At 36.3% G+C, this 67922-nt stretch overlaps 5 protein-coding genes and 1 pseudogene across 5 annotated transcripts; 2 read left to right on the forward strand and 4 right to left on the reverse strand.

The window, feature by feature from the left end:
- LOC132066082 (UDP-glycosyltransferase 74B1-like) overlaps positions 1-553 on the reverse strand; it is a 5833-nt pseudogene extending 5280 nt beyond the window's left edge.
- Positions 554-5963: 5410 nt separating this feature from the next.
- LOC132067397 (2-oxoisovalerate dehydrogenase subunit beta 1, mitochondrial-like) lies at positions 5964-15831 on the forward strand. Its single transcript, XM_059460613.1, has 13 exons — positions 5964-6306; positions 7934-8045; positions 8236-8271; positions 8361-8420; positions 8494-8551; positions 8655-8752; positions 13600-13689; positions 13776-13844; positions 13916-14002; positions 14243-14338; positions 14425-14502; positions 15400-15486; positions 15581-15831. The coding sequence occupies exons 1-13, from the start codon at positions 6122-6124 to the stop codon at positions 15614-15616; spliced, it is 1092 nt and encodes a 363-aa protein (XP_059316596.1). The 5' UTR covers positions 5964-6121; the 3' UTR covers positions 15617-15831.
- A 2588-nt stretch (positions 15832-18419) lies between these two features.
- LOC132067398 (TATA-box-binding protein) lies at positions 18420-26566 on the reverse strand. The gene is made up of 10 exons (XM_059460614.1): positions 26334-26566; positions 25087-25201; positions 24477-24564; positions 23627-23698; positions 23417-23467; positions 21975-22019; positions 21081-21173; positions 19505-19606; positions 19335-19408; positions 18420-18721 (listed from the first exon to the last, which is right to left on the reverse strand). Coding segments are annotated over exons 2-10 (603 nt in total). The 5' UTR covers positions 25164-25201; positions 26334-26566; the 3' UTR covers positions 18420-18720.
- Positions 26567-31658: 5092 nt separating this feature from the next.
- LOC132066083 (uncharacterized) lies at positions 31659-34174 on the forward strand. Its single transcript, XM_059459471.1, has 6 exons — positions 31659-32041; positions 32326-32377; positions 32442-32841; positions 33017-33162; positions 33323-33625; positions 33833-34174. The coding sequence occupies exons 1-6, from the start codon at positions 31659-31661 to the stop codon at positions 34172-34174; spliced, it is 1626 nt and encodes a 541-aa protein (XP_059315454.1).
- Positions 34175-36737: 2563 nt separating this feature from the next.
- LOC132066667 (uncharacterized) lies at positions 36738-39049 on the reverse strand. Its single transcript, XM_059459918.1, has 6 exons — positions 38652-39049; positions 38453-38557; positions 38240-38365; positions 37750-37881; positions 37145-37671; positions 36738-37050 (listed from the first exon to the last, which is right to left on the reverse strand). The coding sequence occupies exons 1-6, from the start codon at positions 38703-38705 to the stop codon at positions 36741-36743; spliced, it is 1254 nt and encodes a 417-aa protein (XP_059315901.1). The 5' UTR covers positions 38706-39049; the 3' UTR covers positions 36738-36740.
- A 401-nt stretch (positions 39050-39450) lies between these two features.
- LOC132066084 (uncharacterized) lies at positions 39451-41280 on the reverse strand. The gene is made up of 2 exons (XM_059459472.1): positions 40634-41280; positions 39451-40245 (listed from the first exon to the last, which is right to left on the reverse strand). Exons 1-2 carry the CDS (start codon positions 40967-40969, stop codon positions 39451-39453), a joined length of 1131 nt encoding a protein of 376 aa, XP_059315455.1. The 5' UTR covers positions 40970-41280.
- Between the last annotated feature and the right edge of the window lie 26642 nt (positions 41281-67922).

The following is a 67922-nucleotide window of genomic DNA, read 5'->3' on the forward strand; positions in this document are numbered from 1 at the left end:
GAATAAATAAGCAACCCAAAATGTGGAAAATCAATATATAATAATTGTCATCAAATCAACTTTCAGTCTTTTTGCCACACCCTAGAATTAAGAAGTTTAGCTACTCATAATTCGATCATGAACAAAGAATTCATGAATAACCTAGGGTTGAAAAAGATGAAAAATAAAAGAAACCTAGAGAGAGAAAAGAGAACGGTGGCTTACAAGTCTTTGAAATAATCCTAGCACACCGTTCTCAGCAAATAAAACGTCTATATATAGTCTAGGGTAAAAACAAAAAATAAGAAAACCAAATCTGATCGACCGGGGAAAGGCCGCGAGCCCGCGCGCGGATGTTCTATCGGCTTCCCGCTTTCCTTCCGCGATGCGGAAGGATCGGTGATAGTGTTGGGGCTGGTTTTTTGTCACATGATTTCTTCACGCGATGCGGATGAAAAACGAGCCTTCAGTTCAGTTTTTTTCTCTTTTTGTTCATCGCTTGTGGTCTTCGACTCGTCACCTCGTCTAATCTTCATATGCTCCAAAATCACTCGCTTTCAGCACAGTTTTCCATCGTTTATCATCTTCGTACCTATACACATGAAATATGACGACATAAGTTCAAATACGATTGCATCACGAATTAAGCGATAAAAGTCATAAGAGTAAGATGTAAAATGACACAAAACATGATATTTGTGCCAAATATCAGAGTGTACGGGTACGTATAAACGTACAAAAACCCTTCTTTATAATCGGTGATGGATTCGTCGTCATCGGGGGCAAACACTTGCACTGGATGTTTGTCCCATCCACACTCAGCCCGAACCCGAGGGAGGCGATCTTCTTTAATTGATGAGGGATAACGCTCACGTCGAAACCCCTATCCGATGCTTGCACCGCCTTTTCGATCGCAAATTCGTGGTTATAATTGGGCTTCGCCGGTATTATGTCCGTGGCCGTCTGTTGAGGAAGTGTCTTACCTCTGGGTTTGGGAGCAGGTGTGGTACCCGGAGATGAAGCTGAGGGTACATTATAGGAAGTAGAGTCGGTGTTCGTTGACATTTTTTGGTCAAGTATGAATTTATGAAGAGGTTGGTATGAAGATTTGAAGGTTTGAAGAAGATTTGAAGATTTAGATGAAGGCTTGAAGGTTGAGATGAATATATGAACTTGAAGGTTTGAAGATTTGAAGATTCGGGTTGAAGATATGAAGGTTTGGCTTAGAAGGACAAGAAGATTCGTGATAACGGGGAAATTCAAGCAAAGAAACGAAGATAAGAAATGTTGAAAGTGAAAAGTGAAAGGTAAAAAGGAAGCTGTAACTCTTATATAGACATTTTACCGTGGCGGTTACCGAGGCCAACCAATCGGGAGATGACACGTGTCCGAGAATTAATGAGACGTGATTTGAAGCGACGTGGCTTGAGGCGGTTTCCGAAGTTGGCCACTCGGAATGGGAGATGTTGAAAGACATGACGTGAGGCGATTGCGGTTCCCGCCTATTTTGAAGATAAGAACGAACTTACGAATGAGACCACCGGTTTGAGACTTTTCCACTTCCCGTCACTCCGGTGAAATTACGATCTGGAAAGTGTGGGGACTATTTGTATACGGTAAAAATTGGGTCAATTTGTTACCGGTAAGACCCGAGCAAAAGACAGGTTCAAATGTGTCACGACCCAATCCGAAATTGGCGACACGTGCCGAGTTTGGACACTCGTACGCCCTTATCCCACGGCTTTGATAGCAAAATAAACATATATAATATCTAATGGGTATCGTCGGATCGCGTCTTAAGCATAAGTCACAAAATATATATACAATCCCCCAATGTACACAAACTCACATAACATATCTTGAACCCACTACACATGTCTAGACCTCTCTGGGGCCCGAAAACATAAATATATGGTTACGGGACGGGGCCGTCGTGCCCACGAAATTCATATATACACATAACGTAAAAATTTCAAGCTCCGAACAAAGAGATTGAAATCGCCAAGATAGTTCTTCGGTAGATAGCCTAAGCGGGCGGATCACAAGCGTGTGTACGTACCGCGGTGAAACGCGACCCCGAAGAAAGTGGGTCGGTACGGAAAATGTGCGAATATGACAAACGGGACGTAATAAATAAAATTAAGATAAACGGAACATGCGGAGAACGAACGAGATACATAGATAATCAAAAGGTATATCGAAATCATGAATAATGCATGTAAAACATATACCAAAGCCGGCCCGTTAAAGACTATCACAAAATCGAACGTGGTCGCCCCCGACAATCGCATCACAAACCATAACGAGATCATATCATATCGAATACGATCAACAAATATCAGCATAAGCGTACATGGCACATCATACACCACAACCCGTACTATTATACACGCCTTCCACGCACCGGGGCCGGCGAACAATGCAGAGATGTGGGCCGGGCTCAGTGAAGGAAACATTGAGGCATCCACGAGCGGAGTAGTGAGAAACTAATGCAATATAAAGTATAGAACATTTACAAAGACTCGACAACATAATCCAGATGGTAGATCATATAGCGGACATTTAACAAAATCATAACATAATCTTTCCGGAGGTCACAGTAGTATGCGTCAAAATAATTTTTCTGAGATCGTTCTAAGTATCAAAATCGGTCATAAGAGTCAATAAGACAGTTATAGTCGTTGTTATTTAGTAGTTAGAAAGGTAGCTAAAAGTTTCCTTAAGTATTCATTCAAAGGTAGATCAGACGGAATATCAAGACAAAGTTCGGAAATAGTGGGTCCGCCCCGGGTTAAATAAGGTGGCGTACCCAAACAACGCATGTTGAATCTTATGATGTCACTTATGAGAGGTATAGGATAATCGGATTCTATATGTACAAGTTCTAGATACTTAAATGACTTGTCGAAACAATCGTAACATGATTAGTTCAATTCTACTGAATGAAAAAGAGGGAAATTTGGACGCGGATTCTGAGGAGTAGAGTCGCCCCCGAGGTCCGAGTCCAAGCCTACTACATCTAGGACATGCCAAGAGAAGAATAGGAAAGCTTTACATACCTTTTGCGCCTTTTACGCTCTCTCAAAACTCAAATCTTTTTCGCCCAAAACCTACAAATGGTCACATTTACTATATGTTAACTATAAGGCTTTAGGCATTCATTTTGAACCAATACTTGTCTAACAAAATTTCAATGCATCTCCCTATAAATATGACACCCCGAGAATTTAACTCGGCTCAAATGTCAACAACAACCATACCAACAACATCAATTATCAACTAAAATCGCCTACTAACATAATTAGTCTACTTTCCACATAAAGCGACAACTTCCAAACTAACTTCACATTTCCAAACCAATATCGATATTTTCATACTCATTAATCATCAAGATTATTCCAACATCATTTGGAGGCATTCGTATGATTTCACATATTATTCGCAAAATATACAACTTTCCACCGAAACCATAACTCATCCAAAACTTCCATTCTTCGACAAACATATCCATAGCACATTATCATCTCTCAAATTCATTAACAACTATCACAACTAGCACTTAAACAATTCATTTTCCATAATTACATATCGACTATGTTAGCACACACATACTTTCCTATAACACATATATGCATTTCTAATGCCAAACTTAAATCGTTAAACTTCCATTTACATTGTAAAGATCGCAACGACGCAACTAATATGTTAAACAAAATAAACTCATCACGATTCTCCTACCACATACTACACGGCCAAGGCCAAATTCCCTTTCATCAAATTTTTATCCATCTTTCCTTCCAATGCAAATTCTACAATGACCACAATTTTAATGCAACATAAAATTCAACATAATCACACTACACTCTAAGACATACACACGGCCACTTGCACCCATGCACTTCCGCCATGCAAACTTCCATATTTCTATATTTTCTACTCATTTCCATATACCACAACACAAACAAACCTTCATAACATAAATAGAAGGGATGAATTCTTACCTTTCTCTTCAAGCTTCTTCACTCCACCAAACTATCCAAACGACGAAACCAACGGTCTATCTTCCGAAATAACTATACCACGTTGTAGAGGGACCTTGAATTAGTATAAATACCACAAGAGAATAATTTTGGAAGCAAGATTTTGATGGGTGAATTTCCCCTAGGTTCAGCCGAGAGTTCTCTCTCTTTTCCTTTTTTTTTTTTTTTGCTCTTGTTTCTCTTGTTCAAATGTTTCTTGAATTTTCTTGAAACTTAACTCTTTTTTATAATTAGTTGGTCACGTAAGTCAGACCAACATCTTGGGCCAAGCCATGGCATTGTTTAGCTTTAGGCCTCAATTTTTTTCATTTTTTTTTGATAGTTGATGGATCGCTCTTGGAAATTCACGGGACTAATTTACAAGGTTCCAATTTCAACCTTCCTTAACATTTCCGCATCAATATTTCCTTAGGCATCACATGCAACAGGATCCATTAAAGCCTTATTTCTTACCATTCCGAATTATTTCCATTTTTCCGACTACGCACAAAATGCGAGGTATAAATGGGCACAAATGTTCGATCTTGCTCCACACCGGGGTAAGCCAAAATAAGCTGGCGGGTATAATCCCCCGAGCCGAATGTGCGTGTCCGGGTCGGATGATCGATTGTGAGCAAAACCGTCCACTACTTGTGCCGACAAATACGCGTGTCGACCGTACGGATTAGCCTTATCCTTTTTAGGGTTTGTTTAGAAAGGCTTTTGGTAGTGTACTAAACACCCATTAGGAATACCTATAAATAGAGGGCAACCCCCCCCCCCCCCCCTTTTTTTTTTTAGGTTAGCTTTTTTTCTCATATCATAACATTATAACCATTTGAAATATTAAAGTTCTCTTCAAGCAGATTGGTCTGAATTCGTAGTGTTCATCCAAAAACGAACCAATCTTATATATTGTTTAGCATTTTCAATCTATCTCATTATCATTATTTAGCACATTTAACACATATCATCCACTTATTATATACTTTATATATACACATATACATAAATATAATCGTACAAACATCCTTTTAGAATTCATATTTACCAAAAGATTAAGTTCATCCGCATATTCTATTCACCAATTGTTATTCGTATTTTGGGGTAAACATTATTTTTCTTCCCCCACGCAATAATTTTGATTAAAAGATAAGCACCATAAGGATTGAATATGAGTTCAACCAATTTGTAAGACTTTAGTTGCTACTTTCTATCTAATACAAAGGCATAAAATCACGTTGGATTTCCATAATCAAGTATTTTCTATGATCCTGTTTTATTTGATATACTTTTCTTTTTTAGTCTCTACATTGGTAAATATATTTTTTATTACTAATTAATATAATATTCTCATTATCTTAGACCCACTCAAACCAAATCATTCTGATTTGACGGCTATGCTTTATGGTATAAAAAAATAAACAGGCGGGTAAAGGATAATCTCTATCACGTGGACCATGCGTAAACTATTTACGTAGGCTTTAGTCCATACGTAATTTAAGAAAGATTTCTTTTTTGAAAAAAACTACTACTTCTAAAATAAATTAAAAATATTTAATGTAATTATAAATTATTAAATTAAATTATTTTAAACTAAAAAATATGACATTCAAGAAGCAAGAATGATATTTCCTCCATCTCACTGTATGCGACACTTTTCGTTTTGGAAGAATCAATTTAACTAATTATTTAAGCTAAAAAACTGAGATCAACATAATATTTAAAATTCAAATTTAAATATTCAATAACTATACAAAATATTATAAACTGCAATTTTTTTAAGTCAATACAATAACAATAATCATGGGTCTGAAGAGATATGTATGGGTAGTTTTATCCGTGACAATTTTTCTCAAGTCAATAAAAAAGTATTAAATAAAATTTAAAAAATTTGAATCGGGGAAAAAGGGAAGCGTAACATTAATTGGGACAGTGCCAAAGTCAGTAGATAAATAACATTTCTATTGCCATACCAAACTCTAATAAATGCTTCAACTTCAATGTCCTCTTCCTCTACTTATATTCAACTCAAAATCTCAGCTTAATCTTGTCCATTTTTTTTCCCACTTTGTCCACATAATATACATAGAATTCTTTGTGTTTAGTCAAATTAGAGAAAAATGGCAAGCAGTTTGAGAAGAATAGGGAATTTGGGTTCAATTTCATGGAAAAGGAGTAGTAGGGGGTTTTCCTCAATAGTTGAAACGCCTAATAAAAATAGTGATCAACTCAGTAACGCCAAATCAGTCAACCTTTTCTCTGCTATTAATCAAGCTCTTCATATCGCCTTAGACTCTGATCCTCGGTAAAAAAATTATTCTACTGTATTTGTTTTTCCTTTCAAGTTTTCTTTTTACTGAAAAAAAAGCTGTCAGATAGTTTCGTTGTGGGTTTTGTAGTAGATCAATCCACAGGTGGGACCAAGACTTTTTAGTTTATGGGTTCGGTACCGCCATTTTTTTGTTTACTAGGTTCTGAATAGATTATTTGTATATATTATATAGGCGTTTGGCCGTAGAAACCAAATGTTTTTCACTTTACTTGGAATTATTGAAGCTGGAGTTGTTTTTTTTAAAATAATTTTTGCAAATAATATTTGATTGTTTGAATGTACTGTAAGTGAAAAAATATAAAAACAGAGTTTTAGTTGTTTTTCAAATTTCATTTGGAATTTTCATCAAATAAAGTGAAAAGTTTCTGGAAAAAAGTGAATAGTTCTCATGGCCAAACAGGTCCTCGTTTAGTAAGTAAAATATATTATCCCAAGAGCATTTTTATGTAATTTAATAAAACACTATGGGGTGGGATGGGGTGGGATGGAGAGTGGGGGTGAAGAGGAGAGGATGAACTTTGAATGTCACATATAAAACTTGTTTTCCTTGCTTCCATTAGGAAAGTCTTTTTTCTCATTTTTTCAGGTGTTTGTTGTCCTAGAGAAAATGTTTTCTAAAAGATTTGACTAACCAAACATAGGAAAATTGGTTATAAGGGAATATGACTGATGTATAAATTGAATTGTCAATAAAGATTTTATAATTAGAGAAGTAGAGAATCTCAAGCTGAGCATCTTTTTCCTTAAACTGGGATGATCTTCTTTATGCAGCTCTTTTTTTTTCTTTTTCTTTTTTTTTTTTAAATGTACAACCCTGCAATTCTCATTTAGAGGGTCTTAAGTATTTGATATTTAGTTTTATATCTAAATTTTCATTTTTAGTAAAAAATTGGTCAAATGACCTCCGGAAAACGAACTAGCTCAGTCTTTTATCATTGGTTATCTATATTCATAATGTTTCTGTATTAGTCATGTAACTGCTTTAGACCAATCTGATTTGTGCATCATTTGTCATTTGCTATGTATTTCGCATCACAACTAATTTTAAGCAATAAAACATGAATGTATAGGAATGATTAAATGAAGGGGGTCGGGTGGAGTGGGCTGGAAGGAGATGGCTTGAAAAGAAGAAGAAAGTTGTTGCTCCCGCAACTTTCTCATTCTTTGCATTTCTACTGGAATAACTGTAACATTTATAGCCTAAAAATGGCTGTTTATTATCCAAGAGGTCAGAACATTATTTACAAGTAATGCAACGATGTATTGACGTTAACTTTCTCAAGAAGTACAAGGATGATAGCATGAGCCTTCAGCTTTATCCGTTTCTTCCTACTTGACCTTTTGAAATTAGTTGATGCAAACAAGCAAATCCTAGTACATTATTTAGGTTGCATTTAAATAACATCTGAATTTTTTCAAATAATGCCTGAACATTTCAGCATCTACTTAATCTCAATAGTAGATTATGCCTTCGCCGGCCTGTTATGTCTCTCCTTTTTTTTTTTTTTTTTTTTTTTTTTTTTTTTTTGGCAATTGTAAAGGCACGTTTATGGTTGAATGAATTCATAGTTTGATGAAAGACGAATTTTTTTTTTTCCAGTTCTTATGTATTTGGAGAAGATGTTGGTTTTGGTGGTGTCTTTCGTTGCACTACTGGATTAGCTGACCGATTTGGAAAACAGCGGGTCTTTAATACTCCTTTATGTGAGCAGGTATCTGTAGCTTATCTACCATATTCCACATCCGCTCTAGCCCTTCTTTGAGTGAAAGACCTGCGCATTAAATCAATAATACTAGCTATTTCATTGTTTTTACAATATGAAATTCAGCATAAATTTCCTTTGGTACAAGTCACTTTTTTTGTGCGAGTAAGTGTATCCACTAATGGTTTTTGATGTGCAGGGCATAGTTGGATTTGCGATTGGTCTGGCTGCAATGGTCAGTTTCTGAGCTCTAACTACTAAAAGCCAAATAGTTGTCAACTGTTTGCTGATACTGTTATATCTTTTTTTGTTTCCAAATTTCAGGACAATCGAGCTATAGCAGAAATTCAATTTGCAGATTATATTTTTCCTGCTTTTGATCAGGTACGCATCTTCCCACGTCATGTACTAACATTTTGGCAAGAAATGTATTGACTGTCAGAATTTTGTTTTGTAGATCGTTAATGAAGCTGCGAAATTCAGATATCGGAGTGGTAATCAGTTCAACTGCGGAGGTAATTGGAAGAAAACTTATGACTTTATTGCAATTCATCATTTTCTCTAGGTTTCATCATTTTCTCTAAGTTTGAAGATGCTGAGCTGCCTCATGGTTTCCAGGTTTAACTATAAGAGCACCATATGGAGCTGTTGGACATGGTGGGCATTACCACTCTCAATCTCCTGAATCTTTCTTCTGCCATGTTCCCGGTATAAAGGTACCACATGTCTTTCTTTGCATCTTACAGTTGTCAGGTTTCCTTTGCATGAGTTTTCTCAGAATCAGAATAAGTCATGTTTTGATGAATGTTGGAGGAGTCCAAGTAGAGCACCCTTCTTATTTTGTCTCTCGACTTTGGGGTCTTCACAGTTTCTATTTCTTAAGATATTCTATTTGCTAAGTGAGTGGCAGCTTTATATTTTGAGCAGTGACCTACATAGGATTTTTTTTTTACTTTGGCTTCAGAAATCAATCTAGCTACCTCAATTTCTCCTAAAAGTACTCCCCAGTAATATTTCATCTGTATGCATCCTTTGTTCATTGATGTACTTAATGTCTTGAACTAAGAATTGGAAAATGCTGATCAACTTTTTACAGTTAGGAGATCAAGAACAACATTGATATGTCATGTACCATGCATATATCCAAATTGTCCTTGGCACTCTATTTTCTCTTGCTCAATGAGTATCACATGGATATTCTTCCTCCCCTGATTATAAATTTTTCATCAGCCTTCATAGCAAAAATATAGCTTTCTACAGTGCATCAATCCAAATTCATACCCTTGTATTGTTCCTAAGTATATGTTTTGTCACTCTATTCCAAAGTTTCATCTTTTGGTTCATAATCTTAACATCAGGGTACTAGCACAACATTGAATATCTTCTTTGGATATACATATCAGAGTCAATATAATCTTTCTCCATTCATTTGGTATCTTTCCCTCCCGTTAAGTTAACATATAATAGCCTAGTAAGCTGTACTGTTTCGACCTCTCCCGGACACTTCTAAACCTCTTTAGACATACCATTTTGACTATAGGTTTTTCTAACTCTCATATTATTCATGATATCCTATACTTTTGCAGCCCTAATTTTACAGCGTAGCTAAAGTTTCTAACCTATAGAAATTTATGAAATTATCCTGTTGATTTGAGTTGAGCTATTGATCAAAAATAGCACCTTCATCTCTTGATTTCACTATCTCATGTCGACAATTGTTAGGAATCATGTTCAATATGTTCAAGTCTTTAGCCGTCTTCTCCTTCTCAAGTGCTAGTTTATACATTTCCCTTTTTTCCCTTCCGCGCTCCTAGCTTTTGATACAAGTCATCTAGGGTTTTATCTTGTGCTTTACTGTTAGCCTTTTGCTTCTTCTCTCTTAGCCCTATACACTCTTCAAAGGTTTCATTATCATCAGGTTTTGATAATTTCCTAGACGACTCTCTTTATGCTTTAATAACTTTTTTGTCTTTAGCATGGGGGGCCTCTCATTCTGTAAAATCCAGCACTAGTTTTGTCTAGGCTACTTTCTGTTAATACAATTTTAACTTACTGATATAAACTCTTTGCACTCGTCATTTCACCATCGTGATTCTAGCGATCCTGGTCTAGCCAAACACACTTAGAACGTCATTTGTTACATTCTTAGTGCACCATCTCATTTTTTGCACACTGGATTTCAACGTCCGCTTTGAAGTTCCTTGTTCCTTCTTTAAATAGCTTGTTCTGAAATTCTGGTTGGCTTGTGCATTTTAGTGTCCCCTCTTTAAATAGCTTGTCATTAAATTCTGGCTGGCTTGTGCCTTTTAGTGTCCCCTCTTTAAGTAGCTTGTCCTTAGATTCTGGGTGGCTTGTGCCTTTTAGTGTCCCCGCTTTAAATAGCTTGTCCTTAAATTCTGCATGGCTTGTGCCTTTTAATGTCCACAGCCTCTGTTTTGGTTGCATGCAATTGTTCTCCTTTTCTGCTCAACCCTTGCTCTTCAATAACATCACAAGTCTATGCTGGGTGGCTAAGCTTCCTTGGTATAACGTTGCAATCCTTATATCTCTTACTTCTTCTGGTAAGAATCAAGTCTATTTGGTTGTGGTTACATCCACTTTGATAACCGAGAAATTCTCGAAGGTCAATAGCACACGGCTCAAAAAGCAGCGGGTGATGGCCCACCACTCTACTCTTCTCCCCTTAAATACTAGACTTTTGTCTGTGGTATAGTTCAAACTTGTGAGTGTGCCTAACTCACACATCACGCATTGCGCTCTTACCACTAGACTAAAGCCCTGCGGGCCTCTTTGAAATGTTATCATGTACTCCCTCCGTTCCAATTTATATGAGGGTGTTTGACTAGGCACGAAGTTTAAGAAAGGAAGACTTTTGAATCTTTTGGTCTAAAACAAGCCAAAGAAATTTTCGTGGCTAGAAATCATTTTATGAAGGGTAAAATGGGAAGTTAGAGTAAATTGTTGTTAAATATAGAAAGGAGTCTTTTTTTTTTTTGGGACTGACTAAAAAGAAAAGAGTGTCATATAAATTGCGACAGAGGGAGAGTGACATTTAAAAAAAAAAAAAAAAAAAAAAAAAAGAAGACGGAGGGAGTATGATTTATCTTTTCTAATGTAAGTATCAGCTAAAAGACAAACACAAAAATAGCAATACCATAACTATATCCTCATGTACTTGGTCGAAGTCATCACTGTATCTATCATTATGGATTTGTTGGTCCTTTGAGTGTCCTTCGACCAACGTATCCATACCCTCCCAAAATTAGTTTTTTTGCTTCCTCATTTAATGAGCATAGGCACCAAGAATGGCGAATGTCTCGTTTCTTGTACTAGTGTTTTTTTTTTATGACAAGGGAACCCGCAGCCGCTACCCTTTGGGTACGCACAGGGTAAATCCCGCTCCTGTGCAATAGCCCGCAAACCATACAAGAGAGATAAGCCACACTAGGCAAGCCATTCGCGACGAGCTCGAGGCAGGGGGTTTTGAACCTGAGACCTCAATTATGAAAGCCCCATGCTCAACCAACTGAGCCACCCTTGCGGGTGTTTCCTGTACTAGTATTAATGAAATAATAATCTTGTTGTTCTACAACTTTATCATCAAGTTCTGGTTTTCGCCAGTTGTTATTTTCTTCTATCTTACAATACCGTAATTTATAACCTGTGTTGTCAATCTCCCAAGCCGTTATTGATATAAATAGTCTTTTGTAAACACACAATATCAACTCTCCTCTTTTTTCAAGGGGTTCCACTATTTCTGGGAACCCCTTTCTTATTTGACATCACACCATGTTCCGATGTAGTGGAACTAACCTCTTCACCCATACTCGTACATGATTTGGAAATTCTTGCTTATACTTCCTCACATCCAGATGGCAATGTGATAGAACACCTTTCTTATTTTTCATCATACCCAGAGCACTGTTGTAACATGTGATCAGGAAGGAACGTCCCCTCATACTTAATATACTCATCACTAATTCACTAGTTTTAGCTGACAGTTGATTTACACGATCTTCTCTATGCGGGTTGATTCCAGCAATGAAGTTCATATTGGATGCTATGCTAAAGCAGACAGAGTTGCCTAATGTCTATAAGACGGACATTAACATTTGTTTGTCTAGTTCTTTCCCAGAAATGAGAAAATTAGTTATTTTCCAAATACCAGACATAAATCAAGTTTTTCCTGTTCTGTGAGACATCACCTTCTTGGCCATCGGTTTGACTATTGACTATCGTTTTGCATGGTAGTGTGTTTCCCTTTCTTGATTGTAAGTCGAGCACCGAGATTCCTTTAGTGGGTTTTATAGGTTTTTCCCTCCCACTCTCTTTCACCTTCTTTTTTTTTTAATAAGGTAACATTTGTATTCCATCCAAAAGTATCAGCATTTTTTGAATGCTGATGTGAAACTTTACAGGTAAAGCCACCAAAAACAGTGGCCAGGAGGTACTGATGCTAGTTACAATTTACACATTGCCTAGAAAATCTACCAAATCACCTACTTCCCCCACTATATCCTGTTTACACCAAAAATAAAAGAAACTAAGACACTTCATTTTAACTATCTGGATGGAGTTAGCTTTATCTTCAAATTGTCTTGAGTTTCTTTCCTTCCAAATTGACCACCAAATACAAGCTGGAATGGACTGCCACCAATCTTCCTTCGCCTTCCTTCTTCCAATTTCTTTCCAGTTGCATAGGAGTTCTAGAGTTGATCTTGGTAACACCCACTTCACCCCTAGGATACAAAAGAACATGTGCCACAGATGTGCAGTTATCTGACAATGTAGGAATAAATGCTCATTTGTTTCTGCATCTTTCCCACAAAGTAGGCATCTTGAGCATATTTGAAGACCTCTTCTTTGTAGAGCCTCTTGTGTTAGACAAGCCCGCTTCAAAACTAACCAAACAAAAGTAGAAACCTTATATGGAATTTTAACTTTCCAAATAAGTTTCCATGGCCAAACCAAAGGTGGATTTACAACCTTGTTCTTCTCCCAATAAACTGATTTAACAGTGAAGTGAAATTCCCTTTGCTGCATAGTTTCCCAAACTGGTTTATCTGGAACATTAGTGGTTCCTATGAAGGAATTGAGTACCAAAAGCAAATCTGTGACTCTCCCTATTTCCCAATCATTTAGTGCCCTTCTAAACAAAAGATTCCACCCTTGTGCTGTCCACATTTGGGATATTTTGTCATTTTTTTGAAGACTGAGAATGTGTAAGTCCTGGAATAAAGTTTTGAGATTACTGTGCCCAATCCAATAATCTTCCCAGAAGGAAGTTTTTGTCCCATCCCCCACCTTTATGCTCAAATTTTCACTGCATTCATTCCACATTCTCCTAATAGTCTTCCAAACACTGCATCCGTAAGTAGTATTTACTTCATTTGTTGTCCACTGATTCAACAGCAGCTTCTGCTTATAGGTTCTCCTCCTAAAGGATCGTGGAACAAAATTATTTCTACTTTCTTTCCCTGATATGTTTTCTCTAGAAATGAGATGTCTTTCTTTTTCCCTCATATGCATACCTTTGATAATTTCACGTTCAATTATCTATTAGGTGGTCATCCCACGCAGTCCAATGCAAGCAAAAGGGTTGCTGTTGTCATCCATACGTGACCCAAATCCAGTGGTCTTTTTTGAACCTAAGGTGATCTCTTTTTCCCTTGTTCGTACTAGTCTGTTTTCCAGAAGATGGTTGAAACTGTAACTCACTACTTTCTGGATGAATCTCAGATGCTTTATCGGATGGCTGTAGAAGAAGTTCCTGAAGAAGATTATATGTTACCTCTATCCGAGGCAGAGGTATGATACTTCTTGTTTAGTTGTTGATCAATTATTATGAATTGGAAACTGAAGTGCATGCCTAAATGCAGGTCCTCAGGGAAGGTACTGATATCACATTGGTTGGTTGGGGAGCCCAGCTATCTGTTATGGAGCAGGCATGCGCCGAAGCTGCAAAGGTGGATACTCATTGCTAAAAGAGTTGTTATGTTTCCCTGAATAGATTTTTATATTACTCTTGCCATATCATTAGCTATTTCACCTGCTTGTGGTCCATGTCGCTGAGAACTAAAAATTTGGTTGCTGCATTCTCGAACTTCTGTATAGTATCAAAATTTGTATATTGATTAATCTTTCAGCTGTAGTTCTTATGTGAAAACCTGGATTACTTATCAGCTTCTGAATACGTATTTCTGCAGGAGGGGATCTCTTGTGAACTGATAGACCTTAAAACATTAATACCGTGGGACAAGGAGACAGTAGAAGCCTCTGTCAAAAAGACAGGACGCCTTCTGGTGTGTATTTTATGTTATGGGATTGAAGAGGATTATAGAGGGTCATTTCATCCGAATTAACTCACTGTAATTTTTCTTTTTTGTAGGTTAGTCATGAAGCTCCCGTGACAGGTGGATTTGGTGCTGAAATTTCTGCTTCTGTAGTTGAACGTTGCTTCACGAGAGTAAGCATTTACTCTTTTAGTCTTCCTTGTAAACTTCTTCAAGTTTCCTTTTTCATTTTTGGATCACCTTGAAAATGTTAAACTCTGTAACATCTCCTGTGCTTATCGAATAAAACATAGTTAAAAGCATGCATTCATAAGGAATAATGGGTGCTACCTTGCTGGTTTGAGAAAACACAGATAGCTTAGAGCTTCTGAACACATACACCTGGTGGCCTTGGACTTAGCTGTCATATCTTACTTAAGTGACCGGGTGAGGCTACTGAACCCGTCAGTGTTGTCTAGCATCTATAAAAATAGAAGTATTTGCCACATGCTGTATCTCAGGTTCTGTTACTGGTCCTGCTTCAAGCCAATTAGTCCTTGACTTCAACATGTTCTCATGGTATCGATATGCTTTGATATGGCACATAAATGATTTATGTATCGGAGGTGATTACTTTGGATAGGGTGTTTTAGCAAGGCCTTTCATGTTAGCAGAGGATGTTTGTAATTAGCCTGAATTTGAACACGCTGCAAACAGCTAATGGTTCTAGTATGAACATTTTACTTCTCTAATCCCTATTTCTCAATTAGACAATGCCATAAGGAGTCCCATGTTCTCTGAGGCAGATTCAAGATTTGAACTTGATACCTTTAAGGTTCTTAGCATTAAGCTCATTGTACTTTTGGGAGTATGTAGTCATAATTTGATATTTTAATGGTTTTTTCACATAGATATCTGTGTTCCGTGTTGAAAAACTGGTTCAGTTGCACTCATTGAACATAGGCTACATCCGCCTCTTATGTGTTCTCATATTTCTCTACCTCTTCATGATTTTCTCATGTTCCATATTTCATTCCGACCTCACCTGTTGGGAGTGTTTCTAAGTGCTCAATATTTGAGTGGCTTTGCAGTTAGAAGCTCCAGTAGCCAGAGTGTGTGGGTTGGATACTCCTTTTCCTCTGGTCTTTGAACCCTTCTACTTGCCTACAAAGAACAAGGTAACAGGTCTTGAAATTTCTTTCATTTCCAAAAGATTTCACCCAGACTCTGACTAAAGTGCTCTTTTTTTTTTTTTTTTTTTAATGCTTGCAGATACTGGACGCAATCAAATCTACTGTGAATTACTAGTGTTCATTCAGTCGTGCGGAAACACTGCAACAACATACCCAATATAATCTCACTAGTCGTGCAGGGACACTGGAGTGCTATATTAGTAACATTTATATGTATTGCCATGGATTATGATTCGGGTTTCTCTATTAACATACAAATACAAAGCATTTCCTCTTATTTGTACTGATAATGATAATTTATGCCAAAAAAATATATTCTATATTCCGCTACACCTGTCTTCTGGCGCTGGCTCACTGCAATATGTTTGGAGCATAAGCTATTTGCTTTCTTTGAATTTTTGATTGACCATCTTGTATAGCCTAATGATGATCCATCATTATAAAGGTAATTGGTGAATAATAAAAATGAAGTATTTTATACAAGTACAGTTGAGTTGCTCAGAACTGCTCCTCGCTATTCTTCAGTTGTTTAGTCAAATTTGCGGTAGGGAAACACAACGTCACTCAATAATGGGTAATAATCTCTCAAAGTTATAATTTTTTTATTTTGTAACAATAAGGTCATCCAATTTTTCCTATATTATATAAATAGTCAACTAATAAATATTTAACCAACAAAATATGACATGCTATTTAATTTAGTCCAAGTGGACTTTTTTGTTTCCTCACTCCACATGGCAAAACGAGCTGCGCCGACCTGATCCAAATCCAAATTAACCTTTGTTAACCCTATTCTCTTTCAATTAAAATAGAGTTTACTCTCTCTGAAAAAATGGGCCCATCATTTTATTAAAATCGCGTCCTCTTCTTTTTCCTTCTCTCAGGCGAAGTTCATAAGGATTTTTTTAACGACATTAAGTAAATGTAGTTCCTGAAATCTGGTCATTCTTTCTTACTCATAAATCATACTCCTATCATATATTGGCAGCACTAATAATTAGTCATCATGATGGATTTATTTTGCAAGGTATAACGTATTTAACCAGGCTATAAAGCCTTAAGAATGCAAATACTTAATTGATTTCCTAGTTAACTGCTATGTATCAGTTGGAATTAGTAGTACTCATAGCTGGTAGGTTTCCACTGTTTTTGAGATCTAGCTCTAGAGTCACAATGAGCTAGTTGTACCTTACTTGTCCACTTGGTTGAATAAAATTATTCTGTCTGACAAAAAAAAAAAAAAAAAAAAGAATGCAAAGACTTGCTTTATTTTGCCACGTGGACTGGGAAAAAAAGTGCATGTGAACTAAATTAAATGCCAAATATTTACTGAATGGCTTTTGATGTGATATAAGAAAAGTTGGGTGACCAAGTTATTACAAATTAAAAAAAAAAAGACTTTGGGAGATCATTACCCATAGTTGAGTGACCTTATGTGTTACTACCTTGTCAAATTTTGAAGCCTTACTTTAGACCGACTTTCTTCGTTTTAGGGTGATTTGAATTGTACTTAACTGCTCTCGACTCTCAAAATGTGATAGTTAATCAAAATTGAACATGGCAATGAATTAGAAAACTAGACATCGTAGACAAAGCAACCGAAATTCCTACTGCGTTTAGCTATAGTATTTTGAGTTCATATTTCATGTCGAAGGGTATTCACTAAATGGAGAGCATTTAAAACTAATTAGCTCTAGTGTGGGAAGTAAATGACTGCACGATATGATTATTGCTCTTCATCCCTAAACCCAAACCTCCCCTTCGGGGCTTCTTGTTCATTATTCCTGTTGACCCTTTTGGATTTATAAGTTGAAGAACAAAGTTCCATTTTTATTTTTTTTATTTTTTTTGGTATTTCACCTTAAACTTCAAATTTTTGAGCTCATAAATTTCTGTCCAGATTACATAAGAACGGAAAAGAGAACACGTGTATTTATGGTGAATGACAGAATACAAGCTTCAAATTTTCTCTTCAATTTCAATTAATCAGTGAATAATGATGATGTTAACAGCAAAAGAAAATAATTCAGTAGACAAGTAGTAACCGACTAATTATTCATTTCTAATCATGGCTCAGAGTAGAGTTGATTCAATGGTGATAACGGTTGTGGTGGTGGAGGTGCTAGCGGTAGAAGAAATAGTAGGGAAGGGATAAAAATGGGTTTGGTGGTGAAGTGGCATGTCATGTGGTATCCACCTCATCAAAATATTAGTGTCATGTGGGACTGGGTGTCCACCTTGGACATGCCTAACGGAAAAGGAGTATATATAAGCCGTTTAGCTAACGACGGGGTATTTTGTAAGGATGGTATAACCGAAGGTAAAAATGATCCTTTTCGTATGAGCCTTTACCCTACTTGATATGATGATAAGTCATTATAATGAAAAACATCGAAATTTTGCCTGTTGGAGCACACGACTTCCCCTTATAATCCAGTAATTAATTTATCTTTCCGGGGGTAACGGTTTCTGATAGATTTATGTTTCCTAGCAAAGATCTTTAATGCAAATTCTCCAACAGTCTCCATATGCTTAATTGAAGACTTCAGTTTTTGGATGATCATGGAGGATTAATTCTCAAGGCTATCGACAAGCCAAATATTGTAACAAATAGAGGCTAAATGCTGAGGGCTAATGTTATGATAGGATGGAAAACAAAAGCCAGCAAACAAACTAATAAAATGAAGAAACGCCTCACAAAAATTTAGGAATATTACCATGTCAATGTCATCATTCAAACGAATGCAATATATACAAAGCTAACATGTACACTACAGTTTTTGAACACTAAACTAAACAATAAAATTTTGTAGGCTGTTGTGTTTTGGTAAATAAAGATAGCATTTAAGATCAGGTAAAACGTTCAGCATAGAAGGCAAGTTAGGCACACGCATTTGCAGGTCAAACTGAGGAAAACGAAACCAAAAAGCTGCTTTCAAGAATTATAGACTCAACAAGTACAAGAAAATTGAGAACCAACGATCAGTTTCTTGGCTGGCCCTAAATTGAAATTTATGATATGCTACAAGTGAAGTAACATAGTTATCCCGATCTTGCTAAAGTTCCAACCTATCAGTTGTAACTTAAACAAACTTCCCACGAAAGCCGACGCCTGATTTATAGAATATCTACAATTAAGAAAACCCAAGGAAGTCTTCAAATTTGAACCACCCTGCAGTTAGTCATAGCAGATGCTCCACTGCATGAAACAGTATCAACTCTGCAAGCAACCAACAATGTAATATAAAGATGAGGATACGTTATATTGTCATATAAATGCAACAGGCCTCCCTACAATTGCACCTGATGCTCAAATAAAGAATACCCCCACCCCCCTTTTTCCAAACTGCATGAACTTCTCCCTGCAAACTATTTCATCCGTTCTTTTCTGAATATCTTTCAAAGATAAAAGTTGACACAACACTAGCTTCTACACTGCATGACTAAATTCTCTTCTTTAAACATAAATGGAAAGGGAAACATTTTGTACAATGACAAGTATTTCAGTTTTTCCATCACCAATTAATGGGTTCACTATTCCATCCAAAAGCAAGACGTAGAAAATCTTTTTTTCTTGACTATGCATTTACTGCAACAAATAACCACTAGAAAGTTATGTTCCCAGTCTCAAAAAAAGAAAGAAAAAAAAAACACTCGGAAGTTACACCTTACGTCTTATAATGCATGTTAACTAATTGACTAGTGGTTTATGACAACTTAAGATGCTAATCAGTAATCCCTTTATCACATATTTACAACCCCTCCCAATGATGGACTAATATTTTATCACCCAAAACAAAAATTACGCGTATACAAACAGCCTATGGTCATACCATTGCTGATTCTTCCTGAACTCAGTAAGAACTGGGTATATGTTCTCAAACGCAGTATATGTCTCATCTCTAACCTGAAATACATATAAAATGCGTAATGAGGTAAACCACCAGCATAACACGTTGAAATTTAGTGAAGAATCCATTAACAGGCAGATACTATGTATTACCTTGGCTCCTGTGATGACAATTTTCCCAGAAACAAAAATAAGCAGCACTATTTTTGGTTGTTTCATGCGATATATTAATCCAGGAAACAGTTCTGGCTCGTACTGCACCAAGAGAAATGGAAGATGATAAATACAAGGAAGAATATTAACAATCAAGTCAACATACTGGTTTCTTTCTGTCAGAAATCCCACTAAACGGTTCTTTTGACTTTCTATTTAAGACATCATTAATTCTAATGAATATATCAAGGTACTGAAACTCAAGCACCGCCACCTGGACCAACCACTTGGAACTATGTACTAGTTGCTTTTTTGGTCAGACACAAGGTAGAACTCATTTTAAATCACAAATCATAAATGAAGCATGGGAGACAGCTATACCACAAACCAATCCCTATTATCTTACAACCTCTACCCCTAAAAATTATCAATTAAATTTTGGAACACGTCGACGATATTGCAAAATGGAGGGACAAATTAAAATGCCAAGAGAGAGATGCCAACAAGATTCTTACAACAAAAGGCTGATCCCATGGGGTATAAAGCAGATGATCATGAGATGCTAAGAACTGCATAACTAGGCAAAGTGAAGTTTGACCACAAGAAGGGAAGCAAGTGCATTCAAGGTCTAAGTTGAGCCTTTATCCATCTTAATCAAATTCAGTTAAATAAATGGTTTCTCTATAAATGCGTGATAATATGCATACCATATTTTGTAAAGTTAAATAGACTAACATGATTATATTATTATTTACAAAAAAAAATATTTAGTAGTACTTGATAAACAATTGAGATGAAGAAATATCAAATCATGGTTTAAGTTTGAATCGTTAATGAATATAAATAATAGAAGATATGAAGTTCTAAAGTGTGTCAAATACTTCAGACTTGTCAAAACATAGGATGTCATAGACGGATTATCATTCATGACCAAGATTTTTTGTCACTTCAATTCAGTGCCATTTGCAGTTTAACCCGTGGTTAAAAACCAAGACAATGACCTAGTTATTTTTCTGGTTAATGGCCAAACCCTTTGACGAAAAAATTAATATTTCTCATGCTTGCTTATTCTGTTCTACAAAAAGCTTTTGTTAACCACACATAAAATACCAGAGACTTTGAAGTTCCGAGCATTTCAAATAACCTACACTTCCAAGACAATTGACATGAAGGATAGCAGATCAAGAATACCTAATATCTAAAACCAACAATATATTGAATCTTGGAAATTATTATCTGTAACCGATAGAATTGCAGGATACTGCATATGAAGACATGTTGAGGAAAAGGTTATATAATACCTCCAACAGTATAACTTTAAAAGGAACATATATTGAAATTTCAAAACTTGATCTGCTATAGATGCAATTACAGGAGAATACACCGAATAAGAAAGAAAGCAAAAGCAGAATTTGATACACCGAATAAGAAAGAAAGCAAAAGCAGAATTTGGTTTGACAGAAACATAACCAAATAATCAATTGCATGAAAGGCTTACAGGTACAACAGGCATTGCAATTACAATATTCACTAAAATTATGAATACTGAAAAATAGTGTTACATCTCAATACTTACACTTGAGAAAGCACCGTGGGCATACGCAAGGCCTTCAAGTCTAATAGGAAATTTAACATCACAAGAACCAACAATATTCTGGATCTTAAAATCCTACAATGGAGAAAAACAGTTTAATAACTGAAACATGTAACAGAAACAACAAAAAGAACAAAAATTATAGCTAGACTACTGTTTGGTATCAAGTGCTACTTTATTTGTGTATGTTTCCTTAAAACTACAACCAAAGAAAAAGCAATGTCTAAAATAGTTTAAGTCATTTTGAAGCATTTTCAAAACAAGTGCTAATTCTTGAAACAAAAGAAAGAGCCGCTTCAAGGACATTGCAAAATAAGTACTGCGGGCTTTGATCACATATCATAGCTTAGCAGAGACTATAGGGTTTCCTCTGCACAACTTGTTGATTGAGGTTGTGAGTTTACTTTTTGCCTTGATTCTACGGAATATCAAAGCACCACAGTAGTTTGCAGGATAAACCACTCCCTCTGCAGGCTGGCTCGAAGCAGTATTCTGATTTGTATTTTGCCGTGAAATCCTTAATATACTTAAAGTCCTCTTAATTATTTATGCCGGATTCATGTGAAAATTGGTACCATCATTGACGGGTTAGATCCAGGTATAGTGGAATAGATCCAAAAGGTGTAGTTCTGACATAGAACTTTAGAAAAGAGTTTGCACTCTCAAAATGGAAAAAGAAAAATGTTTCAAAACTGTAAAGAATCGATGGAAACATATAAAGTTCCTTAATTTTTTTATTTTATTTTTTTTTGGCTGAAGAGGCAGTTTCTTCTTCCCATTCGTTATTTTCATTTTCACATTCAGGATGAGGAAGGGGATATGTCAGTATCTGTCTATAAAATTCAACCAACTGAATAATTGAGTGATTGTGGTTACCTTAAACTTGGCTGGAAAACCAAGCTTTTGAATGATTCTAGCATACTGAAAAAGATTAGGAAAACATCAAATAAAAAAGATAAGTACTTGAAAATAAAAAAGTATCTTGAGAACTTAACAATTTCTTAAAATAACTACTACTCTCTCCGTCCCAAAAAGATTGTCTTAGTTTGACTTGACACGTAATTTAAGAAATAAAGAAATACTTTTGAAATGTGTGGTCCAGAACAAGCCTTAGATATTTGTGTGGCTGTAAATCATCTCATAAAGTTAAATTGTTACTAAATACAGATAGAAATGTGTCAATCTTTTTGGGACAAATTAATAAGGAAAGCAAGACAATCTTTGTGGGACGGAGGGAGTACTCTAAGTTACAGGGACCCGCCATTTTGGGTGCCGTCCCCGTCCGGGATACGGTCGGGTGTGGGTGCGGGGAGGGCAAACGTCCGGGATACGGTCAATTACATACGGATACTTTGACCAGAGTCCGTCGACAAATTTGGGGGAAAAATTTGAGATTTGATTTCTCAAAATTAAAAATAAAACAGATTTAAGATAAGGAAAATGACATACCTTTAATATTATAGTACTTTTAGATAAACCAAGAATACAAGGTTGTGTTGAGTTCGAATGGCAGAGAGAAGCAGTGATATAGATGGAGGGTTTGCTTTCGGCCTTGAATGACTTTCTCTTTCTATCTTGAGGAAAGAATGAAAGACTGTGAAAGAGATGATGACCTAGAGGCTTGAAAACTTTGCTCTGTAAAAGCTTGAAACGGAAATTTGGGAATATGAAGAAGACGACTACTTACAACTGGAGGAGACATGTAGTCGTGTACAAGCTGAATTAGGACTCTTAAAAGTCTTAATTGTATTAATGTACAAAAATGACCCCTTTATTCTTCATATGTGCTATTTTTATCCCCTTTATTTTCCATTATATGCTACTTGTGACACAAAATTGAAAGGCACCTAATTATGCTATTTATAAATGTTTCTTTCTTATACAATATAGGGATAATTTTAAAATTAATTATTAGCATGTCAATTTTTTGATAATTAATTTATATTTTTAATCGCACAAAAGCACGGACATATTTACTGGTTGAACATAATAAAATTGACCCATTTGTACAATGGATTATTCTTGGAACGTATTTTTTCATATGCCATTTATATTTTTTCATATTTACCGCCGAATCTCCGCACCCGTATCCATAACTGGATACGCACCCCGGAATCTTAAATTTAGATTTTGCCGAATCCGACACTCGAATCCGTACCCGTATCGGATACCCGCACCCGAGTCCATGTAACTTAGCTTAAAAGACATAAAAAGCTTGCTGAACGGTCGGGACCTTTTCAAGATATATACTGGACTGATCTTTAATCCAAATTAGAATTATCTAAAGGATACAATACTAGCTATTAACCAGTACATACTTTCCGGGCTGCCAACTTTGATTGTTGTTCACTTTTGGCTCCAGTACAAACCTGAGACAGATAAACTCACGCTTAAAAAGCAGATAACAATATTTACAAACATTATAACAAGGTGATATTAAAAGTTTCCAGAATTATCTATATCAATCAAAAACTTGATAAGCAACAATGCCAAAATTTGCTAAAACCAAACTGCCGTTTAGAACATACCATCTTCCCAGAAGCAAAAATCAGTGCTGTAGTTTTTGGTTCTCTAATTCTCATGATCACTGCAGCAAAACGCTGAAAGCACAACATATTGTTAGAAGTAATATATACTCTCATTCTCAATTGCTTGACAAAGGAAGCACTACCGGTACAACATGCAAATATTCATAAATAGCCCGTTCAGCAGATCCAACTAAAATACAGTGCTGAAACAAGTTAAGAAGTATAACTTTAGAAACAAATTTAAACAGTAGCTAAGTAGAAATCCAGTAACATACTGACCAATTCCTAGTTGACATGCACAGTTGATTAGTTGAGCATAATTTATGGTCGGCATATTTGCACATGCATATATGGCCATGCAATGTTGACTTACTGAACTTGGTGTGCATGTACAAATATATAAAACCGACGATAAATTATGCTCAACTCATCACTTCTTGACATTAAAACAAGTCATTTGGAGGAAAATCCTTGAACAAAAAAAATCATTTGGAGGGAAACCGCCAAGGAGAGAAAATTGTCAATTGCCTCATAAGTTACTGTTCATAACAATCGTCACATGCTCAAATAAAGTCCATTTAGTTATGCAGGAAGCATCTATTATCTCCCAACATTCACAACCACGAAAGCAGCAAAACTTTGTTTTATTTCTTTCCAAATCGTGAAGCACAAAATAAATCATTTGAAAGCAACAAGTTAGAAAAAATAGCAAATCTCTGACAGTCTCATAAGAAGATCTAATAGTACAGAGCTCCATCACATATTAGATAAAACACATCCTGAATGTGCATTAAGACGATCTATTATCTTATCACCAACTACAATAACAAACTATAGCGCAGATATATACCTTTGGATTATACTCAGCATTTCGAGCTTGGAGTGCAATAGCTTTCAGGTCCAACTTGCAGTCCAAGTTCACCGTTGAGACAATGTTCCTAGCAGTGAAAAAGAACGACAGATGCATAGGTCACTTAGTGGAAATCTACTTTTAAAATACACACTAACTGCCACTTGCACCAATCAGCCTAATCATTATCAACTTCTTTATAATCAAAAAATTTATGACCCAAACTTCCATTTCTAGGAATTTTCAGTTCTCCATCTCCAATTTCTCAATTGTCTTTGTTTTTCTTGACAACCGAGAAATCCCCGAGGGAGCACGGTTCAACACTTGTGGATGTCAATACTACTCCCTACATCTTAATGCAATTGATAACGGTTCAAAACTGGTGGATATCAATACTAGATTACTACTCCCTCCATTTTAATGCAATTGATAATATCTGTTTTCCCAAACAACAATTTAACAAATTATTACATTATATTTTAAGGACTCAAATAAAACACTAAGTTTTCAGGACAAGAATTAACGACCAGTGACTTGCAAACCATTCATGGACCCTATTACTGGCTTTTATAGGTGATAAAGCTAGTAGAAGTGATAAGAATTAACTTACTGGAGCGTCGGGACTATTCCAGAAGGGTGCTTGGAAAGATCAACTGGCTGGCTCCCCTCATATCCTTGATCTGCCATTCGTCGTTTGACCTAGTCCCTTTAGTATACACGAAACTCTACAAAATGGAATTAAAGTAGCAGATAAAATCAATTTCTCGTTAATAAATATTACAGCCTATGTTGCTCGGACTCTGCAAAAATGATGCTGCACCTGTCTCGGATCCTCCAAAAATGCACTACTTTGTAGGATCCGACACACACCCAATGACATTTTTAAGAGTCCGAGCAATGTAGAATACAACTACTATGAATCAATCCCAAGCTAGTTGGACTTTACAAATCGTCACTATCACTAAAAGTTATCTACCATTTCTATAGAATCAATATCTCGTCAATAAATAAACTATTTTGCATCAATAACAAGCTAGCTGTGTTTGCAATATAAATCCTCACTATCCATGTAGTTCATTTAGACCTATCCCCATCCACTATTCAATTTTTTATTTTTTTTTATAAATGTGATGTCCAAGCCAGCTTGCGCGCACCTCGACTAATTCCACGGGATACCTGCCACCTCCCACCAGCAAACCACGTAACTCTGTCCACCAAGGCTAGAACAGATGGGATCACCTATTTTTTTTTTTTTTTTGTCTCTGAGACCTAATGGTGCTCAACCCACTTCATTGACTACTAGGTCACACACCTTGGGTGCCCCAATATTCAAAAATTTAGGCTCCCTAACACTAACAGTTATTTACAATTTCTACAGAATCAAATTTTTTCATTAATAATGAAAATAGTAATTCCTCTCCACATAGGCAAAAAAAAAAAAAAAATCAATTTGATTTCTTCCTTTCTGTCTAAATATTTGGTAGACAACGTTACTCAATATAGTGAAATAGACAAAATATTAACAACTATTCGCCTAAAGAAAGGGTTTAAAAAAAAAAAAAAAAGGAATATGAATTCTGCCCCTCAACTCAGCCTACCCAATTTTTCGTTTCTCTTATCAATTGTTATTTTCAATTCAACTCAAATAAAATCACTAAGTTTATGGGACAGGAGAATCAGGACTAGTCTTGTTAAAGCAAAATCAGGACTTTAGGCCTATAACACATCCAATAGAACATGGAAAATAAACTGGAGTACAATGTGGCAAAAATTCGCTCAGTAAAGAAATTGTTACAATAAAACTCGAATGTTTAATGAAACAAGATGAGGTTATCATAAAATGGATCAGATCCAGACCTTTTAAAGCAAAATCTAAAAACTAGGGTTTGCTTAAATTGGAGCTGAGATTGGAGAGAAAGGGTTGATTTAGGAAGGTATAGAGCAAAAAGGAATTGTTAGCGGTAAAGAATTTGAAAGGATGATTCTTTTATATGAAAGGGGAAGATTTATGTAGAGCGACAACAAAGGGGTTATATAGAGAGAGGGGAGAGAGTTTGAGAAGGAACGATCTGAAGAGAGAGCTTTACGTGAGGCGTGTGGGATTTCAGTATTTGTGGGATTGGGGCTGCTTCTAATTTACTCAATTACCCTCAGCGGGGTAACATAAGATGTTCATACTTTGAAGGGTAATATGGTACTACCAAAAATAAATGTTAATGTTGAACAAATATGTGTTTATATATTGGAAATAGTCACTCTTTTTTTTTAGGCAGTCCCAAAAAGAATGACACTTTTTCATAGTACGTAGTAACAATTTAATTTCAGACTTCTCATTTGACCTTTTAATGAAATGATTTATAGCCACAAAAACTATGACTTAATTTAGACCTCAAGTTTCAAAAGTCTTCTTTTATTTTTTAAACTACGTGCCTAGCCAAACATCTTCACATAAATTGAGACGGAAAGAGTATCATATTTGAAAAATATATTATTAAATAACTATACTTAGCCAACGAAACGTGCCCTTATAAATTTATATATAGTTTTCAAATAAATAATATGTTAATTGAAATAATTAGTGAGAATGGCAACAATTATAAATAAGGACTACATACACCGTGCTCTATATAGGAATGTGAATGGCAACAATTATAAATAAGGACTACATACACCGTGCTCTATATAGGAATGTGAATGGCAAGTTGATCAAAGAGGTCTTATAGAAGTGGGGAAATTATTTTGGTCACTAAGGAAAGTTTTAAGCACCCTAGTATTAAGGGTCCGTAGAATACGGTTGACCTACGAGCTTTAATGTGTGATTAATGTGATTATTTGCTAAAAATGTTTTCTTTCTTGCAAAATTTGGCATACTAATATCATAACTCCACTTTGGGGCAAAAATATCCTTTAAGGAAAAGATTTTGGTTAAAAAATGTTATAAGGATTTAATTCATTTCATTTCCGGACCAAAACACACTTAAGATTTCTCTTAAGTAGAGTTACTACTGATTTGGTCCAAATGTTATGATTTTAATCCGTATAGTTTTATGGGAAAAGTGTTCAAAACACACTCTCTTGCTATAACACACTCCAACTTTGCGGGAGTCCTATGACCCCCCTGGACTATTTTTTTGTGTATTATTGAGGGTATTATTGGTGACGTGGACTCAATAATACCCAATATTGAGGGACTCACTTTTTTGTCCACGTCACCCAATAATACCCTCAATAATACACAAAAAAATAGTCCGGGGGGGTATGATTTTAATCCACGTTTATAGTTTTATATATGAAAAAATAAATTGAGTATATCTTCTTTATAAGAATAGTAAAGGTTTCGATAAGTATGAAAGAAAAAAGAGTTTACCTATTTATTTTAATCCATTTGAAGCTCAATCAACCATATTTTACAACCAAAGCCAACCTCCTTCAAATAAAGGTCCAAGGGTATTTCTCTTTGTTTATTTGCCTTAAGTTTTGGGCTTTTGGCCAAAAAAGTGTTTAAAAACAGCCTTAAGTCATATAAATCTTTCAAAAGTCCATTTACACTTATCTTTTCTGAAATTCTTGTTTTGTTCTGATTGTTTACTAAAATCAGTCCAAATTTCTCAAATTAGCCCAACATACATTTCAACCAAATTTGCTTGAAGCCTTAATTCAGTCCATTTTTTTTATTTCTTAAAGTGGGTCTATGGCCCAAACAACCTATTTTACTCTTTCAGCTTCCAAAGAGGCATAAGGCCCAAACCGATTCAATTTTGATTCCAAAAATCCATTTAACTTTTAATGTAAATCATCATTTTCCAGTTTCATACTTTGCAAAATATTTAAAGTTTTCCAATTGCACAAGTGAGTAAGAACCGTGTCTAACCTTGAAAGTCATTTTTGAAAATGTTTAGCTGCTACATGAGTTTTTCCTAAGGTCTAATCGCATTTGGGTTTCAATATATATATCAAGTTGTTTACACATACAGCAAATATACAAATATAAAGAAAGGAAAAGAGGACAGTTAGGCTGATGGGCCTACTTAATGTAATACTCCGTAAATTCGAGTTAGGCGTGAATGTGTCAAATGAGTGTTAACGTGACATTTTATCCATATGAATTCTCATAGGTATGACTTTGGGTGGAAATAGTTGGTTTGGAATCAAGACGAATAGTGAGGTGCTTAAGATTCGATAGAATCAGCTAAGTTTTCGATACGTCTGACTTCCATGCCGATCCCGTGTAAATCCTTTGAGAATTTGAGAAAGCTTAAAACATGAAAGTTGTAGCCCTTTAAAATAGATTTCCAACGGTATATTGTGGAGACCAAACAAACCTATGAGTAAAAAGTTATGACCGTTTTACTAACCTGCGTTTTGCAGGATCATCCTGTGGTTGATCCTGCGTTTCACAGGATTGAACACCAAAAATCATGCCCCTCTGACATGTCGTGCATCAGGACTGCATTTCATGGGTTAAACGCGCGATTCACGGGATGTGTCACGCGCTTTACTAGTCCATAAAAAGCCCCAGAAGATGAAATTTTCATAAACCTTCATTCTACTTCATTTTTGGCCGACTTTTTGAAGAGAAATACCGTAGAACTTCCCCAAACCTTCTAAGGTGAATTCTTCCTCAAACCCCAAGTATTATTCCGTCATATTAGCAAGGATTAACACCTATATACGGATTGTTAACAAGATTCTACTCTACAATCCTAAGGTTCTCAAGAAAACCCTTCTCAAGGATTCAAGTTAATATTATTGGGATTCTTCTCCGAAAGCTTTGGAGCGATTAAGGTATGTAAGACTTTCCTATTTTCGATCAATTATAGATTTGAGTTGGTGATTATGGACTCTATGTTCTTGAGAGATAAGTTAATGGGTTAGATAGCAAGAAACGTATGAACTATTGTATGGTTTGGATTTTTGACTTAGGGTTATTGTAATCATATGGGTGATGAACAATTATATTAATTATATCTATTTGAGATTGTAGAATCACCTAGAAGCAAGAGGTGGGTAACTGGGCGAAGAAACACCATTGATGGAGATTGTGGAGCTTTATGCCCACCAAGTGTTTGCTAAAATGCTTAGATGACCAAATCATGAATATTATTGCTAATATGAAAGCCATTTGACTTGTATTGCTATAGATTAAAGTTAAAAGGGTTGACGAACGTTGTATTATGCTCAAAGGCTGGAATTAACGTATGTGAGGCTAACTCTCTACGTTTGGGGATGTTAATGATTCTCCCCACGCCACGTTATTTTACAACGTTACTAATTGCCTCAGAAATATAGTTAAGCTTAGTTCCTTGAATAGTTGCAGAACTTCTATTCTCTAGTTTCGTAATTCATTCATGACTTTCATTCCGAACGTTGTGAGCTCAGTACGTATTCGATATAGACTTGTGTTTAATACCTATAAGTCTCATTCTAGAATACTCAGCATGTTTATAAATAGTTAAAGCTTCAGTTCTCATAATCAGTTCATGAATACATGTATGAGTGAATCATTACCCAGTATGTCGGTGTTGTATCCTTCAGCATGATTCTCAATTATTTTATGTAAATTGTTTAATGATGAACGCCTGTATTATTGGGCCTAAGGCCGCAGTTATGTATACGTATACTTAGGCCTGAGGCCGCAGATTATTTACTCAGATAAACAGGTGGTCCCTCATTCAGAACAGGGAGTATTCATATCTTTACTTCCTTATTTAAGTTCAGTTATCAGCTATCAGTTCAGTTTCAGGATTTACAGTCCTTTCTTTCGGTTGCTTTACATACCAGTGTAATTAAAATGTACTGATGTCCATTTGGTGAGCCCCAGTTCCCTTGGGGCGTTATCACATTTTACAATCTTTTCAGTATTTCTAGTCAGTCAGGTATGCCGGGAGCCTTGTCCAGGTAAACAGTCAGACTTTATTATTTTTAGAGGCTTCATAGACTATAGTTGCAGTCGGTCAGATGTTTAGCAGGCTTTTATGTTGGCCTTATCGGCTACTTATTCAGACTTTCGGGCTTATTCATTATTTCCGCATTTATGATAACCAGCCAGATTGTTAGTAGATCAGTATGTGTTAGTGTTGTTTTTGTATTTAGTATGTTTTGATGTCACATGTTGATCCAGCTAGCCAGCTGGTTCGCTCGGTCACATGCAGTCAGGCACCGACTGCTGTGTTACGCCCAGGTCATGGTTCGGGGCGTGACACTTAAGCCCACCAGTTAACCATTTTCACCCATGGTTGGGCCTTCAAACATATTCATTCCTGTGGACTCGATAGAAATAAAGGAAGTTGGGCCTCTAACCTAACAGTTTTGAAGAAATAGCTATAAAATTGTTATTTACTAAGTAAATAATTTAACGTTTAAAGAGGCATGATTTTTTAGGTTAAACCAATGAAGACAAAGATGTGCCTATATATATTAACGCGTGTATTTTGAAACGCGTGTATTTCATTTTTTTGAAATATCTTTGAAATACACGGAACGTCCGACGTCCGACCTTTTTGAGTAAAATTAGGCCGTATTTATGGAAAAGATTTTTTTTTTTTTTTTTTTAAATTCAGGGATTCAGTTTAAATCTGCCCATTAATCACGCGTAATGAATGTTGTTCCATAACAGATTACGTATCTCTCTCCACTTTTATCACAATCAAAACTTTTTGAATTCAAAAAAATACTCAAGATCTAAAAAGATCCAACTACAGAAGTATCTCTTTGAGCTCTGTTTTCTACATTCGAATTCTTCAAAATCAAGTTGAAATACACTCAATAAGATACGAACGAGTGTATATATGGAATTTTAGTGAAGATCAGATTTGTATTTCAGATTCTACAAAAGGTATGTTTCAAATTTTCAATGATTTGCGTGATTTTTTTTTTATTCAATTTTCTGTGCTTGGAACGATGAATTTTTTTTTCCAATGCGATCAATGTTCTTCTAGTTTTGTTGAATTATCAAAACGAAACATGTCAAGCATAACAACGGTGATCGACACTCCGGTTTTTGGAATGAACGAATTGCTTTGTTGATTACAAACTAGACGCGATTGTCTTCAAAGATTATTGTTCATACGGTGAATTGGTTGAAACTATAGCAATTCGGTTAGGTGTTGATATTAGCGGAAAACGATATCAATAAAATATGTTGTTGAAGGAGACAACATGCCAATTGAAATACGCAACAATATGGGAGTAAGGGTTTATGTTGAGCTTAAGAGAGAAAACAGGGGATTTGAAGCATATCCGTTGTGCGTTAGCGTAACTGATAATGATCTTGAGAATTTTGTGTCCGGCGAATCTGCAGTTGGAGACGATATGTTTCAACTTGAATTTAATGATTATATGCATGCTATGGACGTAGTTGATTCAAATGATTTGGATGCGTCGGATTGTGCTAAGGCTGTTGTTTTATTTCAAAACAACGATGACTTGATAATTTCAAACAAGGAACACAAGGATGTTTTTGTTGATCAAATCTACAAAGATAAGGACACTCTGAAGAATGTTATGGCGAATTATGCAATTCGGAAAAGATTCAATTTCAGGACGGAGAGGTCGAATGCCGTAAGGTATGTTAGTCACCTAAAAATATGAAATACATTGAAATACACTATGAAATATTTATGAAATATATTGAAATATACTAAGAAATACATTGATATATAGTGACGTAGACTGTTGTATTGCCATTACATTTCAGTTGGATTTAATTAAATATAGTGAAATACGAACTGTTTGAATTATTCAATTCCATTATCTAACCATTTCAGTATATATAGACAAGGTATTTATGATGTTGTATGTGTTTGAAACTTCAATCGACCGTTCTTTTTTATTGTATTGGTTTATGTAGTTACACTGCGGTATCTTTGTTCAACGATTGTCGTTGGAAATTCGAGCTTCAAGTATTGCGAACTACGAAATGTTCGAGTGAGATCTTTTCATGACGAACATACGTGTCCATTGAAGGACAAAGTGTATTCCCAAAGGCAAGCAACAAGTTGGTTGATTGGTGCGTCAGTTGTTAAGCCAAAAATAGCAAATCACAAGAGGAAATATACACCTGGTGATATAGTAGACGACGTAAAAAATGAGTATGGCGTTGATGTTTCTTATATGACGGCCTGGAGGGCTAGAGAAAAGGCAATGAATGAATTAAGAGGGGAACCAACAGAATCATACAAGAAGTTACCGGGATATGTCTACATATTGGATAAAACATACCCTGGATCACATGTGATAATGCACAAATCACAACAAAACGAGTTCTTGTATTTGTTTATAGCACTTAAAGCGTTCATAAAAGGCTTCGAGTGTTGTAGACCAATAGTTGTAGTAGATGGTTCCCACCTTAAAACTACATATAACGGTACTTTTGTATCGCCCAAAGCACGTTGGATGGTGCAGGTAGATGCCAAAATGTTTAAATACATTTTTTTATGCTTTTGGTATATTTCGTTGTATTTCATTCTATTTCTAATGTATTTCAAATATGCTTTATGTTATATTTCACTGTAATAATACACAAAAACATGTATGTGCAGGTAATATTCTACCATTGGCATATGGTGTGATAGATTCAGAGAATGATAAGTCTTGGACCTGGTTCTTTGAGCAGTTCAAACAAGCTTATGGGAATAGGGATAACATGTGTGTTGTATCAGATAGACATGAGAGCATCATTAAAGCGGTGAGTAGAGTGTATCCAACTGTGCCACATTTGGCGTGCATATGGCATTTATGGAAAAATGTGACCACGAAATACAAGTCGAATGGTGAAGTATTGAGTCCCGTATTCTATGCACTTGCAAAAGCATACACACGATCGAGTTTGATAAGTCATGGAGAAGATTGAGAAGGTTGATTTTCGGGTAAAAGAGTACTTGGAGGATGCTGGAAGGGAAAAGTGGGCACGACTATATTCAACCGTTAACAGAGGATGGACAATGACGTCAAATATAGCCAAATGTATTAATGGAAAATTGGTAGCAGCAAGAGAGTTGCCTATTTTCGATTTTCTTGAAGAAGTGAGGAAGATGTTTGGGAGATGGAATTGCACTAATAGGAGGAACGGTACATACACATTCACAACACTTGGGAAAGCATTCCAGCAGTTATTATCAATAAACGAATGTAAATCTCTACGTATGACGGTATGTTACTGTTTATTTTGTTGAAGTCTGCCTACATATATTTCAGCATATTATAGAAGGTACTTAAGTAATTCTGTTTGGATTGTATATTTCCATGTATTTCATATTAAGTAATTCTGTTTGGATTGTATATTTCGATGTATTTCATATTACTTATCCCTGTTAATATTCAATGTATTCTGGTCTAACACATTTCGTCTTGAGTAGGTTGAACCATCAACTGAATATGTGTATACCGTAAATGATGAGGCAAGGCGATTCATAATTGATCTTAAGAAGAAAACATGCAGTTGTCGGATGTTCCAAATGGACGAGATACCATGTCCACATGCATGGGCTGTATTGAAGAGTAAAAGTCTTATGCCTGATGAATATTGTTCAGACCTATTCAAACCAAAGACAGTGATTAAGACGTATGATGTGCTGTGGATCCTCTCGCCCGACGAGAGTGAGTGGAATATTCCCAAACACATAAGCGATGAAGTTGTTTTGCCACCAAGATACAAAAGACCCCCGGAAGGCCAAAGAAAAAGCGAGATAAACCATTAATGGAGACGATGATTGGTAAACGTAGGAATACTTGTAGTACTTGTGGACGTCTTGGTCACAATAGACGTTCTTGTTCCAATGAGCCACGTAAGAAGTAGATGTTTAGATTGTAATTTTTTTTTTTTAAAAAAAATACCTTATCCCCAAAAATATTAAATAAAGAAATTTTTGGTTCATCGTTGTATTCTGTAATTTTTGTCCTTCATTTTCATAAATAATATAATATTGCATACAATTCGGTGTTAACGGACATTGAAATGGAAAATAAGTGAAATGTTGAAGAAATATTAAGTTGCATTAGGACTGCAATAACCAGAAGCAGGCGCTGGAATACAACCCTGATATTTTGTATTTCACTATATTTCGGTGTATTCCCTTTTGCATTTTCACTATATTTTTTTTTTAAAATTTCACTATATTTCTGTGTATATCTCTGTATTTCAGTGTTCAAAATGTAAGGGTATTCCAGTTCACCTGGAATAATTTGTCGAATTGAAGAGTGGGTATATAACATTGGAATATATTGAAAATGCACTAGAGGCTGTTTTCATTAAACGATAAATAAAAATATGGGAGACTTAAACAAAAAAAAAAGTTAAGTCATTGATGAAAAAACATTGCCATTTGTCAATTCTTTACAAAACAACAGAACAAAATATAAAAAAATGGTCAGCAAAACAGTACTGTGAAAAACGATTCAACATTACAACCTAGTGGACTAATTAGCAACTACTGCGTCGACCGCGTTGTAATCTATGGCAGGCCTAACTGGTCTTTGCGGCAGTTCATTGTCACTGAAGGCATTCAAATCGACCTTTTGCAATCCGTATTCCCATAGTAATGCCCCGTATCTATTACGTAGTGTTTACGCATCAATTTCGGATGGAACGCCTCATCCGGAACAAACGTATTCAGCAAAATGCGGCAACATACACACCACAATCCCTGAAAAAATAAAAAATAAAAATGATTATTGGTTGAGAATTTGGAAAAAAAGAAATGAAACTCTGATGTTGAAAGACATACATGCTGCCAAAGGCTTGTTCATTGTTGTATTCTGTAATTTTTGTCCTTCATTTTCATAATAATAATGCATACAATTCAGTGTTAACGAACATTAAAATGAAAAATATATGAAATGTTTAAGAAATATTAAGTTGCATTAAGAATGGAATAAACGAAGCGAGTCTTTGGAATACAACCATTTTTTTTTGTATTTCACTATATTTCGGTATATTTGTGTATTTCGGTGTTCAAAGTGTAAGAGTATTCCGTTCACTGGAATAATTTGTCGAATTGAAGAGTGGTTATATAACATTGGAATATATTGAAAATACACCGTAGGTCGTTTTCATTAAACGATAAATAATATGGGTGCCTTAAACAAAAAATAGTAGTGAAAGAAATTAGTTAAGTCATTGATGAAAAAACACGCCATTTGTCAATTCTTTACAAAACAACACAACAAAATCTACATTAAATCGATTTTGTCGGAAAATTGTCGACAAAACATCTTTGTGAAAATCGATTCAACATTAAAACCTAGTGGACTAATTAACAACTACTTTGTGTCGACCGCGTTGTAATCTATGGCGAGCCTAAGCGGTCTTGGCGGCGGTTCATTGTCACCGAACGCATTCAAATCGACCTTTTGCCATCCGTATTCCCATAGTAATGCCCCGTATCTATTACGTAGTGTTTTTCGCATCAATTTCGGATGGAATGCCTCGTCCAAAACAAAAGTATTCGACAAATGCGGCAACATACACACCACAATCCCCGAAAAAAATAAAAAATAAAAATGATTATTGGTTGAGAATTTAAAAAAAAAAAAAAAAAATGGAACTACGATGTTGAAAGACATACATGCTTTGCCCGAGGCTTGTTGTGGCACGTCGTTCACATACATGACTTGAAAGTCATCAGTCTGTTGTTTGCCCTTGTATGATGGGTGGTTAATCCAATCGATGCCTTTTTTTTTTCTCATAAAATCCAGACAAATGTAGATGATGTGGCAATAGGGTAGCTATCTTGTGTATTTCTCTTCTAACAACAGCATCATGACCAGAAGCTCGGTATGAGTTGTAGATGTACGAGCCCGCACGTAAAAAGAAAATTACATCAGCTCGGTTAACAGGTTGGTAAATTAAATTTCATACGGACCTTGTAGGATAGAAATACGAGGAACATACAGGGAGATATGCAGATTTAATGAATTTTTTTTTAAAAAAAAAAAAGTAGGAATACCTGTCAGTGAATGGCACTATAATCAAGATCCAGTGATTTTCCTCTTTGATGTTGACAGGGATGAGAACACAATCAACTGTATGCCATGGCACATTAGCCAAAGATCCTATGCCCGTTAATGTACTCACATATTTCGTTCTCCGAACCGGCAACACTACCGGTCCCCTCCGGATTAGCATATGCACGATGAATTTCATCAATTTTGGAGAAGAACATACGATCAACTTGTGAATTTGAATCGTTACCCTTTTCGTACTTGCCTTTCTTCCGCAAGTAGTAAAAGATAACATCAATATCTTTGTAAAAAAATGAAATTAGTCTAATGGATACTTGGTAAAAAAAATGAAATAAGCTTCGAGAAAAAATATGCAGTCAAGATGCAGGAAATATAGAGAAATATACAGAAAGAATATCGAGAAATATAGGAAATATAGAGAAATATAGAGAGATATGGTAAAAGAGGAAATGGGAAATATAGCACCTCATCATTCCAAGACTGGCCATTCATCGATAAAAGATAGAACCAGTTTTTGTCATCGACATGTAACACACCAAAATTGAAGCCAAACTTGATGTCATCAGGATCCAAAGCTTGCTTATTCTTTTTGTAACGGCTTTCCTTACCCTTTCTAAATAACAACAATCGTTATTTTCATTTTGAACAGTTTACTTTGATGAAAGAATGAATATATAAATTAAAAAGGTTAATATGTTCAAACATACTTTTTATCATGCCTTAGAAGTAGATCCTGTTCAAGCCAATTCCGGTATTGTTGAATAAGCGAAGTATTTCGCGGGCCATTAATTGGATCTTCAACAAATGGATGCTTCTTTTCAAATATGGAAGGTGTGGGGTTTTGAATAGAAGCTTCTGCAGAGCCGTAATTGGTCATGTAAGGTGAACTGAAGTATTTACTAGGTTTGACTATCCTAGTTGGAATAACATCTGGTTGAGCAATTACAACTTCCGCATTAATCACTGGCTCTTGTATTCCTTTATCAGCAGACATTACTGGCATAACAAATCCTTTGTGACCCGTTTGATGAAACACAGATAATCCTGACGAACCTATTTGGCTTGGTAACATTTCGTCAGGGATCAACCATTGTGACTTAGTAATGTTCTCATCGAACCTGTGTGGAGTCTCTAAAATTGAATGATCAGTGATGTCCCCGGGTTGTATTCCCGCACCTGCTTCTGGTACACGAATTTCTAGAGGCAACTCAATGAGCATCTTTGCGACCATTCCCTAAAAAAAAAAAAAATTAATAAATGTTAAGTATAGCAGTATCTTGAAAAGATCTATAAGATTGAATGTAAAATTTACCTCTGTTGAGTTGAAAGTTCCTTCGTTCGTCCGATTAATCTCTTCAAATGAAGCTTTACGTGTATCTGCTCTTAAATTTTCGGCGGTCACTACAATTTCCGGAACTTCCTCATGTAACTTTGGTCCAACACCCTTTTGAATAAGAAAAAATCAAAATGTAAAACATAATCATAACATAAATATATAAGGTTTGAGAATTACTAAATACACAGAAATAGTGTCAGGATTAGATTGATTCTGTGGGGGTGGAAATACATAGAAATACAAAAAAAAAAAAAAAAAAAAAAAAAAGATTGTAAAATAGACAATTGTATCAGTGAAATACAAACGTAACGCCATAAAATACGAAAGTTTGTAAAATAGAAAATACCGAGGAAAACATAACTTCAAAATTTAAGACTGGAACATGGCAACCATATACTTTTTTGTGCATACAATGCACAACAACATAACTTTAAAAGATGGATTTCACGTCACAAACTCATTTTACCTTAATTGACTCATCATCATGTTTGGGAGGGGATGTTTGAATGGTAGAATCATGACGTAAGTTTTCTTCAGGCGTTAACTGTATCCCAGCATCAGTTTGATGCTCCGGCGCCTCACTATCGGCAGCCTTCACATAAAAAAATGAATTAATATAAATTGTATTTCGCAATAAGAGTCTAAAACTGTTAGTTCAATTGCTATTTCACACATTTACCTTGTCCACGAAATTGTTCACCTTGATTGCTTCAAATAGCTTCTTGAAGTTGTCATCCATGAAAGTTCGGAGCTTTGACAACTCACTTGTGAACTCACCAATGACCTAATATTTAAACAAAAATAGTATTTCAATTTGTTTAGAAACAGTAAAGTAAATACACCAAATTTTTTTTCGTTTCGTTACTAAAATCACTTACTGATTCCTTGAAAACTTGAAAATCTTTCCTTAGCAATTGTATTTCCTCTTTCATGGATATAGTAGGGACATCACGTAGGATTTGTGGTGTTTTGGGGTCTATTCATTTGTTCATTCAACTTTGGTGAAGCGGACTTCGTAAAATAGGCTTTTGAGCAACCTTTTGATCCTTGTGACTCTTCTTCACAGTTGTCTGTGGTTCGGTGTGGATTTGTTGTTTCTTAGATGTGGAAGCTGTTGTAGGAAGTTGTCTGCGTCTCTTTGAAGGTGGAGAATCTGTCTGATTCGTCCGTTGTTGTTGTTTGCCCTTAGAAAGGTGGGGGGGAGTAGTACTGAAATCATCAAAGTCATCCAGTGGCATATCTGTGACTTGGGTACCTTCATTGGCATCAACTAAGACATTTTTGTCTCTTGTATCGCGACGGACAACAACATCGGGCAATTGGAGGCTCTCCAACTCACTTTGCTAGTGGGGATTGTATTTGCAAATGTACGGCTACGAAGAAGAAAGAAATAAAATGTTATGACGGAGAACAAACGTGAGTGAAATATAGTGAAATATAATGAAATTTAAAAAGTATGGTGAAAATGCAAAAGGAAATACACCGAAATATAGTGAAATACAAAGAATCAGGAAAAAAAAACCAGCAGAAAAGCAATAATATGACAGTAGAGCAAAGGGAGTACAAACTAAAATCAGTAAGGCATAATTGCAAAATAAAAAGCTATGAAAAAACTTAAAAATAAGTTAGAGTGTCGAATATTACCGATCGTTTTGCCGTCTCTAAAAATGCCTTCCATCAAAATATTATATTTTGGTATTTGTCGATGGACCTCCAATTCAACATTCTTGGAATGGAATTTCCGGATTTAATAGCGAGATACGATGGAACTCTTGAACAACACTCATAAAGCCAAACTTGCATAGCCAGTGGCATCCCATGGATCCTATAATACTGTGTTGTGGCAGAATACTTCTTGCTGATGCTTCTAATCAACTCGTTAAAAGCTTCTTTGCCCCATGGATAATCTACATACCTTCCATCCTCAACCACTTCAAAATGAACCCTTGGTATACTCGTTTTCTTAGGCTCCCCGCAAAAGATGTATGTATTTATAAAAAATAAAATTGCAAACTTAACAGCGTCCTCATCATTATCTCCCCAACACTTATTCTTAAAGCAATCAATGAACTCCAATCTTTTTACTTTACTCCTAGTTCCACCAAAATATGCATCCATAATCCTATTCGATTCTTCCTCATCGTATGTAAATTCACCTTCATCGGCTACACAATTTAGCCCGCTCATAAGGGCAAATTCTCTCATGGTAAATCTCAATACGGTACCATTTATATCAATTGTAAAACAATCAGAAGTGCTCTCCTTGAGCTCTCTTACCATGAAGCACCTAAAAATCTGTGCTTGAACCTCCAAGTGCTGCATTCCGAGGAATTTTCCAAATATTGTCTTGGAAAAGATCTCTAACTGTGGAACAGTTAGCTTACTCTTGATATCTTTGAACACCTCGATATTAGTGTACCGCTGCATCGATGGAGCCCCTTCAGGATGACTCCTAACATAGAATTTAGTTTCCTAAAATAAAAATGCAACACTAAGTTAAAAATTTGAAACAATTGTATAATACATACACACACAAGAAATGTACTGAATTGCATATCCAAGAAAAATATACACACACAAAAAAAAAAATTGCATAACACAACTAACACAGCTTTTAAAATCAATAAGTACATAATAGTAAACATATGTACTTGTGAAAAAACATAGAAATATAATGAAATACAGTTAACCACGAAAAACAACTTCCACAGTTATGTTGTATACGATATAAACTACAGTTGATGCACATATAGATTTTATTATATATACAGAAATACACTGAATTGCATATCCAATTATGTCGAAATATACAGAAATATAGTGAAATACAAAACAACAAAACGAAAAATTTCATCAATACCTGTTCATCCTCTTCCAGATCTACATCTTTAACAACATTTTTACCCTTAACGTCTGAAGAAGGCTTGGTTACTTTTCTCTTATTTTGTTGAGCAACTTTAGAACCTTTTTTTACTGTTACATCATCTTTTTGCTTGCTCTGTTTTGGAACTTCAGTTGGAGGAAGTTGACGCATCCTTGATGGGTCATGAATCTTCTTGCTTCTTCTCTCAGCAATTTTAGCAGATTCTCCTGCAATTGGAAGTTGTTGTTGTGAAAATCCCAAAGAGAAACTAGGACCATCATAAGCATGAGGACTACCTCGAGTATTCCTACTTGGAGTATCTCTTTCCGCCATTAAAATGGAGAATTAGATCTTGTTTTAAATAGTCTAACAATGGTGAAACGAAGAAAAAAAAGGAATGAAAAAGAAACAAAGAAAACGATGAAATATAAGAATAAATATAGAGAAATACAACAAATAAAGTAAAAAAATTCTAATAAATTATCAAAATTCGTTACCTACACTGTGTGGGTAACGATTAAGGAAGATGGAATCGTGATAATAATGATGATAGATAATGGGCGTATAATACGGTTGAAGATATTGAAGATGGGAGAGAAATTAATTTGAAAAGAGAAGAGATTGGGAGTTATTGGGGAACATGGACCGTAAGTTTAGGGAAATACGAGAGACGCTTGTAGAGCGATTCAACTGGTAATTTTGAAATTAATTTAAGCTATTAAAAATAAATAAAATAAAAGGTAGCTATTATTAATAAATAAGTCTTAGAGGTAGTTATTACATATATAAAGGCCCAGGCAGTTTGTACATATATAAAGAAGAGCCCAAATCACTGATCATACCACTGACCAATCTAATCTCACACTTTGAATACTAGTAACCCAAGGCATACAAATGAGACAACAAATGTTCAATCATACAAAAATTGAGACAACATCAGATTTTAACACAGGCTTATAAGCATGCTAGTGCCACAGGTGGAACTAAAGCAATATCTGATCAACACTTAAAGTATTTGAACTGATCAAAAGCCTTAAATAAACTAATAAGCATGAAGTGTGACCGAGATATCTAACTTTGAGGAATATGCAAAGGGGGTTATGATAAGGGGACGGTCGGATCTACAACTATTCGGTAGACTCATAATAGCATATATTTGGACAAAAAACTCAGAGATTTGAACAGGATTCACAAACACATAGAGAGCAAACTAGGTAACCATAATACTTATTCAGACAACAGCATGCTGAACCAGGTTCTTCATATATTTGTTCACGATTTCAAAGACATAGCAAGTTTAAACCTTATTTGAGAGAAGATGAAAACTAAAACTATGTAATTTCATAAACAGGCATGTTCATCAAGTAGCAAACTGAATATTCTTTCCCATAAGCCTAAAATCTAAACCAGTTATACCATTATAACATGAAAAATATTATAGGGGTTTGTATATTAGTATGAACATGAATGCATAGAGGTTAAACACAAACCTATACCTAAATCATTCTTGACTTTAAATAACAACATCCAAACAACATAAAGCTTTAACTAACAAGTTGCACAAATCCCTTTATGTGTCCTAGATCAACACTGATGCATTCATGAGTCATATAAAGACATCCAACAAGCACACATACCAACATTAGCAAGTATATAAGCATTTGTGGTATTGAATAAAACACCTATACTACACTAACTCAAATTAGTTGAGAACAAGTAGGGAGTATTTATCAAAAGGCTATAACGAAGGCATGTTAACCCAATAAAGAACCATCAAGCAGTATTTTTGTCCATAATTTAAACCAAAGCCCGAATGGCCACACTAAACAGTTTCGTACCATTTCGAGTCTATTTTTAATATGTAGGAACCCTAAATGATTGAAACCAAACTCATACTTTGAACATCTGATTGGACTAAACTAAAGGTTAATCCAAAACTAAGACTTAAACATATATGAACTCACAACATACTTGAAGATTAATCAATCATGACAACATTGACTAATACTAGCATTAATCTAAAACTAAATTAAAATAATCATACCATAGCCATTAAACTGGCAAATAACACTACATTAAACTAGGACAGAATAGGTTTCTATTACTAAAATGCTAACAATGCTAAACTAACCAAATAAACTAACTGTTAATCATATATAAATCCATGAATAAATACTACACTTAACTAAGCAACAACCTATAGGCATACTGATTAACACATGATTAACTTATATAACCATTAAACTTAAACTAATCTAAGCAATTAATGCAAGCATCAACTAATCTAAACTAAGCTAAGCACTAAACTAAATTAACACACAAATACAAAAAAAAAAAAAAACATATATAATTACTAAAAATAAACAAGAAGGGAAAGAAGTTTACCTTTCTTTTGCACAGCCTTGTCGAGAATGAAATTGGAGATTCTTCAAGCTCCTTAACCACCCGACTCAGCCACAAACCAAAAGACAATTTAATTTTTTTTAACTAAAAGTTCAATAAATTAAAGGTTCCAAAGAAAAGTGCTAGATCCCTAGGTATATTGAACCTATTTGCTCCTAATCGAGACTTTTGGGTGAATATATGATATTTTATGTGTGTGTGTGTGTATTGTGAATTGGGGGTTCTTTATATAGAACCCCAATTTTGAGACAAATCCTAGCCCAAATCGATGCAGGACTAATGCAATTTCTGAGAATAGTTCCCTTCGATTCAACATCAACGACTAGGATTAAAGCAAATAATCATATAGAGGGTTCGATTCAACTCAAATTTGGTCGACCTATTTGGTTCTTCATGAACCAATGAGGATTGAGAGTTGAAGAGGGTTGAGGCAAATCTCATTAATGGATTTGTACCCTACTGACCATAAAGAATCAAAAAAGTAAGAGAGACGATAGTGTTTTACTGTGTTTGAGTTGCGTTTGGTGGAATTAGGGCAAATTTGGGACAGAGCATTAATTGCTTTGCCCATCTCGGTCTTGCAAGGAGTGGCAAAAGCCTGTCCCCTCTGAATCTTTGCCATTTCAGGCGTAGGTGATGAAGGAAAGAAAGAGGGAACCCCTGGCGGCGCTAGGGTTTCATCAGGAAACCCTTTGAAAACTAAGGGTGCGTTTGGTTTTAGCTGATGGTCTACTTGTTTTATTGGAAAGGGAATTGGGCCAGGTCGGTCCAATTTGGATTGGGCCCGGCCATAAAAAAAGAGAGGAGGGAGGATGGCCAGATAGACATGTGTATACGTGATATACATGTATATATGTGTATACCCTGTATACACATGTTCATAAATAAAAGGGCACACAATGCAAATTTATCAAATAATCCAAATTGCAAAATTACACTCAATTGAGCATTTCAAATATAGTTGAATTAATGCTTATTAACTAATTATCCGTTAATGAAATAGGTCAAATGCATAAATTGATTAAGTATTGCAATAACGACCTCAATTAACTCAAGTCATATAATTAGTCAATTCAATAACCAAAAATGCAAATGCAATTTGAAATTGAGAAGTAGAATGATTATTCCATTTAATTAACCAATTTCTTGAATCAACGGAGTAAAATATTTTTTAATTTAGTATTCCATAATTTAAACAAATAATTGAATAATTGCTTTGAATCATTTTGGCTTAATTTTGACAAATACCTTAATATAAATGAAAAATATGTAAGTTACTTTAAAGTGACTTACAATATATATTTGAAGTTATATTTCCAAATGAAATGGAAAAATATTATCGAAATAATTTTGTAAAATCATTGTGATTTATAAAAATACATATTTCACTCCGTTTGAGATCCAAAACTCTGGGCAATTAAAATAAAATTATTGGAGGTCAAAAATTAGGTGTTAACAATAGTTTTGAGACGTATGACAAAAAACATGAATAATAAAATATGATAGTTTTGAGACGTAGGACAAAAATGTGAAGATCAACGACAAATGAAAACGTAAAATTCGGCTATGTATTTTGTAACGACCCGATCGGTCGTTTTGAGAACCGATTCTCAATTTTGGTGTCGTCTATACTAGAAGCTCCGTAATAATTATTTTGACTTGCTTGTCAAATTTGAAGTCAAACGGATATCATTTGATTCACTTTGGAAGAAGATTTCACTTTGGAAATTCTGCCATTCAATTATTTGGATAAATTGTTTATTTTGGGAAAACGTGCTCTAATTGGCAATCTGAAGATTTTGTTAGATTTGAAATATTATTTAGGGAAAATGGTCAAAAATACCCCTCTACTTTGGAAAAAGGGCTAAAAATATCCTCCGAACTTATTTTGGGTCAAAAATACCCCTCCCATCCTTAAAGTTTTCAAATATACCCCTATCTTGACGGAAATTATCCCCCAAAATAACCCGAAATCAGTTTTTAAACCCGCTTCATCATTCCATTATGTCCAGAATGTGATTTATGACTTAGTCAGTCGTTGGTTCGGTTCCCGAGAAGTTCAGGCGTGATTTAGGTGGTTGGTTGAGAAACTAGCTTTTGAGATGATTTGGAGTTGACCAAGGTCAAGATCGGGTCAAGACGGTCCTGTTTGGATGTTTTCAGAGTTCAATCAGGTTTGTATGATGATTTTGGACTTGTCCACAAATTTTGGTTAGATTCTGATGAGTTTCGGATGGGTTTGGGTTGTATGTTTGTTTTTTGTTTCGACGTCGTTTTGAGCAAAAAGGGTACCATATTGAGCAAATGACCATTGTTTTGTGTTTTGATTGAACTGTTAGATCCGTATCGTAATTTCGAAACTATAGCAACAAGAATCGTCGCATTTCGTTGCCGTATGAGTGAGATATAGCTTTTTTTTCTTTCTAAATTTTACTGTTGCTGTTTTTCTGGTGTTAAAAAAAATGGCCTTCACGATCGTGATCAAGAAAATACCTAGACAATGTATAAAACAAGCAGTCCGAAATATTTAGTATTTTGAGCATATTTTGAGTTCTAGAGCTCCGTTTGAGGTGATTTTTGCGGTGTTGTTCTCGTCTCAATGAGGGGGTATCTAACCTTTATTTTGATGTTTCCTCAAGATTATTTTCATTGGTTATTTTTTTTATTCGTGTTTGGTTGGGGAAAATTGGGGTTCTGAAACCCAGAAGTTAAAAAGTGGTAAACCATGAATTTGAGGATCAAGATGAAGGCTTTTTGAATGTGTTTTCTGGATTTAGACTAATTAAACTATGGCTAAATTTTAAACAAAATTCGCTTTGCCCTTGTGGACCCGGGGTTACCTTTTTGGGTTCCAAATCAAAGTATAGCAATATAGGTATCATTGGACTCGTTTAACCTCGTAAAATACTATTTTGACTATATTGAAGCCGATTTTGTAATGCAATTATAGTTTTGACCTTTGGGGCTCGAGATTGACTTTTCGGGTGACTTTTTGGACCCAAATTATTATCATAGCAATATGGGTGTCTACGGACTTGTGTACTTACGTAGATTTTGTATTTGAACATTTTGGGATCATTCAGAGGCTTTGAAGAAGGGCAAGGCCGTGTGGTGATCGCTTGGGCTTCGGACTTCAAATCAGGCATGTTGAGATTATGAACCTTAACTTAGGCATCATGATTGGTTTAAATTGGAATAATACGACGGGATAATAGGATAAATTAAGGGGTCCCTATACTTGTGAGGTGACGAGTACTTGTATCGGGTACCGGTGCCATGATATGGGTATTTGCGTAATTTTAATTGTATAGTCCGGTCTGAATGCCATACTTTGGGCATTAGCTGATTGCATAGATGATTTGTGCTTGTGGTTGGGATATGAGGTCCTTTATTTATTTCTTCTATGCTTATTACCTGTCTTGTTTGTAATTATGTGTTCTCTCACTCCTGAAATACTTGTTTAAAAGTGGATAAGAGGTAAAGATTGAGTCTTTATTGCTTATTATGTTGCATGTCATATTTATGCTTATTATAGTATCTCATGTGCATTTGAGGATACTTGTGAAAGGCCCAAGGGGAAATGATTCCGGATAGAGAGACGATGGTATTTTAAGCAAGACTTTCTAGATGACAGGTAATATGAGTCTAAGGGCTGAGTATTGTGATTTGGAGCCTACGGGGCTAAGTAACGTGATTGGAAGCCTAAAATGGCTGAGACCCGATGTGATCTGGGGTCTAAGAATTTTGGGTTGGTATATGGACCTCGCGAGTCCCCCATACGTCACGATTGGTTAATGTTCGAACGTATGTGTACTGGTGATGGAAAGGCCTCTCATTGCATGACATTTGCATATCATTACATTCTATTGGTTTCCTTGTGTGTATGTCTTGTTTGATTTGTCGTTTGGATTGCCTTAAATGCCTTTTGGTATTTGACGGACTTGAGCATTTAGAAGTTTTACCTAGGCTTATAACCTGAGGTTATTGTGATTATAATTATGATGGACTAACAGTGTTTAAGTGTGGATGTAGTATTCGAAGATCAACCCTTGTCTCCGTTTTAGTTTAGGGTCGGTCGATGATGCTGCTGAGTACACGTTGATTTCCCGTACTCGCTCTACACTTGCTGCACATTTCTTTGGTGTGCAGAATCTGTCCCAGTACTAATATAGCTCGCGTCTTCTTCGATCATTGAGGAGCACGCTTTGGAGGATTCGGGGTGAGCTTCTAGTTGACCTGTGACTGGATTCTATCTCTCTTTTTATATTACTCTATCTTATCTTCTAATCAGATAGTGTATTCAGATGATAGTCTAGACCTATATTTGCTATCCTAGTAGTTCTTGTACTTGTGACACCAGGTTTTGTGTGGTTGTGCTTATTCCGCATAATTATGAATATGAGACTTAGTTTATGACTTTTAAATGCCTTTATTTATTTCTTTCCGCATAGTATACTTGTTAAAATTGGCTTAATCAGTTGTGATGGTTCGCCTACCGGTGGGGGTAGGTGCCTGTTAACACCTAATTTTTGACCTCCCATAATTTACTTTAATTATCCAGAGTCCTTGAGATATTAAACAGAGGGAAATATGTTTTTAGAAAGTCAAAATAATTTTCTAAAAATCTCTTGAGGCTATATTTTGTCAAGATTGTTGATAAGGTGATTTCTATAATATTATAAATTAATTTGAGTATTTTTCACAATTAATGTACCTTTGATTAAAATTGACCAAGACGAAAGTATAATTTTCCATCATTGTTCACTTAATTGCCAAAATTGTAAAATAGCAATTCACAAAGGGGAAAATACATAATCCCCCCCCCCCCCCAACGTATAGCCAGATTAACTATGACGCACCCAACCTTTGCGGGCGACCTATTACCCCACCAGTCTTAATTTTTCAGTATTTTAGTACCATTTTCGACTGATGTGGCCAAAAAAAAAAATTATGGCTAGTGAAAGCAGTAAAAATATTTTTTATATTTTAATAAAAATTAATTTTTAAAAATTTATTTATATTTTATCCTCTCACCCACCCCCACCCTCCCTTTCTTCCACATTTCAATTGTTAAATGCAATTTATTTTTCTCTTTCTTCTTCTTTCTCCTTTTTCTCTTTCTTCTTCTTTCTCCTCAACCACCGCCGCCGCCGCCACACTGCCAAGAAGAAACAATAACACCGCAAAGAATAACACCAATATGAAAATGGGTCTGACCCATTAGAACATAATTCCATTTCGGTGGAGGAGATATTTTGGTGTTTGATTTGCCTTCAAATGAATGTGTGTGTTAATGGAGGAAAAAAATAGGTTGAATGTGTGTGTTAATGGAGGAAGAAAATGGGTTTTAAAGAAAAAATGGGTTTTAAAATGGGTTGAAGAAAATGGGTTGAATGTTTCTTGAAAATAAGCTCTTTATGATTGATGATTAAATTGAATGTGTGTGTTAATGGAGGAAGAAAATGGGTTGAATGTGTGTGTGTTAATGGAGGAAGAAAATGGGTTGAAGAAAATGGGGTGAATGTGTGTTGTTAATGGAGGAAGAAAATGGGTTGAATGTGTGTGTGCTAATGGAGGAAGAAAATGGGTTGATGGATTTCTTGAAATGAAGAAAAAGAAGAAGAAGGGTTTAGTGATGGAGAAGAAGAGTTTAGTAATGAAGAAGACAAAATTAATGGTTTAATGGTTAATTAGAGGTTAATTAGTGTAAATATAATTAATAAAAAAAAATCAAATGAAAAAAAAAGGAAAAGTGTCGGTGACGTGGCGATAGCGTTAAGCACCACCAATGGCGGAGAGTGTGCAACACTCTCCATCCTTTGCAGAATCGGGCTTCAATTTTTTTTTTTGCCTCGTCAGTCAAAAAATGGTACTAAAATACTGAAAAATTAAGATTGGGGGGTAATAGGTTGCCCGCAAAGGTTGGGTGCATCATAATTAATCTAGCTATACGTTGGGTTTTTTTTTTTATGTATTTTCCCTTTACAAAGTATTTTACTCTGTTTAATGCAAGGAAAATTGATTAATTAAGTAAATTGACCATTTTTGCCCCTCATTTCTTATTTAACAAAATTTGGCTTTTATCATAATTAATTAACTTATGATTGTAATTGATTTTGAAAAATTGCCATTAAGCGCGGTAATTAAAACAATTAGTTATTAGCCAATTATGGCAACTAGCCAAGTTTAATTGAGGATTTTTGACCCAAAAAAATGAGAAAGAAAAACTTAGCTATTTTTATTATTATTATTATTATTATTATTATTATTATTATTATTATTATTATTATTATTATTATTATTATTATTATTATTATTATTATTATTATTATTATTATTATTATTATTATTATTATTATCTCTTTGTTAAGATTTTTAGTTACCTTTTATTATTATTATTATTATTATTATTATTATTATTATTATTATTATTATTATTATTATTATTATTATTATTATTATTATTATTATTATCTTTTTTTTATTATTATTGTCTTTTTTTTTAAATTACTTTTATTATCTGGATTATTTTATTGTTATTATCTCTTTTAAAATCTGACCAATTAGTTTTAAATGGGGTCTTTAAATTATTTAATGGACATCTTTTGAAAATGGGGCTATTTATTAAAACCTTGCATACCTGTCCATATATACATGATATATACCGAAATTGGGCCCCTTTCTATTTTTTCAAAAAATCATCCGAGTCCAGCCCAATGAAGGGCCAGACTCGGCCCACCACGCCCATATTTAGGGCAAAGACCTTAGTCAAACAGACCCCAAAGGGATCATTTGTTTTTCTCTCAAGGGTTTCAAGCGAAACCCTAGCGCCGCCGCTTGATTCCCGTCTCTCTCCTGCGTCAGCCATGCCATTTTTGGCAAAATTGTAGGTGTACAACACCTTTTCAGGCCTTGCATGGCTAGATCGAGCAAGCATTCAATGCTTCGTCTCCAAAACTCGCCAAACACGACCTTAGAAGGTAATTTCTTTTTTTTTTTCCTCTTCACTTTTCTGCATTTCTCAACGTTAAGAACTGAAAACTTTAATTGGTTTTATTTTGTTGCGATTTGAATTTGGGGATTTCTATTGTCTTATAAGGAGCCAAAGAGATTGACCCGTTCTGGGTCAAATCTGACCCTCAATGCGTTTGAGCTTTGAATCTCGACCTTTGACTGGATTTTAGAGGGCAATCTGTTGAAGTTTGCAAAGTCCCACATCGAGTGTGAGATTGGGATTTTTTCAGATTTGAAAACTTATACTCCCTCTGTTTCATTTCGCAAAAAAGAGGAGGGGGATTTACTTTTTTAAGAAAAGAAAGAGATTTTTTTGAGAGGCAATTTGCAAACTTATACTCCCTCTGTTTCAATTTGTTTGAACCTATTTTCTTTTTAGTCCGTGCCAAAATGAATGACCTCTTTCCTAATTTGGAAACAAATTCACTTTATGAATGATTTACAGCCACACAAATTTTCAAGGCTTATTTTGAACCACAAGTTTCAAAAGTCTTCCCTCTTTCTTAAATGTCGTGTCCAGTCAAATGGGTTCAAACAAATTGAAACAGAGGGAGTATCATTTTGCAAAAAAGTTGAATAGCTAGGGTTTTCAACAGTTTGCTTAGAAACCTTTATTTTCGATGTAGTTAAATTTTTTGAAATACTTGTGCTTGCTGTGTGGCTGAGGAAGGAGGATAATTTTCCTCAATTTTGTTCTTGGCTAGGCTGCGAATCAAAGAGGTGACCTTTCTTTTCCTTTAGTAATTTCCTTTCATTTATATACTTTGCCACTTATGTGGTTTGATGTTGCTTTTGTTTATAATGTTTTAGCTTTATGATATTAGTTTAGTCTTGTTATGTAGTAGGTTAGTTCTATGTGTGCTTAGAGGACTAGTTATGTAGATTTTTTTGTTTGTCATTTAATAGATTATGAAATAGTCTAGATGAATAACCCATTAAATAAGTGTTTAGTTTCTCTATGATTAATGGTTTGAGTTTTTCCTTGTTAAGTTAGTTTTCTGCTAGTTCATGATGGTCTTTTGAAGTGTGATTTATGTGTTATGAGTCTTTTACATGTCTGTCTGTCTAATTCTGTTCAGTCCCATGTTGATATAACCTAGAGTCTGCTTAATCTTGCTCTCACTTGCTTGGTTGCCTACTCACATATTGTTGCAAGTTCACTAACGGTATGTGTTTAGGTATTAACTATGCTAGTTCATGGGCATAATAATGGCTGGGCTTATCATTTATTTGTCCTCCTATGGGAATGAGTCTGTCTTCTATGGAATCTGTGATACTTGATCAGTTTGAGTTACTTGTTCTTCAAAAGAAAGGTGGCAAAACATGATTGATATGTTAGTGTTCCAGCTTGTGGATCTTGTTATCCTTAGATAACTGCTAAGTGTGAAGAATTTGTAGTGTTGAGTCCTAGTTACTTGTCAGTCCATAAGCCTGAAAGGCATGATAGTATGAGTTTTAAGGAACCTAAGAGGTATCATCAGTCCCTCTTTAGCCTATCATGTCATTTTTCTTTTGTGATTGAGTGGTATGGTGGATAGTCTGTGGCTGAGGAGTGCATTTGGTTACAGATTATTCATTTAAAAGGAGGATATTTGATACTACCACATAGTATTTAACAAAAAAGAAGATTTATTTGCCTAAGTGTTCAAGTCATAATATGTTTGGAAAGATCATCATCCTGTCTCAACATTTACTTGGTTTAATGATGTTGTTTGGAGTCTTTGATATGGTGAGAATTGGTTTGTTTTATTGTTTGGTGTAGTTTAGGCCAAGTGCAGTCATTACCTTCTTTGTTCTAATCTAGCTTCATGTTTTGCATAAGTCCATTTGTGAACCTGTGTAGATAGGTGTCCATGGTTGATCCCTTCCATGATACATATCAAAGATTTTTATTAAAGGATTTAGTCTGTGCACACTTGCTTGGTCTATATTTGTCCTTCCTAAATCCTTGTAAACCATTGGGGTTCTTTGGTCCTGGTCTTGGTGAAATGCCTAACTTGCATAGGTTTGTTATAACATGATAGCCTCAACAACTTAAGGGTTAACAAAAAAAATACAAAGGTTTCTTGCTTTTTAATTGGTTTCCTTTTTTCAAAAAGGGGGTTTTAAAGACTAGTAAGTAATGAGGTTTCAAACTAAGTCCATTTTGCTTCTTTTTTTTCTCCTACTTGGGACATTGTTTAAGAATAAAATACTCAGGCTTAAATTGCTTGGCCAATTTATTTTGTTCTGATCCTATGCTTGTTTGCACTTTTCTTGTTAAAAGGTTAAGCATTTTGACTAGAAGGTTATCTGTTGGGACTTTAAAGTTGTTCTTAAGTCCTGATTTGTCCCTTGTGTTGAGAATCTGTGTTGGTCAAGGTGTGTAACTTATATTTGGCCTATTGGATTTTTAATCTTGAGATATCTAAAATCATTTGAAAACTGTTAAACCTTTTTCATAGGCAAATTCATCTACTATGTTGGTTTTAGGATAGGTTAGATTAAGTGATTAATAACTTGTTATATGGCTTGCTTAACTATTTTGTTTGGTTTAAGTGGTCTCACCTATTCACTAAGGTAAAGAAACTAGAATTTTTCTTTCATGAAATACTGGTCCTAAAACTGTGTTTTTGCTAAGTTCACTACAAGGGTAACTAAATGACTATCTGGCCATTCCACTTGAGTACATTAAAGTCTACTAAGTGAATGAAATAGTCTTAATACTTTCTTATGTTGACAAGTAAAATTGATTTTAAAAATTGGGTTTCTTTAGGGAGGAACTTGTTCTGGGAACTGCCGTTCACTTGATCACTTGTGTATGGCACTTCATGGCCATTAATTATTTCTCTTTGGAGGTTGATCATTCATCATTTAAATCTGTTTGCCTGTTTTGTGGTACCTGTTTGGAGAATGTCTCTTTGAATTAGTTAAATGTTGATAGGTTGGTTCTGTATTCCTAATTATAGCTTCTCTCTTGCTTTTGTCATAACTGTGTAATAGAAAAACTTAAGCCTGTCTTTAGTCCTGTTTGAACTTGATAGGATACTAATAATGGATAATAATATGGCTAAGTCTGTTAGAATGCATACCCAGACATATGGATTTTGGAGGCTGTTTGTTTGGTGCCATTCATATACACTTCATCTCCCATAATACTGTGAGCCTACACATAAGAGGAAAGGCAAGAACAACACTTGGGGATGAAGCTCAAACCTCCCCTAGTGTCTACCATGCCTGGGGTTCCTATAAACTCCATGGATCTTGTGTGGCATCAGGAATAAGAACGCAAGAGCTTTCCCTTTTGAGCTGCTTTAATCTCTCCATGGGTGTGTAAAATCATGGTATGTGGGCTGGTGATGGTGTAAGATCATTAGTTTAATATTGTCCATTTGGTTTTTGCTTAAGAGAGTCACCTCATGAACTTATTTGTTTGATCTTTGGTTCTGGGCTTTGATTCTGTCATTGATTGGTTCACATGCGTTAAAAAGAGTCTTTGATAATTTATTTTCCCTCATCTCTTTTCAATGCATCAATCTTCTTCCATGCATACTGTGTAATATGCCAAAGTATGAAGAGCATATTCCTTCTATATCATCACAGGTGTATAGGATTGAATATGTTCATGTATACTTAAAGTATATTACTTATATAGAATTTTAACATTGGCTGTCGCAAGTTTATTTGGTTTTGGGCTTGTCCTCTCTCTATTTGCTGTTAGGCCTCCTTTCATTGTATTGAGTGTAAACATGCGCTTGGCCCAATGTGCTTTGATTTTGCTAAAATGGCCCATCCAGGCCTCGGTTTTTATTTATTTATCTGAGTTTGGGCCTGGAATAGTTGGCTTCTCCTTATTTCTATTTCCCTAGTTATACATACCTGTTTGTTCTTTTGTGCCTTTAATGTATTTAAACATGAATTATCTATACTCTAATTCTAAAAATATTTAGACATTTACTAACCTTTATCCCTTTTTATGTGCTACGTGATTTCAACCTGGGCCATTTGGGCCGCCCTTGCATTAAACCTGTTGGGCCAGAGGCCCAATCGCTCTTTCTTGATCGAGTCCGAAGGAGGAAGGGAAGCTAATATGTTTGAATGCCTAGCCAATGGGTGAAAATGACACTAATGGGCATGGGTATCAGTTTGAAAAAAATATATCCCTCCCTCTCTTTACTTTATTTGTATATGTATATGTTGTATATCAAACATGGGCAATAGTGAAACCCCTATGCATGTGTAGAATCTAGGATATCAAACGCTTAGTATTTTAGGAAGTCGCTCAAAACGTTTTAAAACTCAGTTAACCTTGGTTTTGCACAACTAGAAATTGCCCTTTAAACTGATTTTGCTAAAGTTCGGTAATCAACTCATATTTTGGGTAAATAAAAACCGTACACTTTTTCAATTGGGAATTGGCAAGCTTTGAACTATTTGGCAAAGAAAAATCTGGGAACAATTCATCTTTAAAAAGGTAAAAGATTTTGGGCCTTCAGCCCATTAGTTGAATTATTATTTAGTTTTTGTATCACAGGGAATGAAAGTGGAAAGAATGCGGTTTATGATAACAAAATGGGCTTTGAGGTTTTGATATTGCACAGTCTGAAAAAGTGGTTTGAAAACTGGCAATTTGAGGCTAGGTGAAAATTGGAGGAAATGGATCATTTTTGAACTCAACCATTTTGGGCCCAAAGATTTATTGGACTGAAAATGTTTTGGACTAAATATGAGGATAAAGGGATTTGGACTTAGGATATTGTTGACCTATGGCTTCAAATATATATATATATATATATATATATATATATATATATTTGAAGACATAGGTTAACAATATCCTAAGTCCAAATCCCTTTATATATATATATATACCAGAGTACTATCCTTCGGAGTTCCTCTATTTGACCACATTGAATGAAAGAAATGATAATATATACTTCAGGTGACATCGCAATTGTGGCTCTGTAGGCCAAGGGCTTATTTATCTAGCAAAAATTGTTCCTGACATTGACCAAGGGCCATACCAGTTTTTGTGTCATTTCTTTAGCACTATTCTTCGAAATAATTTATTAACTGTTAGGAGATTCATTCTTCGGCATCAAATATTTCAAAATCTGCAAGTCTTATGTCAAAATAAATTAATACAACCTAAAATGTAGAGAAGATATCCGTCAAGACTAACCATCAACATTCAATGATTTCATCTAAGTGAGACGAGAATCGAAGCATAGGAGTATTGACCTTCTTACTATTCTTCCATTGCTCATTGATTTCTACCATTATGGCTGTACTTCAAGTAAGTATTGATTTACATAATCGCATCCATACTTTCGTGAACTAGTTCTGTAGTTTTCTTATTTTGCTCAGCGAGATCCTTCGATTTGGCCTCATTCTCCATTCATCTTTGATATTCCAAAGTTTCTTACGTTTATACTTCTTAGCTTCAAGTTCATTCCTACATTTATGATCCTCCTGTTCATTTAAGAAATCAAGATTATCAACAACTTTCATTACCTTTATCCTCTCCTTAATGAGTAGCTGCAAATGAGCTGCAATAGAATAAGTATTTCCATATACTAAAGGTCATCATGAATTTAATATAACATAAAGTTCAAGTAAATTCAGTTTGTTACAACAATTAGACTGTCTGCACATATCTATCTAACACACATTTCTCAAATATTCTTTTTCCTTTACTGAATAACTCGCGTCTTCCAGATATAACTCAGCCTTGAGAAAAAAGAAAGAAAAGAAGGCTACAAACATTTAAGATATAGTGGAGTGACATTTGATAGTTAGTACTCCTATCCAAATTAATTATTCTCTAATCAATCTACCTACATCATTTTTATTCCTATTTTTTTTTTCCTTTTTCGATAAGTACATTCCTCAATACTTCTTTGACAAATTAGAGATGCACACTTCATTTGAATTAGGTTCACTAGTTTCAAGTAACTTCATAAGAAGATAGACTCATGTTCAATATGAGTTGCCCAAAAGTGAAATTTTTCTAACTTGTAACAATTAGAACTCAATGTAATTTTGAAGTCCAGAACTTACCTCTTATCCATCTTTCTCCACCTCAAGCATATTAAACTTTCAAAATCCTGTAAAATCCACATTGTGCGCTATTATATTCCAACTCAATAAAGCACGATCATATAATCTTAACGTTATTTTTTTTTTACATAGACTTTTGACTTTTGGAAAGAAGGGGTAGGGAGATGATATATGTTGTAGAAAGGTTAAATCTTTTTCTATGTAATCATATTTTACTCCATTTAATCTTTCATTGCATATCATCGTCATACCAATGTTGAACTACAGAGTTTACTTTCCGGAAAAAGTAGATTATCTCTGATATGTAACATATAATAGAGGTTGCCCTTGTCAGAGAGAAAAGTTAAATTTTTTTAATTAAGTTCATTTAGACATATCATCAAACACCTTGGGCACATCAGCGTGTGAACTGATACATGCATGTGAAAATGCAACATTCCAGATGTATCTGGGAAATCATGTCTCTGGGTAGAAACGAACGAATGGACACGTGAGGACCCGGGAGCTTATAACTACTATCTTCCATCCCACCAACCCACATCACATCTGTTATCCTCGATTTGTGTTCCGTAGCATGGGGGAATGTTGGCACCGTAGAAACGTCACATCACTTGTACTTTAGGGTTGAAAAGTCTAATTTTGGATTTAATAAATATAACTTCTAGGGTAAGGAACATGTATCTCATCTTGGAGACTTGTAACTAGGGGTGGGCATGGTATGGTATATATCGATTACCATACCAAAACCAAAATTTTTTATACTGCGATTTCGGTATTATGGTATTTGGTACTGAATTTAGTATGCATTTTTAAAAAATTTGGTATTCGGTAAGGTATTCGGTATTTATAAAGAAAATACCGAAATACCGAATACCATACCGAAGTATATAATTACATGTACAATTCTTATATATTAGTATATATTATAATACTAACAAATATTTAAATTAGTATTAGTACAAAACTAATTGTTTAGACGTTTGAACTTTGACTACTCTTTCTTGATTGAAATGTTTTTGTTGTGTAATTGATTTACGAAGGGGATTCCTTGTAATGTCTTTTGAATTTTTCATATGTGAGGTGTTAGTACGATATAATTAAGACGTTTCTTGAATAGGCGAAGTAATTCTCTACGATATGATTATATGTTCGTCAAAGTCGATCAAACTTTGGTTACCGATTTACCGTACCGTAAAATATCAAAATCGAACTTTAAAATACTGAACCATACCGAATTAATTTGGTATGGTAATGGTATATTATTTTTAGAAACTGAAAAACAAAATTATCACACCGAAGTTTCAAATACTGTACCATGCCCACCCCTACTTGTAACCCTAGAAACTTTGGCTCTGAAGGTTGTAAAATCCACAGAGTTCGTGAACTCAAACATCAGTCTTCGCTTACATTATTCAACATTATTTTTAGCTTACTTTTTCATTATTATTTCTATGCCTTTGATACAGAATCATTATGGTTGAAAGAGTTTTAGATCAGATACAGTCCGCTTGTCTTTAAATCCTACTTAACAACAAATTCAACTGGTAATCCTAAAATCATGTTTATTTTAGTGGAAAACAGTTTGACTCTATTTGTGAGGAAAAAAAAGTTGTGGTGTCATCTGGATTTATTGCTTGAAACTCTTGTCGAAGGCTACTCCATGATTCTTTCCAACGAAACCCTAGCGATGGCAGACCCGATCTAGTACACCTAAGGATGATCTTCCTAATTACGTGGTGGATGCGCAAGGCTCTCAGCCACTGGAGATGCACTTAATGTTGCGAATATAGTAGATGAATAGATCTTTGAAAAGGGGAGTGACCCGGAGCCTAGGAAGGAGGATGAACAAGAAGAAGCATTGCCTAGACCACTAGGAACTCGCACCAGGCACCTTAGCAGAGAGCTTGTCCTCAGCGACTCAGCAGTAAAGCCTACTATGAACAGCGTTACCTAGGAAGAGGGGACGCCAACCTCACCCGAAGGTAGCAAGAATATATAAGAAAAAAAATCTCCTATTGAGAAGGCCATGGCTGCAAATGTAGAGTCTCAAAGTGGTCTCATGGAGCATATGTAGCAGATTGTGAATGCCTTAATCGGTCAGCAGCTGGCTGGACGCCCTACGACCAACTAGGACGTGATAAGGGCGCCAAAAACTTCTGAAGTTGCGCGAGAGGAATGACAGATGTGAAAACCACGCAGGTTGCAAGTTTAGTTAGGCTCCTTAAGCCGGAGAAGGAGCTCCATGATCGCTGGGGCTCCTTTCGTTGTGAAAGGCACAGGCGCGATGAAATATGGAAAGATACCCTATTATTTGTGCGATGCTCTTACGTCGATCCCTAAAAGGTTCAAAACCAGACATCCCGAAGTACGATAAGACCACTAATCCAGAAGAGCACGTGACTACTTTTGAAATTGATAGTACTGGACACGACGCAAAATAGAAAGAGATCGAATCAGTCATTTTAAATAAATTTAGCAAACGCTCATAAAGGGAGCTCTTTCTTAGTATACTCATTTGCTTGAAAATTCTATTGACTCTTTTGCTTCTCTTGCAGATACTTTCATCAAGGCCCATGCGGGGGCCCGTAATCTCGAAACTCACAAAGAGGATATCTTCACTATAAAACAGCGTGGGGATGAGTTGCTTCATAGCTTTGTTGAACTTTTCTAGCGGGAAAGAATGACGATGTCAACCATTCACGAGGACTGTGCTGCCGCTACCTTTATTAACCGGCTGGACTTGAATACTTCAAATGCATCGAGGAAACTAAAGAAAAGCCCGAGGGAGTTCCTAGCCAAAACATAGAACAAGGTGAACCACAGGTACACGACAAAAATAAGAATTGAGGATGATCTGAAAGCTGATGCCTAGATCGAGGTGAGGGGATGGCCCAAGAATGCTATGCTTTTCAGATAGAGAAATTTGAGGGATTGGTACGAGCCGTACCCAACCTGTACAATCCCGAGGGCGGGAGCAAAGATGGGAAGGATCTGGTACAACTAGGGTCAACCATAGAAGGACTGAGTGGGGCCACCAGTGGAATCAGGCACAGCCGGCGTTGCATTGTATAACTTTAAAATTGAAACTACTAAGCTTGTTATGGCCATGAAGAATATGAAAGAAGTTAGATTCCCGACGGGGAAACAGACTAACTTGGATAGGCAAGACATAGACCTATGGTGCGAATATCTCGCTATCTAAAGACACACAACTAAGGAATGCAAGCATATCCGGTATGAGGTAGCTGACTTGTTTCGAAGAGGGCACTTGAAGGAATTTCTCAGCAATACATCTAAATATGCTAAAGATAAATGAGCGGGGGCCACGCAGGGGACGTACCTCTTCAGGGAATCGTCAATATTATTTTGGAAAGAGTATCCGTCGGAGTGATATACCAAGAATAGTGAGTCGAGGGGTTCACCTTCTCCAAAAAGATGGTGTGAGGTGCATCAGGTCAAAATACGATCACATTCAGTGGCCAGGGTTGCAGAGAAGCAGCAACTCATCACACCGACGCTCTGGTAATATCTCTTAAAATCCTTGATTTATTGATCCTGGTAGGGCAACCAACATGGTCCAACTCTAAATCCTCAAATAAATGCAGCTGACAACTTCGATAATTCTGGTCACTAAACTACTGATCGGGTTTAATATGGATAGCGAGACCACCGAGGTTAGATAGAATTGACTATGCAGGTCGAGGGGGTCAATATGAAGGCCTTGTTTGAAGTCTTAGATGGGGGTATTTCGTACAACACCATCATCGAGAGACCTTGGCTACACGCCATGCAGACAGTTTCTTTACCAAGTCGTAAAGTTCCCTACTCCATGGGGGATAGGACAGATCCATGAAGATTAGAAGTCCACCCAAAAAAGTCTCCGCCTTGACCGTCGTTGCAGGTGAAAAAGAAGGTGGCACACAATTGTAATCACAAAAATCAAGCCTCCAACAGGAAACGTTGGTCAGATCACTATAAGGGGAAAGAGGCTCGGTGAAGAGTGAGTCCGAAGGCCTAGAGGTCAGGCGCGATAGAGTGCCGAGGAGATTCATAGCACTCGAGGATGCAGACGTAATGAAACCCACTACAAAGGACCTTGAACATGTCGTTTTCTTTGTCTGCTTCCCAGAATGAAGGGTATACATGGGCTCGTGGCTTACTCCCGAGCTAGGAGAAAATTAATTGAATTTTTAAAAAATAATTCAGCCTGCTTTTCTTGATCCTGTTTAGAAGTGTTCCCCTATAGTTGGCAATGCACAGGCTCGGCATAGACCCAGACCTTTCCTTGATAAAGTAGAAAAGGCATCCGATGTCCGCAAACTAAAGTCAATTCATCAAGGAATAAGTGGAACAACTGATAAAGAAAGAGGCAATTCAGCAGGTAAAATATTCGGATTTGCTGGCTAATATGGTTGTATTGCTAGAAAGCTTGATAAATTCTAGATGTGTTTGGATCTCAAAAATCTGAATAAGGTATGTTCGAAAGACACTTTCCCCATGCCTCACATTGATAGGATCGCCGATGCTGTGGCCAGGCATGAGTTGCTTAGCTTTATGGATGCTTTTTCTGGGTTTGATAATATTCGATTGGACCCGGTAGGCTAGGAAAAGACTTCATTTATAACGGAGCATATAACTTACTATTATAATGTCATGCGTTTTGGGTTGAAAAGTATGGGAGCTTGCTTTCGTAGATTGACCATCCAGATGTTCTGACATTTGATAGGTCATTCCGTAGAAGTTTATATTGATGAAATAATTGTAAAGTCCGTGGAAATAGAGGAATATTCAAAGCATTTGCAGAAAATATTTGACATCCTTCAGAAGTATAACTTGAAATTGAATCCAAAAAAATGCGCCTTCAGAGTGGGGTCCAAAAAGTTACTCGGATTCCTCGTGTCCTATAGAGGGATCGAGGCCAACTCGGACCAGATCAGGGCAATACCAAATGTTCTCGAGAATGCTAAATATGTTCAAAAATTGATAGAGAAAGTTGTTTTCTGAGAGAGATTCATATCAAGATCCTCCGAGTGTTGTCATAAGTTCTTCAGCTTGTTGAAAAAGAAGAACGACCTCAAGTGGACGTCGGAATGCCTACAGGCCCTGAAAGATTAAAAGAAGTATCTCTCAAACCCACTGCTGCTCACGAGGCGAAGAATGGGAGAACCCTACTCATCTACCTATTGATCTCAGAGGTGGCGGTAAGTGTGGTCCTAGTCCCTGAGGAAAAAGGTATGCAATCCCCTGTCTATTATATTAGCAAGGCTTTGTCGGAGGCTGAAGTTCAGTACCCGCATTTAGAAAAGTTGACCTTAGAATTAGAGGTCGCGTCCTGGAAGCTGAGACCATACTTTCAGTGTCACCCGATATTTGCGTTGTGACTGCTTTCTCCTTGAAGATCATCTTGCATAAGCCAGAGCTCTCAGGCAGGTTGGCCAAGTGGTCGATCGAAATATGTGAATACGACATAACCTACTAACACCAGACCAGTATCAAGTCACAAGCCCTGGTAGATTTCGTGGCTAACTACAGTCCTAGCGTGATGCCTGACGTACAACAAGAGGTGGTTTGGACATTCGGACTTTCTCTAAGGAATAGGTACTGTACACAGACGGGGCTTCAAACATTAAGGGAATTGAGCTTGGAGTCATCGTGATAGCACTATCAGGAACAACGATTAGGCAAGCCATAAGATGTTTACCGTTGACGGCTGAGTATGAGGTCACAATTATAGGTTTGGAACGGGTTTGTGGACTGAGATCCGAGGACGTGGAACTAAATAGCGACTCCTAGTTGTTCGTCAAACAAATCCTCAGCCTTTAAGAGGCTAAAGATGAAAGGACGACGACCTTGTTGTCCCATTTCAGAAGGTTTAAAGCCACGTAAATACCTATGAAATGAATATAGAGGTTGATGCATTTGCAGGCTTGGGTTCCTTAACTAGGGTGGCCTGCATCAGGGTCGGACTCCATAGTCCATCTAGTGCATTCCGTGTCGGATTCTAGTCTAAATAAAGTAAACTCATCTAGGTTGACCTGGTATTGGTGCAATGACAACCTAAGTTATTTGCAGCATGGGACCCTTTCTAAAGATAACAAAGCTGTGCGGGCCTTAAGTGTTACGCCTCTCGTTTTCGTCACAAGAAAGTCCTTGACTTATTGGTGGTTTATACCCTTAGTATGGAGATCTGCACCAGAGTTTTTAAGATACTAAGTTCCTTACCTCACATGTACTGAAGCACAAATGTATGTTTCTTGCAATACGATAGGATTAAAAGTTAAACGAATCGAATCGACGAGAGTCAGGGTGACTCAGGAAAAATCTGCAGAAACCAGTCCACCTTGACGGGCTGTCGACACGTCGACGAGCCATCAACACATCGACGAGCCGTTGTTGTATGCTGTCAGCAAGCTGTCGCCTATGAATTTTCAAGTGACAGGTCGACAGAGCACGTCGATGAGTCGTCGACACATCCGTCAACCCGCACCGCTGGAACTTTCTTGTCCCACTTATATATATGTAGCCTCATATTTTAGTTCCTTATTTTCATTCCCAAAATCAGAGAAAACCCTAAGATATGCTCCTCTCAATATTTTCCATCACATTAGTGAAGTTTTACCAAGATCCGAGCCCCGTTAACCCGAGCTAGTAAAGGGAAAATTGTTCCTAGGGTTCCATAGAAGATATTGAGCTTTAGAGTTGGAGTTGAAGCTTGAGTTTTGGGAGTTCTAGTTTCTTCAAGGTATGTACATGATTCTTACCTTGGTGTTTAAGTTAACTATCAAGAGCTTTAGTAGTTTAAGGCGAAGGAGATGGTGTTGTGGAGACATAACCTAGTTTGTTGATATGGTTGCCTTGTGGGCTAATTTTGATTAGATTTTTGGAGGGATTCTTACTTATTTTGTTTCCATATGATGTTTTTGTTATGGTTGATGTTTGGGTTGAATTGGAAATTAAGCGATTGTTAAGTTTGTAAAAGAGATGCTGTCCGAAATTCGTTCAGTTCCTTTCATACTTGAATTGGATAGTAAGTGATGTAAATGGTCTAATTGTGGGATATGTTATCTTGATTGTAGACTTACGAGTTTGAGAAGTATATGTTAGAAGCTTAGATACGCTCCAAGGTATGTTAAGGCCACCCTTTCCTTCATTTTAGCATGATCCTTGTAATATACACGAACAAACGAATGAACGAGCTTCCATATTACTCTACTCTTAGAAGCATTAGAAACACTTTAGCCTTTGATGATCCTATACCCCTTTTTGTCATTGTTCCTTTTGTTCTTGGGTCTTGAGATCTCGTACATTGATGATGTTAATTCAAAAGATGTCTATCGGAGGTAGTACACCATTATGTCACTCCGAGAGTTCTATTTACTTATTTTACTTATGCAGTGCATTCATTTATGCATATGCACATTGATCCATAGCCAGCAGGCATTATATACGCGTATATTATATGTTTATGGGGTAGGCGTTATATACGCATTACCACTTGATCAGTTGGTGCACAGTGATGATGATGATGATGATGATGGCCGCAAAGAGGCTGATGGGATATGATATATGGATCGGGCTGTACGTTCCTCAGCACTAACGTATGATATATGGATCGGGCTGTACGTTCCTCAACACTAACAGTTATACTATGACCTATGCATATCATACGCCCTCAGAGGCACTTTCAGTTATACAGAGTCATCTAGATACTTCCAGATGTTTAGTCATAGGTGTATTCAGATAGTTGGATTGGCTTTCGTGTCTCAGATTCCTTTCATGATTCTTATGTGCATGTTGTTCTTATGCCTTACATACTCGATACATTATCCGTACTGACTCCTTTATTGCTCGGGGGGCTGCGTTTATGACCGCAGGTCCAAGTAGGCAGATAGGTGGTCCAGCTCAGTAGGACTTCCATTCAGCGATAGTCGGTGCGCTCCACTTGGTTCGGAGCTGTAGTTCCTTTTTGGTATGCTATTTTTGACATGTATATATGGGTGTGACGGGGCTCTATCCCGTCCTTTCTACAACTTTGCATTCTATAAGAGGTCTGTAGACAGTTGTGTATATTTGACATATGATATGGTGTTCGCTCTCGTTCTTTGTGTGACATATCTTGCGGCCTAGTCGGCTTGCATTCTTCTTTTCAGTACTTATATATATGTGGACAGATGGTTGATAGTTCTTGGTGCTATTCTTGTATGAGTCAGTATGGTTCAGTTATAAGTTATATGGGCTACCCTGTTATTCAGTGATATCCAGGTAAAGTTTAGGGGTGTCTAGTCAGTAGAGGTCAGGCACTCATCACCACTCACCGGCATGGGTCGTGACATTATGAATGAAGGCGGTGCGGTACTTCTTGTACGTGGGGGAGTTGTACAAGAGATCCTACCTCAGCCCTCTAGCTAAATGCCTGGGGCCAACAGAGGCAGACTATGTGCTGTTAGAGGTGCATGAGGGCAGTTGCGGGAATCACTCCGGGCATGAATCTCTAGTCCGTAAGTTGGTAAGAGCAAGATATTAATGGATGATGATGTGAAGGATTTCGTACAAACATGGGACAAATGCCAGCGTCATTCCCTTATGGTGTTACAAGCCTACGAAACTTCTCCAATCAGTGGTAGCGTCTTGGCCTTTCTCGAAATAGGCAATGGACATCGTGGGCCCGCTATCGAAAGCGCCCGAAACGGTAAGGTTCCTATTAATATTGATTGACTATTTCTCAAAATGGGCGGGAGCCGGAGCATACAAGAAGATTAGAGAGAAAGAGGTAATGGACTTCATATGGGATTACATCATATGCAGATTCGGATCCTCTAGGGAAATCAAAACATGACAACAACTCTCAGTTCGTCGGAGCGAAAATCACTGAATTTCTAAAAGGACTAAAGATCAAACATATAACCTCTTCAACATATCACCCTTGCGTGAAAGGATAGGCGGAATCTACTAATAAGATCTTGATACAAGAGATCAAGAAAAAGTTGTAGAATGCCAAAAGAAGATGGCCCCAAGAGTTGTCTAGGGTATTGTGGGCCTACTGTATGACTGCAAAAACAAGCATTGAGGAAACTCCAATCTCCCTCGTCTACGTGGTAGAAGCTTTTGATACCGGTGGAAGTCGATGAACCCAGTCTAAGGTACATCCAAGCCACCAAGGAATCCAACACCAAGGCAACGTCAATTGGGCTAGATCTCCATGAAGAATGACGAGAAATGGCTTTCATCAAGATAGTGGCCCAGAATTGAAGAGTGGAGAGATATTTTAATAGAAAAAACAACCTGAGGCACTTCAAGGTCGAGAACTACGTCCTCCGAAAGACTGTTCCCACAACGAGAGAAATAAATACGGGGATGTTAGGAGCAAACAGTAAAGGACCTTACCAGATTGTTGGTGTAACTGTAAAAAAGGAGCATACATGTTGAAGGATATAAACAAAGAAGAACTGAAAAGTAGTTGGAATGTCATCCACTTGAAGCGATATTACCTCTGAGAAAGGTTAGGTACGATTCAGGTAAAAATTTCATTATATTTTTCTGAAATTTCTTTCCAGGACCAGGACTCCTCAAAGGGAGATCCGCTCGGCATAATCGGCGAGAACTGAAAATACGTGTTGCACTCTTTTTCTTCGTCGAGTTTTTATCCCAAACAGGTTTTGACCAGCAATGTTTTTAATAAGGCAACAATTGAAAAGCATATTACTTACAGTAGATGTCGGGACTTGGGAATAATGGATCCAGTGCTCGAACCCACAAACTTTCACATTCAAGCACTGGGGAGATGGATGAGACAGGACCTGCGTGCAAATGATCAGGGCTTCCAAATATAGCATAACATCAGGACTAACTAAAAATCACAACCTAAGGCAGATTGCTTATTTTTGTAGCAAAAAACTTTTTGAAATTTTGAAAAAGTCCCAAAAAGGGCCCATGTATCAATAGAGCGACCTGCCCCTACTTTTTGTGAGCAGAATAAGAATCCCACTTTCTTCTCAATTGATCGCAAACTAATCCCCAGACTCAAACATGCAGTGCCAGGCTGAAATCGAAGACCGTAAGGCTCCACAACTCCGCTTGATCACACGATATGACCCTGTGGCCTAAGAGGGCGTAGGTTCGTCGAACCTTATGCCATTAAAACAAGGTTGAGATGTCCTTCTTACCAAGACGAGTTCAAAAGTCCCTCTTATCGCGAGTTGATGTTTAAAATCCCAATCATAAAAAGTGTTTTTGGAGATGACATGCCCGACTGGAACAAAAGGTTTTGGACTCAAACTAAAAATGCGACATTAGCCAATACCATCAAGCTTAAACATAGACACCCGAATATGAACATAATTGAAGAAAGCGGTATAACCTGGCCAAGCCCGACAGTAAGTGTTAAAACTAAAAAAGATGGTAGGTTATTTACAACTTGATCTTCACATAAAAGTGCATGTCAAAGCGTAGGAAAAACAAAATAATGCCTAGATTCGGGAAAATACCAAAGATAAAAAGATCAAGGCATTTGGGGGGATAACAACAATTGTATTTATAAAAATAAAAAAAAGCAAAAGGCCGGTGTTCGACGGCAATGTCAAATCATCCAAAAACAAATACGGGCTAATGCTTGGCCAATTACCCATAAAAGTCTTAACAAAATAAAGAAAATAAATGAAAGCCTAAACAATCAACATTGACATAAGCTTAAGCGAGGGGGGGCGGGCGGGGGCTTCTCTCGTAGGTTTTCGAGGAATCTTCACTTTCGTGAGGCGTTCCTCGAACCTACGGGGGTTCTCCAAAGAGTTATACCCATAGTGCCTGTGTCTCATTGTTCATCGTGGCTGGCGACGCATTGTCGATCTAGCTTTTCTGAACTTCCTCGTGTATCCACACAAGTTCATAAGATAACCAAACTCAAAGGTCACCAAGTTACGGTTGACCGCCTGTCCCACAAAGGCTACCCGGGTGAGCCGAGCCCCCGAGCCGAGCCAGGAATCATGAATTCGCGCATGCGGCCGCCTAGGCTGGCCTCCATTTGGCCCGCCTTCCGCTGAACCTCCTGATGACCTGTATACAATTTTGTTAAAGAGCCCTCGTGCCCTGTCAGGTGTCACGACCCGACTAGGGGCCGCGACGGGTACCCGATACTGGTACCGAGCACCCCCTTATATCTTGTCATTCTCTTGCTACTCGTGGGCCACATAAATTATACTGCTGCTTATTCACTTAGCATTATCATTATCAACACTATTAAAAACATGTATTAATAAACTTTACCGATTTAATACACATCGACGGGGAATAACATTATACAAAAGCACCTGACTGGACATATCTGTCTACGAGCCTCTACATAAAATACATATAATAACAAGAAGGGCCGGGTGCTGCCGTGCCCGCATATGTACACAAGAGTAGTACCACTAGACTGGGGCTCCGGAACAACTGGAGCACTTCAATAGCCGCGGAGAGCTCCTTTGAATCAAGTCCGTCAACCTCGCCATCGCGCGCGCATGAAACGCAGCGTCCAAGAAGGACGGTCATATTTGTGGTGTACCGAGTATGGCATAAATGATATCACAAGACCGTACAAAGAACATAAAAGTACAACATAGGAAAAGTGATATAACTCGTGTCTCCTATTTGTCTATTCCCGAGGAATATTATGCAAGTTAGCTTTACTGTCCGGAGTAATGTATCGATACCGCAAGTAAGTCGCTCCCGACCATGAAAGTACGGTATCACCGCCCCGATCTATAGGCATTTGGTGATCCGTCGCCGACCATAGCAGGTACCAGGGACTACTTTCAAGGCATGAGATAAAGGGAAAAAACCATCCCAGTGCCCC

This window comes from Lycium ferocissimum, chromosome 8 (assembly GCF_029784015.1).
Source record: "Lycium ferocissimum isolate CSIRO_LF1 chromosome 8, AGI_CSIRO_Lferr_CH_V1, whole genome shotgun sequence".
Classification (NCBI taxonomy): Eukaryota; Viridiplantae; Streptophyta; class Magnoliopsida; order Solanales; family Solanaceae; genus Lycium; species Lycium ferocissimum.

Coding starts and splice junctions, on each gene's coding strand:
- LOC132067397 (XM_059460613.1), top strand. CDS start 6,122: ATGGCAAGCAGTTTGAGAAGAATAGGGAATTTGGGTTCAATTTCATGG. Junction 6,307..7,933: donor GCCTTAGACTCTGATCCTCG/GTAAAAAAATTA, acceptor TTTTTTTTCCAG/TTCTTATGTATTTGGAGAAG. Junction 15,487..15,580: donor ACTTGCCTACAAAGAACAAG/GTAACAGGTCTT, acceptor TAATGCTTGCAG/ATACTGGACGCAATCAAATC.
- LOC132067398 (XM_059460614.1), bottom strand. CDS start 25,163: ATGGCAGATCAAGGATATGAGGGGAGCCAGCCAGTTGATCTTTCCAAG. Junction 24,565..25,086: donor GGAATAGTCCCGACGCTCCA/GTAAGTTAATTC, acceptor TTTCACTGCTAG/GAACATTGTCTCAACGGTGA. Junction 22,020..23,416: donor CAAAGTTGGCAGCCCGGAAA/GTATGTACTGGT, acceptor AATCTTTTTCAG/TATGCTAGAATCATTCAAAA.
- LOC132066083 (XM_059459471.1), top strand. CDS start 31,659: ATGGGAGTAAGGGTTTATGTTGAGCTTAAGAGAGAAAACAGGGGATTT. Junction 32,842..33,016: donor CCTTAAAACTACATATAACG/GTACTTTTGTAT, acceptor ATGTATGTGCAG/GTAATATTCTACCATTGGCA. Junction 33,163..33,322: donor ATGAGAGCATCATTAAAGCG/GTGAGTAGAGTG, acceptor GTCATGGAGAAG/ATTGAGAAGGTTGATTTTCG.
- LOC132066667 (XM_059459918.1), bottom strand. CDS start 38,705: ATGAAAGAGGAAATACAATTGCTAAGGAAAGATTTTCAAGTTTTCAAG. Junction 37,882..38,239: donor ATGATGATGAGTCAATTAAG/GTAAAATGAGTT, acceptor CTTATTCAAAAG/GGTGTTGGACCAAAGTTACA. Junction 37,672..37,749: donor GAACTTTCAACTCAACAGAG/GTAAATTTTACA, acceptor TTTTTTTTTTAG/GGAATGGTCGCAAAGATGCT.
- LOC132066084 (XM_059459472.1), bottom strand. CDS start 40,969: ATGGCGGAAAGAGATACTCCAAGTAGGAATACTCGAGGTAGTCCTCAT. Junction 40,246..40,633: donor ATCTGGAAGAGGATGAACAG/GTATTGATGAAA, acceptor TTTTTATTTTAG/GAAACTAAATTCTATGTTAG.